Source organism: Thrips palmi, unplaced genomic scaffold (assembly GCF_012932325.1).
Source record: "Thrips palmi isolate BJ-2018 unplaced genomic scaffold, TpBJ-2018v1 HiC_scaffold_5, whole genome shotgun sequence".
Classification (NCBI taxonomy): domain Eukaryota; kingdom Metazoa; phylum Arthropoda; class Insecta; order Thysanoptera; family Thripidae; genus Thrips; species Thrips palmi.
In genome coordinates, this window is record NW_023144632.1 from 5,750,579 (window position 1) to 5,816,200 (window position 65,622).

At 53.5% G+C, this 65,622-nt stretch overlaps 8 protein-coding genes across 14 annotated transcripts; 5 read left to right on the forward strand and 3 right to left on the reverse strand.

The window, feature by feature from the left end:
- The first annotated feature begins 3,685 nt into the window (after positions 1–3,685).
- LOC117650798 lies at positions 3,686–8,484 on the forward strand. Its single transcript, XM_034394400.1, has 6 exons — positions 3,686–3,744; positions 6,120–6,314; positions 6,714–6,920; positions 6,993–7,135; positions 7,214–7,368; positions 8,307–8,484. Exons 1-6 carry the CDS (start codon positions 3,714–3,716, stop codon positions 8,482–8,484), a joined length of 909 nt encoding a protein of 302 aa, XP_034250291.1. The 5' UTR covers positions 3,686–3,713.
- An 82-nt stretch (positions 8,485–8,566) lies between these two features.
- On the reverse strand, positions 8,567–32,006 carry LOC117650510 (vascular endothelial growth factor receptor 1). 6 transcript variants are annotated; one of them, XM_034393991.1, is made up of 29 exons: positions 31,667–32,006; positions 19,395–19,531; positions 18,711–18,897; positions 18,496–18,626; positions 17,847–18,000; positions 16,466–16,614; positions 16,195–16,378; positions 15,972–16,101; positions 15,713–15,897; positions 15,451–15,620; positions 15,205–15,352; positions 14,981–15,124; positions 14,751–14,906; positions 14,540–14,670; positions 14,291–14,450; positions 14,094–14,200; positions 13,861–14,011; positions 13,563–13,787; positions 13,308–13,470; positions 12,877–13,040; positions 12,628–12,791; positions 12,406–12,528; positions 12,190–12,319; positions 12,030–12,111; positions 11,835–11,940; positions 11,481–11,754; positions 11,176–11,395; positions 10,797–10,854; positions 9,503–9,636 (listed from the first exon to the last, which is right to left on the reverse strand). In XM_034393991.1, the coding sequence occupies exons 1-28, from the start codon at positions 31,746–31,748 to the stop codon at positions 10,797–10,799; spliced, it is 4,215 nt and encodes a 1,404-aa protein (XP_034249882.1). In that variant the 5' UTR covers positions 31,749–32,006; the 3' UTR covers positions 9,503–9,636. The 6 variants fall into 6 exon arrangements, with proteins under 6 accessions (XP_034249881.1, XP_034249878.1, XP_034249879.1 ...); XM_034393990.1 differs by lacking the exon at positions 10,797–10,854 and having other exon boundaries at positions 8,567–9,636; positions 12,877–13,007; XM_034393987.1 differs by lacking the exon at positions 10,797–10,854 and having other exon boundaries at positions 8,567–9,636.
- A 2,256-nt stretch (positions 32,007–34,262) lies between these two features.
- LOC117650550 lies at positions 34,263–35,456 on the forward strand. Its single transcript, XM_034394058.1, has 4 exons — positions 34,263–34,363; positions 34,688–34,846; positions 34,933–35,082; positions 35,167–35,456. The coding sequence occupies exons 1-4, from the start codon at positions 34,265–34,267 to the stop codon at positions 35,311–35,313; spliced, it is 555 nt and encodes a 184-aa protein (XP_034249949.1). The 5' UTR covers positions 34,263–34,264; the 3' UTR covers positions 35,314–35,456.
- Positions 35,457–36,186: 730 nt separating this feature from the next.
- On the forward strand, positions 36,187–39,745 carry LOC117650379 (nascent polypeptide-associated complex subunit alpha, muscle-specific form-like). Its single transcript, XM_034393762.1, has 4 exons — positions 36,187–36,322; positions 36,521–38,539; positions 38,658–38,813; positions 38,902–39,745. Exons 2-4 carry the CDS (start codon positions 36,575–36,577, stop codon positions 38,986–38,988), a joined length of 2,208 nt encoding a protein of 735 aa, XP_034249653.1. The 5' UTR covers positions 36,187–36,322; positions 36,521–36,574; the 3' UTR covers positions 38,989–39,745.
- Positions 39,746–39,962: 217 nt separating this feature from the next.
- Positions 39,963–41,119, reverse strand: LOC117650383 (vacuolar-sorting protein SNF8). The gene is made up of 2 exons (XM_034393765.1): positions 40,903–41,119; positions 39,963–40,789 (listed from the first exon to the last, which is right to left on the reverse strand). Exon 2 carries the CDS (start codon positions 40,782–40,784, stop codon positions 40,032–40,034), a length of 753 nt encoding a protein of 250 aa, XP_034249656.1. The 5' UTR covers positions 40,785–40,789; positions 40,903–41,119; the 3' UTR covers positions 39,963–40,031.
- Positions 41,110–43,005, forward strand: LOC117650384 (transmembrane emp24 domain-containing protein bai). 2 transcript variants are annotated; one of them, XM_034393766.1, is made up of 6 exons: positions 41,110–41,377; positions 41,464–41,584; positions 41,696–41,766; positions 42,136–42,141; positions 42,549–42,675; positions 42,764–43,005. In XM_034393766.1, the coding sequence occupies exons 1-6, from the start codon at positions 41,195–41,197 to the stop codon at positions 42,883–42,885; spliced, it is 630 nt and encodes a 209-aa protein (XP_034249657.1). In that variant the 5' UTR covers positions 41,110–41,194; the 3' UTR covers positions 42,886–43,005. The 2 variants fall into 2 exon arrangements, with proteins under 2 accessions (XP_034249657.1, XP_034249658.1); XM_034393767.1 differs by lacking the exon at positions 42,136–42,141 and having other exon boundaries at positions 41,111–41,377.
- A 108-nt stretch (positions 43,006–43,113) lies between these two features.
- LOC117650381 (retinol dehydrogenase 12-like) lies at positions 43,114–45,056 on the reverse strand. The gene is made up of 6 exons (XM_034393764.1): positions 44,677–45,056; positions 44,368–44,475; positions 44,120–44,293; positions 43,831–44,041; positions 43,534–43,735; positions 43,114–43,454 (listed from the first exon to the last, which is right to left on the reverse strand). The coding sequence occupies exons 1-6, from the start codon at positions 44,804–44,806 to the stop codon at positions 43,257–43,259; spliced, it is 1,023 nt and encodes a 340-aa protein (XP_034249655.1). The 5' UTR covers positions 44,807–45,056; the 3' UTR covers positions 43,114–43,256.
- A 233-nt stretch (positions 45,057–45,289) lies between these two features.
- On the forward strand, positions 45,290–47,258 carry LOC117650380 (DNA-directed RNA polymerases I and III subunit RPAC1). Its single transcript, XM_034393763.1, has 8 exons — positions 45,290–45,494; positions 45,603–45,671; positions 45,767–45,874; positions 45,967–46,219; positions 46,367–46,549; positions 46,649–46,771; positions 46,844–46,960; positions 47,046–47,258. Exons 1-8 carry the CDS (start codon positions 45,438–45,440, stop codon positions 47,165–47,167), a joined length of 1,032 nt encoding a protein of 343 aa, XP_034249654.1. The 5' UTR covers positions 45,290–45,437; the 3' UTR covers positions 47,168–47,258.
- Positions 47,259–65,622: the final 18,364 nt, after the last annotated feature.

Here is a 65,622-nt window from a genome sequence, read left to right on the forward strand (position 1 = left end):
CTCCCCGCCGCCCCCGCCGCCCCCGTCGCCCCCGCAACCAGCATGGCGGCCCGCCCCGACACGTTCTCACTTATCAAGAGGAAGATGGAGGTCGCCAAGGAGGTTCGACACTTTCAGGGACAGCACTGCCAATGGCAGGCAGCGGCCGGCAGCGGCCGGCCGGCCAGATTTAAGGGTGGCGTCGTCGGTGCAACGCGCCCCCTCGCGCCACGCCGCGCCACGCCACGCCGCGCCACGCCGCGCCTCACCGCCCCACACCGTTCACACTTCGTCCTTATCCCAGCACCCTTCTGACGACAGGGCAAGGCAAATCCTGTCAAAGGAACCAGACAAAACAGGAGAACACCTCCAGGAGAGGCCCTCCAGGATCCACCTTCAGAAGGGGGAAAGAGCAAGATTTTCTTGTCGAATCAGAAGGCTCACGTTCGTCGTCCACTCTCAGTCACACACGCAAAAGCAGAGGATGTCTCGGGATGTCTGGTCAGGTCCTTACCCGTTCGCGGGTCTTAGCCGAGGTCACGGCGATACAGACAGCCGCTCAAGTCTAAGGGCGAACACCGCTGCAGAAGTGCGAATCACTTCAAACTCAACTTTTGACGCGAGGATCGACGCAATTTGCGTACTTGGCCTCGTCTGCCAAAGTCAAGACGATGATAGGGGGCGATGAAATCCAGTCAGCAAGACCAAGTTATATGATGGCCTGGCTTCTGGCGTTCAATAGGAGCCCCGGGATTCGAAACACGCCGTGTATTTCTTGCCTCTGCGCTCCACAACCGGGCCTCCTCCTCCATTTCTCCTTGATTAGGGTGCGGGGGGGGGGGGATGAGGGGGTCAGCCATTGCCCGGCCTCTCGGCGAGAAAAAATATGTGGAACGCTGTCGAACGCTGTTCAGCTCCTTCACACAAAACCCAAGGATGGTAAAATTTCCACAATCGAGGTCGGTATTCGTTTTACCGCCTTTCGAAGAGGCATTCGTTGCCCATTGAAGGCGGTAAATTACCACCTTCCACAGTTTTATCGCCTTGAATGTACCATTTGGAGGGAAATTTAAGGCGGTACAGCGGTGAAAGGTGGTAATTTTACCGCCTTCAATGGGCGGTAATTTTTGTACCACACATGGAAGGCGGTGAAACGAATACCGCCTTCGTAAGACCATTATGTGTACCGCCTTTCGAATTTGGGTGTTGCCGTGTCCGCCGCAGAAGCCGCTGGGCTTCCGGAGGCTGTGCCCGCGGACGCAGTGGCGCAGCGCCATCCGGCAGGTCATCGCCCACCAGTCCTGGCTGTCCGTGCACGAGGACGACGAGGAGGACGGCCTGGCCGGCGGCGTCGTCAACCTGGTGGCCCTGCTCACCAAGCGCAGGAAGCGCGCCGGCGAGCTGTCCATCTGTGTACGGAACCAAGTCTAGTAAAAAAAAAGCACACCGCGCGCGCTGGGTACTTCGGAGAAGAGCTGGACTGGAACGGAAGTTGAGAGATCCAGAAAAACGAAGTATGAGAAATCTATGAGAATGAGCGTTGCCCTTATGCCACTTTCGCAGAGCTTTATTCTCATACTTCGCCGTCTTCTTGATTTCTCAAATACCTTCAGCTCATCTCCAAATAGCACCCTATTCGACGCCGTTTTGGCCCTCTTTTTTGGAAAAGGCTGCCCCTTATCATTATCATACCACTTATGGTGCGCGGGATAAAACTGCTCGTTCAACGAAATTTGTTGAAATTTTGTATTTGCCGTCAATGTAAATGTGTGGGTGAGTACTGATTTATTGGTACGAACTTCAGCTGCGTGGAGCCACCCACAGTGCATTTCTTGGTGGTAGGTTCGTTGAACGAAAACCACCTCCTTGTTGATGGTTGGACCGATCGATACGAGAACGGTATGGTGAAACGAATTCAACAGGCATTTCGCTCCAAACCTCGTCAATCCAACAAACTTCCCTTTGAATCAGAGGGGTTTTGTTCGTCGCGCACAAAGTGGTGCAGTGATAAAAGGGTCCAAGCGCGTCTCTGACGCGACTCAAGGCGTTCAGTTGAGCCTGGCGAGGATGAAGGGTGAGATGAGGGTTTTGGCGCGGTTTGGCGCGGTTTGGCGGTTGCAGGAGAAGGCGTTGCTGCGCCGGCCGCACGACCAGCGCAGCGTGGAGGAGAGGAAGGTGCTGGCCAGCCTGTTCAGCGGCATGCGCTGCTTCCGGAGGTACCCGGAGGTACCCGCCGAGGCCTGGCCGAGGCCCTCCCACAAGTCCAACGTTGTTCGCGTCATGAATTTCGTTGATTGTACTTCCAGCGACAGCCAGACGCCGTTTAACCGGGCGACGGTTCCAATTCCCATCGCATTGGTAGACAATCGAGTAGACAATCCTTCTTAATTTTTCTAGACCAGTGAGCGCTTGTCACCCGTTAGTGGCGCGTTAGTGACGAATGGCGACCCTAGATCACCTCCGCGCCCACGAAGCACCGCATAGGCAAGCCCGCCCGCGCGGCTACATGCGGGTTCCTCACCTCTTCTTTTGACACGGGGATTTTGGTACACCTGGTATACCTGGAAAGGAAGATAAGCAGGTTTTCTCCGAATGGGGAGGCCTCGGCCCTCGAGACACGTGCGGATCGTTCTTATTCAGCCCAAAAAAGCCTCAATACTGCCAGAGCCTTTGGAACCCCTCCCAACCTTCAGGCCGTTTCAATGGGCGCTTTGCTTCCACAAATCCGGAGACCCTGCGTCGCGCTGAGGCACACTGCGTAGTTGCGAATGCCGACAATCCCAACCCACGGCCCCTGGCGGCTCCAGGCTCGCCTGCCCATTTGCGCCTGCCCACTCAGATCCCTGCGGACACGCCCGGAGTAACGCCGCGGGAATACTCCGGGCTGAGGGGTCGCTTCAGGGGCGGGGTATCGCCTCGGGTTGGGATCAGGGGAGGGAGGGTGGGTTACTCCCTGGGTTGCTCCCCTGGAAGGAGCACAAGACTACCACTCATTTGACGTACGAGGTACAATTGACCGCTTCACTGTTCGTGGGTAGATATGACAATGAGTGAAAGTTGGCCGCGGATGACCGGAGGATCAATTTTCCTTGAGAGTTTCAAAAGTCTTGTTTCAGACAGACCCCGGACGGCAACTCTCATTGTTAATCGCACTCCGTTGTTCGCGTTCCCTCCCTCGCTGCTTCAGATTAAGCTATGAGCGTTCGGGCAGTATGGTGCCGCAAGGGTGGTTATGTGGGCGCATGACTCGTGTATTTCCAACCCCGGTCGAACTGTGACTGCAGTGCGTATTTGGGATTGGTTTTGTGACTGTTTCAGTCCATGATAGTTAGCGCAGCCGCTCTTATCTACTCCGCCGCCCCCGTCACTGTCACCCAGTGGGCGGTGGACGACGGCCCCGTGACCCGCCCCGCGCGCCGAGGGCTCCGGAACACGACTGACTCGCAATGTCCTTTGGCGTTGGCGGCTGCCAAACTTTGGTTGCATGCTCGGCTCGGCAGCACGTGCGCCGCATGATGGCGGGCTTCGTGTCCTTCGAGTGCTACGGCAAGGACCGCACCATCACGCGCGTGGGCCACAAGACGCAGGGCATGTACTTCGTGCTGAGCGGCTCGCTGGAGGAGTGGCGCGAGGTGCCGGACCCGCTGGCGGCGACCAGGCCCGGCACCGTGCTGCAGCTACACGCCACGCTGGGGCCGGGCGACGCGCTGGGCGAGGTGTCCCTGCTGCACGACATGGACCGCCTCTCCACCACCGTCACCACCTGTGAGTCTGTCCGTCGGTCCGTCGGTCCGTCGGTCCGTCCCGAAGGGGGCGCAGAAGGAAGCGGCGCGGCTAAACGGATTTGCGGATTCGCGGCGCGGAAAGTGGTCGCCGCGGAAATAGCTCGGACAGCTACACGCGTCACGCTGTCAGCCGCGCACGCCGCCCGCTAGACTGATGCCGTCGGTGTATCTCACTCGCGCCGGCACGGAGCGCCCCACGAGTGCGAGAGAGATACCCCCCACTGGGCATGAGTCTACGGGCACGCGACACCGGTTTGCAGTTAGCCGGGCGGGGTGGGCGGTGGGCGGGGCGTCCCGGTGGAGGCTGGGGGCTGCGGGGGCCACGGCCACGCACCCTCGAGGCGCTAGCGTCGCGCTGGCGCCCAAGGCCGCCCGCTACGCCCGCTACGCCCGCTACGTGTGACGCCGTGACGCGCTGACGCTGCTTTACGCGAGGCCAACTCGGTGACGGCCGGCCCGGTCCACTGCACGTGTAAATAGCGAACGGCACCCGTAGCGAGCAGCAAGCCGCGCAAGCAGCGAGCGGCGACACCTGCCGGGCTGCCCCCCCCCCCCTCCCCCCTTCCCGCCGTGTCGGTCCAAAGCCAAAGCGGGGCCCCGGCTGCCAGAGAGCTGCAGCTGTGATGTACGCCACGCGGCAGGCGGCACGCCTTGCGGCACGCGGCCCAGGCCCAGGGGGTGGGGGTGGCCGCGCGGTGACTCGGGGATGAGTGGTGTTGGCGGCGCCAGAGCCATCCGGAAACCAACTCGAGCAAAGTCTCGCGCGGGATCGATTCCCGGCGACAGGATTCGATCGTAAGTCGAGTCTCGAACTATGGGAGACTGCTGACTCCTCGTCCGTTATGAAAATTTCCGATGATGACCTAAAATCAAAAAGACTGCCTTGGGAGAAAAGTGACTTGGCAAGGTCCAGCGGTACTCGGAGGGCTCGCTTGGGGGCGGGAAGGCTTCCCGAATCTGCCTGTGGCAAGGCCTGTGGTGTCGTGGCGTCCGAGGGGGCCACCACCGAGGGGGAAATCACTCGCGTAATAGTCGGGTCACCGATTCCTAGTATTACGCGTAATAGTAATAGCGTAATAGCCAAATTTCTTAAAATTTCCACTATTTAGGGTCCGATTTTAGCCTAAATCTGGATATTTTTGAGCGTAATAAGCCTTCTGTAATAGCGTAATAGAACGTAATAGGGAGTAGTCGGGTCACAGTTTTTAAGAGTGATTTCCCCCTCGGCCACCACCCCCGTAATCCTGTGTACAAATTGGCTGGTAATCTCTGGTAATCCATGGCGTAATCACGTAATCCTTGACGAAATTCTGTCATTTTTCAACGTTTTTAGTCATTTTTCAACGTTTCTGAGCTATTTTTCAACGTTTTCGATCCAATTTTCGAAAATTTCACGCGTAATCCCTAGTAAATATCCCGTAATCCCGTAATCTTGTGTACGCCTGAAATGAGAGTGGTGGCCCCCTCGGTGGCGTCGCTCTGGACGTCTCGCTGTTCGTTCCGTGCTGGCGCTGTCGCCGGCAGGCAGGGCTGCGACGGCTGCGACTCGAGTCCCGTGGCATCCGGCCTGCCCGGCCCGCCCAGTAGACTGATTCCGAGTGGGAGGTCTCTCTCTCTCTCTCTCTCTCTCTCTCTCTCTCTATCTCTCTATCTCTCTCTCTCTCTCTCTCGCTCATGGGGCGCTCCGTACCGGTACGAGAGAGAGACCGCCGGAATCAGTCTACAGCGCGCCCAGCCCGTCCTGCCCCCGAGCGTGTCGCGTCGCCCGCAGCCCCCGCCCCCCGCCCACGCCGCCCCCGCGCCGGCTCTGCTTCCTTTCCGGCTTAGCTCCCCCCGGGGGGCCTGGGCGCTTCAGTCAGTCGTGGCCGCGCCGCTCCGGAGTGGCGCCTCGGAGGGACAACAGAGTGCGCAGCAGCCCACGGCCGGCCGGCCGGCAGACAAGGCACAGCTGTGAAGGCACGGCATGGCGGGGGTGGTGGGGGGGCTGGCCACCGCGGCGGCCAAGATGCCCGGCCGGTGGGGCAACGGTGAGTTCCAACAACGCGAGGAAATCTCCCAATCTGGAAGCGGACTCTCGCTTATGCATTCGAGATTCGAGTTTGGTTTCAAATTCACGCTGACTTTCTTATTGGTGTAGATTTTCTTGATTTCAAAAAAAAAAAAAAAAAAAAAAAAAAAAAAGACCGGAGAGAGAGAGAGAGAGTGGTGTCCCGTTCGAAATGAAAACTGGATGCTGCACTAGAAGCGGGTTCTATGCTGCAGCCCGCTTCAGCCGCACAACAAGGCATCTTTTCCGTCCCGTAAAATTTTGTGATTTTGCACTGATGGCCGAACGCACGATGGCCTGTGTCGCAGCCGTGGTGGAGGTGCTGCTGCTGCAGAAGCGCGACTTCGACAACGTCCTCAAGGCCTCCATCATGAAGACCTGGGAGGAGATGCGCGAGGCCATGGCGTCCTTCCCCTACTTCGAGCACTGGGGCGAGGTGGCCATGCGGGAGACGTGCATCATGGCCAAGATACTCCACTTCAAGAAGGACGAGACCATTCTCGGTGAATGTCCGGATGCCCTGCGGCCTAGCCGGCCTTGCCCGCGGCCCTGCTCGGCTCAACGATTTCGAACATCGCTGTCGTCACTCTGTCTCTCTCGCACTCGAGGTTCTTTCCCTTGAGAGGCAGAGTCAGTCTGTAGACACCCAGTGCATGTAGGCCACCCGCGAGGCCAACACACCACGGGGCGGCAGGCGGCAGGTCACGGACGCCTTAGCGCGCCTTAGCAGGGCAAGATGCCGTCCCGCGGACACGGGTGCGCGGCGGGCCTGCCCACCCGGCCTCCGTCAGGGGCCATGGCGCCTGGAGGGCAGGCAGGCCCGCCACGCAGCCGTGTCGGCGGAACGGCATCCTGGACTGCTAAGGCGTCCGGAGAACGTGACGGCGGGTGTCTGTCTACAGGAGACGGCCACGGGCACCCGAACATGGCGTACTTCCTGATGAAGGGCCGGGCCACGCTGATCCAGCACATGGTGCTGGTGCCCAAGGTGTCCAGCGCGGGGCTGGTGCGGTACACGTGCGTGCCGACCGGCGCCGCCACACCGCCGGGCGCCCAGACGCACTTCATGCAGGTGGCCATCCTCAGCAAGGGCGAGTGCTTCGGCGTGGGTGCGTGCAGTGCGTGGGATGGGGTAACTGCAGTCACGTGACGGTGTGAGGTGACGGGGTCCCGCTTGGCAGGTGAGGACATGGCGGACCGGCGCGTGGTGGCCAACGGGCCCGTGTCCGTGCTGCTGGTGCCCCGGTACGTGCTGCTGCAGCGCGGCCACGGCAACCTCTGGGCGCGCATCCGCCGCTTCCTCAACTCGCGTTACCCTACCCAGGTGAGCGTCCTCGTGCAGTGCAGGGCTCCTTCCGACTGGCGCGGATGCCTGCAACAGTCCCGTCTTGGTGTGCCGCAGGAGGCGCTGCTGCAGCAGTTCCTCAACGGGCGAGACTGGGCGCGGTACCGGCGCGAGCTGGTGCTGCACCTGCTGCAGGCCCGGCCCGCCGTCGCCGACACCACCGTCCACGACGTGCCGCTGTCCACGCGCAGGCAGTTCATCCCGTCCGAAAAGTGAGTCGAGTCCCCGCGGTCCCGCTCCGCCGCTCTCTCTTCATCCGGGACGGCACGACGGGACGCCCCACGAGTGCGAGAGAGCGGGCCCGGCGAGACAGCGAGACCTTGCCCCTGCGTCCCATTTATGGGGCATGCAGTGTGAAAGAACAAGCGCTTTACTGGCTGCTCACACGGCACGGCGCGGCACGGCGCGACACGGCGCCAGCGGGTTCAAACAATCGATTACACAGGCGGCAGCACGCTAGGAATCCATCTAGAGTGACACGTAGCACGTAGGGGCGCAGGGTGCCGGCCTGGCGGCCTGGTGGCGGCCAGCCCTGGATGTGGGGCAGCGCAGGCGGGCCACGCCACGGCCACGCCATACATCCTCGCGCGCCCCCGCAGCCCCCGCCTCCCGGACCCCCGACTTCTCTACCCGCCGGCTTATTTTCGGGTTACACGAACGGCGGGCGTCCTGCATCGCTTCGCCGCGAGTAACTTTTCCCCCAATCGGTTTTCACTGCCTTTAAAGCGCGGCCCCGGAGCGGAAGACAGGCACGGCCGCCCCCCGCCCGCCCGCCCCGCCCCGCTCCCGGCTGCACCGCGGTCCTCAAAATAAAGTCCTGGCCGCCCTTCAACTCTGCGGCCCAGCCCGGCCCGGCCCGGCCCCATGCGGCCCTGCCCCGCTGCCCTTCAACTTGGCAGACTCGGCGCCCCCCCCCCCCCCCCCGCACCGCGCCCGCGCCGCGACGAGGCCGACAAGGGCTTAACGAGCAATCACGTTGATGAGCGAAGGGTTCAGGAACCCGGACCTGTCAGCGCACATAACGAAGCCGGAAAAAGGGAGGGGGGAAGCTAAACGGAGAGCCAAGCGCCCGAGCGTTCGAATCCGAGCACAACTTTTTTGACGTCGAGATGGTACGGCTGCGCTGCCTCGCGCTGTTCGTTGTTTCCAGGCACACCTGCTACGAGCTGGGCCGCCTGGAGGACCCGCGGGCGTGGCGCTGGCGTGCGGCCAAGAGGGAGCGCGCGGCCCTGGAGCAGCGCGTGCAGGCCACCAAGAGGGAGCACCGCGCCGAGCTCGCCTTCCAGGAGGAGCAGCGCAGCCGGCAGAGGGGCGTCAAGTTCGCCTGAAACGCCCAAAGTGGAGGCGGGGGAAATATGTATCCAGTCTTTGTATTAACCACTTGAACGGATTCATTGGCACAGACGAAACTTATGGAAAATTTCATGTAATATGCAAATTTACAAATAATAACAGTCAGAAATGGATTCTCAAAACAACGAATAGATGACCCATTTCTTGCTAGGGTACAGTATTAACACTTATTTTTCTATTTTCAAGTCATCACATTTACAGCTTATTTACAGCTTGTTTACAGGTAAAAATTCTACACTACAATTATTTTTAGTTTGTACAATAAAAGGTACAATGGACAGCTCTATCTAAAGAACACCCAAGAATGCGCTCATACAACTGCAAATGACCAGTATTGATCCTTGGTTGAACCTCAATACAAAACAAAAACTGATATCTTTCAATAACGTGAATGACAAAATCTGTGCAAGATACATTATTTCTAAGCATTCAAACAGTCTTGAAAAAATAATTACATGATAGCACATGACTGTCAAATTTATTGTTACAGTATAATACAAAACGTTAATACTAAAGAACTAAAATTGAAATAAAGTAATAAAATCCTATTTATCACAGAACTTATGTCCAGGCGACTGGACATCTTTTTCTCAAGTGGTCACAACACTCAAGACCAACAAGAAATGTAAGTGGATGATTCACTCACTCACAAGTAATACATTAATGTTTTCTCTTAGGATACTTCCTAATTTTAAAAGAGCATAGATATACAGCATTTATGCCACTAGAAAGGGTCCAAGGAAGGGTCAACGTGACCTCATTACAACTTTCTATCACATCAAAATTTGCCTTATCTTTTTGAATCATTATGATGCAAAGTGATATTGTGTTCTACTAGAATGGTTTAGTTGACATAGGGAGGGTCATTGAAGTCAGTTTCGCTAAGAGCCAGGGGAGCTCGTTGTTGAGGAATATTAACATAGTTGGGAGGAAGCTGTCTCTCTTGGACAGGTGCCCTTCTTCCAAAGGTACTGAACGTAGGAGGAGACATGTTAGATATTGGTTCTGGTGGTTTTAAGTTCCGTTGCTTGTAGTTCACATAATTGTCCAAGTCAGGTGCAAAACTGTAGCTCGGATTTGAGAAACTTGGCACTTTGCCCTGGTTAGTAGATTTTTGTGGTGAGCTCCTGAAATAATAACAAAACCAGTAAGCATGTTACTTATGTTACAGATATTTGTTAGTACGTGTTGCAACCTCAACAGCTTCCATGCTGATAGCTTGATGAGTCTAGACTAAATGAGATAATCCCAAATAATTAATGCTGAATAAGGTAACATGAAGAAGAAACCATAAATTGAGTTGTTAGTCCATGCATCTAAAAGAGTTTTGAAATTTAGGGACGCAGACCAGGGACTTGAGATCAACTATAGAAACAAAATCAAACCAGTTCATAGACAACACATAAATATAAAAGGAAATTCATTATTGAAAAAAAATACTGAGAGCGATACCAACCCTACACAAGGAAAAGGCAACAAAGAGGACAGGACGTTTACAAAGGCCGCCACACAGTAGGTATTTCAATTACAGTCACATGAAAAACAATAACCACACAAGAGAACCTCAGTGAACCTAGGAAAGTGAAGACTGAAGATATCGTTTTGAGAATTATTGAGGAATAATCTGGCTTCCTCATAAGGCAAAAAGGTCAACTCATGCTAAAAATGCATCGGTAAATTTTTTAATGATGTGTTAAGGGTATTTACTGCGTGAAGTTAGACATCCCAGACCTGAAATATTATTTCATAGCTCAGAAGAAATAATTATTAATTATTTCTGTCTGTTTATTATAACTAACAAATGCCAACTGAGGGCAGATACATAGGTCACTCCCAACTCTGAAACCACTACTAATACGATTAAAAACAACAACAAAACAATACACATACCAGGGATAAACACATGCAAGAGACAAAACAAAATCATCCAGCACCAATACCCCCAGACTACAACAGTGAAGAGTCATGCAGCTTGCAGAGGCTAAAAAATCCACCCCTAGAAACTTTTTTAGATGAATGACATCTACTTTAAAAATGCAGCGAACTATTCTACCACCCTCAGCAAGGAAAGAGCCAAAGCTTTAAACAGATTGCATTCTCAAAGAAAATAGCACTACAACCTTTCCGTCAGTCCCAAATTTCACTCCAGTACTGCTTTCTGTAGTGTTAAAATTTTCAGAAGAACCTCGTACTTTGGAAGAACCTTGCACTGACAGTGACCCAAAATAGACCCTCACGAGGGAAAAAAATGCAAATGGCAGGCAAAGGAATGTGAGGGGAGCATTACCTAATTAAAGGAAAAGGATATGTCGTCGATGGGACTGCTGAACCGCGCACTCGGCGGCCTGAACAGAAACATATCACAAAGCAAATGCTGTAAGTCTTGCTCTAAAAAGAAACTGATATGAAACAGAAACTGCTAAAATTCTGATCAAGAAAGCTATTCAATAATCTATGATTCAATAATTCTTGTTGAAAAAAACAATATCATGCATGTTTCCATGCCCCACAACCTGAAGAAGAAAGCTCAGCAAATAGTCAGAAGCAGTGCATTTATTTTTGACTTTCACTTTTCAGCTTTAAACAAGAAAGGAGGGTACAATATAATGAATTGAGTTTGTTTGCAAGTTAAAACAATCAGCTACAGAGAAACTTAAGATTTATACCTGCTGTCCACATTTGGCATGACCGGCCGGCTGCTTGGAACAGCTGTGTACTGGCTTGAGGCGTCATCAGACTCGTGTCCACTAGTAGACTCTGATTTCCTGCTCCTGTTGCTTCCACTCAACATAGGTCTCAGCTCAACATCATCATTTACTTCTGTGTCGCGTAACCTTCTGCCTTGTGGGGGGGTTTGGAATTTGAAAACATTTCCCCCATTGCTCCCTGTGAAGAGCACAACTTGGATTTAGATTTTAAAAGGCTCTGATTTTAAAATATGCAGTCAACAAATATCATTGATATACTGTACCTGGCCTAGTTGGGCTAAAAATAGTATCAAGTTCTGTGGAAAAGGGGCTTGTCATATTTAAATAAGCCCCTGGTAAGCTATGGTCTGCAACCACAGTAGGAGCTCCCCTTGGAATATTTTGGTATCGCTGTGGCTCGTCATCTTCCACAGGTAACGGTGACATAACATTTGTGTACGTTGGGGAGCTGAACATCCCCAAGTAGTCATTGTGACCAGACTCATTTAACCAGCGGTGGTTCATTTGTACATACGGCTCATTCAAATCAACATAATGCTGTTAACAGTATACAGAGATGTGTTAAATTATTAGGAAAACTTTTTTAAAAATGGCAATATTTTTATTTAGCTACTTACCTTACGAACACCATCTTCCAACATAGAACCTAATGTATCAACTAGCTCTGTAAAAGATGGACGCAGCACTGGCCTTGCTTGCCAACAATCCATCATCACAGCATATCTAAACAAAAACAAAAGAATGAAGATTGTACTTGACTTTTGGAAAATAGTACTATTTTTCTGAAAAAGTCTGAAGTCCAAAGAACTCACATATCATCTGTAGCATAGGGGGGTTTTTCCATTCGATATCCTTCCTCTAATTTCTTGTACATGTGTTCATCCGCTGGCATACCTAAACAAAACCAAAAAGAATTAGAGCATTTTAAAATTATATCAGTCCCTTTTTTTAGGGGGTAACAAAGATCCCCACCTGTGTAAGGTGTTTTTGCTAGTGAAAAGAATTCCCACAAGACAATTCCAAATGACCAGACATCAGATTGAGTTGAAAATGTGCGGTCTCTTATTGATTCTATTGCCATCCACTTAATCGGCAATGGACCCTACAAGAAATACACATAATAATATTCAGAAAGACAGTTCAGAAACAAAAAACAAAGAATTTGTTACAAAGTTAGCACTTTCTTACATTCTCTTTCTTCAAGTAGTTCTCATCTTTGTAAACACTTTTAGCTAAACCAAAATCACAAATTTTAATTATGTTGTTGTCTGCAAGTAAAATATTTCTTGCAGCTAAGTCAAGATGAAGAATCTGCATGAAAAAAAAAAATTGAAAAATTGCAAAGGTAGAGGTAAAGAAATAAAATAAAATTATAGTCTCAGACATTAATTACATGATCTTTATCTTTACCTTTCGACTGTTTAAGTATTCCATTCCTCGAGCCACCTGGAAAGCGTAGCACAGAAGATCTCTAGTTGTAATAGGACTGACTATTCCTTTATAGTCCCCTTTGTAATTTGATCTCCAGTCTGGTTGTTGAGTAGAATTGTTAGTCATTAAAAATCCCTCTTCTCCTAAGCAAAAAAATTAAATCATTGAAGTAGCGGAACATGGATCAATGCCAAAAGTAATGAACAATGAATTGCATGTGTGACGCACCTGTCGGTGTCATACACACAAAGGTAGCTTCTGTAGCACCAGTTACAAAATTTTCAGATGAATCAGTCTGACTGCGATAATCAGCTCTTGAGTCTGTAGGTCGCTCGCCTTTGAATGAGTCAGAATGACCGCTGTTGGAGAAGGAAAGGGCTGCATAATTTAACCTGTTGGTAGTAGTGTTAGTTGGGATTAATATAAAGATGAAATGAGGTGTTAGAAACCACAACCACAATAGTCAAAAATACACATGCAATCACAAAAGTGTAAACCACCACCAGAAAGTTTCAAGGTTTGTAATGAGCGATGTAGAAATAAATGTAGGCTGCATACATGCATATGAAGGAAATAGGCCGGTAGTAAATTGTAATTACAGTATGAAGATGTGAAGGTAATTGAATGTAGGTTGTTAAAGTAGGTTATAGAAAACACACCTGTTTCGTCCATTTGGAATATTCGCAGAAGCTTCAGGAACTCTAGTTGGGTCTATCAAACCCGTAGTAGGATCAATTTGATCAATGAAATGGTTACGATGTTTCATTAAGTAGTTGTGTAGATTACCATACCTACAGTATTCTACAATTACTAATAACTCCACTGAAAGGAAAAGAAACAATAGATAGGTTTCATAGCAAACAGTAAAATTGAATCAATATTTGATATTAGAAGAGACCAGTAAAAATACATACTTTTATTCAACCCTTTGGTACATGCTCCTAACAAGTTCACAACATTTAAATGTTTTCCAAGGTGAACCATTATTTTGAGCTCTGAAGCAAGAGCTTTTATTATGTTACTATCAGCTGACCTCTTTACCATTTTGACAGCTACGGGAGTGACAGCTTCATTCTCAATAATACCATATGCATCTGCCTTCACTACGATACCAAAAGCACCAGATCCAAGGGTTTTGCCTGAAGATAAAGAACATAAACATAATAAATGTGCATAAGAGGAAACTATTTCCCCAGTCTTTGCATGACATACCTAGTTTTAACTTGTCTCGAGGAAATTCATATTTGCGATCATAGGGAAGAAGCTCTGCCTGGTCTTCTACACCTATATCCATATTGAGATTTTCAATGGCACCTTCTTCAAAGTGCATAAGTCCAGCACTTGTAAGTCGCTGACGAAGTTTCTATTCAAAGTGAAAAGCAAAACAAAATCAATGACATTAGTTGAGTTTTTAGAAGTTTTGCTCAAAATAGTCTCATAACTACCTGTTCTCGACGAACGCGAACACACAGGTATATGATGACAGCAAGCAAGAGCAAAGCTAAAATTAATAGACCCACAACTAGGCCCACATTCACTCCTTTTCTTTTGTCTGAAAATTAATTGAAATATTAAATAAATGGTGCGGCAATGCAGAATATTCACAAGGGAAATTATGAAGAGTAAGAAAACTAATACTTACCTAACAGACTTAAGGTGATAGATCGATGGACAGTTCCTCCTCTGTTAGTGGCCTCGCAAGTATACCTTCCATCATCTTCAAGAGTCAAATACTTAAAGTCTAACTTTCTCCCATCATCCAATATTTCCAGGTTGGTCTTCAGCTTTACAGGTGTTTTTCCCTAAAAATATTTACATAAGAATAAATTAATACTATGGTAAATATTTAGTAAATTTTATAAAAGTACAGTATAAAGTAATTTTTAAGTACCTTGAACCACTTGATTTGAGGTTTTGGCATTCCACTGGCAAAGCAGTATAGTGTGAAGCTCTGTCCTTCAGCAAGTTCTTTTACATTCCCCATTAAATTTGTTTTGTTTCCAAAAACTGGTACTTTCACATCTATTAATGGAAATAAAAATTTAACAAAAGAAGATAGCTTTAACTTTCTTTCCTGTTCACAGAATTCGAAATAAATTTACCTGTCACATTAAGAGAGATTTGGTGTTCACTGGGAAGTCCACTGCCTACATGTAGAGCCACACAGGAATAAATTCCTTCATTTGTGTTAGTAACATTTTTTACTGTCAAAGTACTACGGTGAGAAAACACCGTGCTCTTTGTAGAAATGTGGAAATCTGAAAATAAATTATTAGAACCCGGATGAAACAAACATACCCAAAGAGGAATATAGGACAGTAAGGAAACTCACCACGGTCCTCGCCGATTGTGAGACCATCAAACTTCCAAACAATGTCCCTGGTATAATGATAAGGTGATACGCTGCAATTAAACTCCACTTTCTCCCCTTCCACTGTTAAATTTGGGCCTTCAAGATGGAAGCCATGCGGAACATCTATAATACCAAGAGAAGGCAATTCATGTATAAGAGGTAGCTCTATGTAACAGGCCGAACATCACATGATTATATCTCACCTGTGACATAAAAGTTCTTTTCTTCTTTGACACATTCCCCAGCAGAGCTGCAAGCTTTGCTTTGAATGACACCAGACTGCACAGCAATCATTGTTAATTTTGAGCGCAACTGTACTTTACCAAAGGCTTCTTCAGAGAAATTATCTACCTGCAAATGAAGAATGATCCAGATCTTTATATGGTAAGCCATTTTCCAAACCAATTTCCCAACTTGTGGCTATCTCGTGCCAAAACTTAAAAACTTACATCCAACTCATCACTGTCACGAACTTCACAATCTTCCAGGGGTTGGAAAGTGCATGGTCTAAAAGCCCATTGAATAATGGGCAGAGGATTTCCCAGCACTGTACAAGTTATTTTAGCCTCGGTGTTGACCATATAAAATGGTTCAATTGAAACATTCAGATAAGGACCACCTAAAAAGTCAGAAAAGAATTATCAAGTGGTGCGTTGAAAGAAAACTTCGCACCAAGGCAAGATGGGTTTCAAGATGAAGGAAAGAACTAACCCAAGACATTCAAAAAGAGTTCTATAGTTTTTCTAGTGCCCTGGTTTACAGCATTTAACTTGTACACCCCGGTATCCTGAATACTTGGTTTCTTTACTACTAATCGAGTGGTGGATGAATCACGGTAAACTTCAAATTTGCCATATGATGACGATGATGTTATTTCTTTGTCTTCAGGGTCATACCTAAAAATTTGAAAGATACAAAATCAGAATAACTGAAATGAATTGGTAGGATTGTGAAGAGGGATAAGACTCACCATTCTAGTTGTGGCTCTGGGTGAGCTGAGTGATACACAACCCATTGCACAGATGCATCACTCCCTGCATTGGCAGTGATATTAGTTTTGTCACCCTGAACAGTTAGGTTGATGTATGAAGATCCTTGTTCTAAAACAAAAGGGAGCAACACGTTAGATTTGATTCCATATCTTACCAGGAGAAGTTATAGTTTAAGTTCAACATTTTGTAAAAACTTCTTACCCAAGACAGGAATGTATCTCTTTTCGACTTTTTGGTTGTTTGCATTGTCTTTTACAGTGCAGCTGTAAAAGCCTTCATCACTTTTCTTCACCTGCTTGATCTCTACAGTGCGTACTGCTAATGATTGTTCCCCATTTAATGGCTCTTTCACCTCCCTTAATTTTCCAACAACAATACGGCCAGACTGAAACACAATCCATTTATTTTTACCATCGCAGTTTGCCTTAATAATTTATTCTTGTAAGACAGAAAATATTTTTTTAATCCTTACGTCTTTTCCTGATTGGTCAGGGACAGCCCATTCTAATGCCATTGAGATTCCATTCTCATACGGAACAGAACAATTCAACACCAAAGAAGTCCCAATGATAGCATGGTTTGGCGCATGGATTGATGGAGTAGCAACATCGTCAGACACAGCTGTCAAATTCAAAAGTTTTGAACAATATGTTAAAAAATGTTCCTTTGAAGTAGCCACAGTGCGATGTAAACAGGTAAAGGCGATCAAATGCAAAATGAAAGACAACTTTAGAAAGAAAAAAGGGAGATGAAAGGAAAATTATATCTTAGCAAGCCATTAAAAACCCACAACTCAGTGGAATTTTTATTAACTGGAAGAGTTAAGCAGAAGACTGAATGATTTACAACATACAAAAATGATCTGAAATGATAAATTAAGGAAGATGAATTAGCCATTGCAAATGCATGCTTTGAAGCAACAAACCACCACCTTACACATTTCCACAAAATAATCTGAGACTTGAGGGTTGATCTGTTTTCCACTACTCCTAGAAAAAAATTTACGCAGCCAACGAAACTCCCAAAAGCCTTATATGACACAGGACCACAGTAATTAATAAGCGGCATTAAAGAAAGAGAAACAATAACTGCATGTAGCAGTATAATTGTGGCTAAGATGTATGATTCTTCTTCAACAATTTACAGATGAGAGAAGAGGTAGGTTGCTAATCTTACTTACTAGGAATGTGGACTTCGAAACTACTAGTGGAGGTATGAGAGCCGCTTTGTGCAGTGCATGTCACCTCCCCGGAGTCGATCACATGAGGCTTCAGATAAGTAAAACCAATCTTGGGATCAAAGCTTACTTCATTGTTTGCTCCCACCACAATCTGAAAAGAATCAACCAAACCATTTTCAATGGCCCCAAATATTGAAACCATTTTCAGTTGCCACACATACACTTAAAACTCTAATCCAAACATAATATACATGTATATATATTTATATTTTCAGACATCTCGTGTAAATGGCAGTGCTTAAATTTCATTGTAAAAATAATTTAAAAGTGTCCATAAAATATTCCACAATATGTGCAGGATGGTGGTTCATCCCAATCTCATACCAAGACGGATAAAAACCATTGTGAAAAATAGAAGCAAGAAATGAATGCTTAGTGGAAGGAAAACAAGTTGATCACAGAAAAGAAAGCAGGATCAAAAGCTCTGTTATGATCAATGCAAAAGGGTAGCTGGTAACACAGATTTATATATTTTTAGGAAAGGGAGAGGGAAGGGGAAGAACTGCAGAAAGTTAACAATTTATCACTCAACATGCAAAAAAGCGCACAACATGTAGCCAATCTACAAACCACAGCGAGGGACTGGAACATGGAAAATAACATGACTACGTACACATCACATGAACGTAGACATTGGAGAGGGAACTTTCCGACGAACAGGTGTACAGACCAGCGTGAGCTGCTTTACAGTTCTGTATTACAAAGCCTTCATGGGGATCGAAGAACACCAAAGAACCATCATAAAGCATCTCATTGTTGTAAGGGATCTGCAATTTTATTATTATTTTAGAAAGCCGTGAGTATGAAAGCACAGCCACCCCCATTCAAGATGAACTACACCTATTGACACAACAAACTTAACCAATGTTTAACATTTTGAAAAGAAGGTTTCCTTAGACAGCAGAGATGTTAGAAAGGCGAATTTGTTGACAGTAAGTGAGTTACATGAAGAAAAAAGAAGCCGACAGAAAGCAAACAAAACAATTGTTTGGCACAATTATTTACACTGAGCCCAAAGCCAAGAATGCTTTTTTTCCCTCCCCTTTTTAAGTATGGCAAACCTCTTCCTGGATAAATATTTAATATGTTACCATAAGTTAAGAATAATCTCCTTTAACCCAGTGTAACAAGTGAACGAATATTTTTATGTACAGGGCCATTTCCATAGCAAAAATGTACATGTATTAATTACCCCGGTGAATCATGCGTACCTCCAAAGAATACCAAGGGAAGTTATGCATAATTAATTAAGGAGTTCTTACCTCTTGAGCATCTTTAGTCAAAGTGACAGATACATTTGGAGCTGTAGGGCGACATGGGATGACTAGTTTGCCACCAGAGTTGACCGTCAGAGGTGGCGGATTTGGATCAAGGGCAAGAAGTTCTGTTTCATCTAAAACCAAAGGAAATTTTATTTGGATTAAGTAGTGGGTTAAACTTGAAGATAACACACAATCACAAAAGTTTGGCACATTACCTCTCACATATACGTAAATAGAAGTTACTCTCTGACCATCCTCCAAGTCCAAGGTTTGATTATCTACGCATCTGTAGTACCCAGTTTGCATGTAATTTGTGTTTGCAAGTTCTAAGTGAATGATATAAGGCTGCACATCTTCCATTGGTTCAAATAGAACTTTCTTGACGACATCATTCTCAGCTTCCTACAAACAGAAAAGCCAAAAGTCTCACTTGAACAGGTTAAGACCTTTATGACATTCCAGAAAAGGCTGTGTGAAAATATTTTTTCTGGAGGTAACTTGCTTTCTAAGCTGGAACTTGGGACAAAGAAAGTGATGCCAAGTTTCCAGACGCTATTTTGATGGAGTTTTCACAGAGTCAGCAGCATTATGATGGCAAAGACCAGAGTCAGCCGCTTGACTGGACTGAGTCGTCCACCCGATCTGCCTCCAACCCGCTCCAACCCCATGCAAGCTCTAGCTAAGCTCTCGGGTTGGCGGGGGCGGGGGGCGGGGGGCGGGGCGACGACCTTGGCGACGACCTGTTGCTTCGCCGTGCCTGATGGGCTGCCTACCCGCCAGGCGCTCCAGTCTACCTGGCATTGATTGCCTGTTGGTTGCCATGCTCGCATTGCAAGCGTGGACAGGTCGTCCGCTCAAGTGACGAAAAACAAGTTCGGTGCTTCGGTCTTTGTCCTTACCGCAGGTATCTCCCACCGCACCGGGAAGGCGCTCTGGCAGCGCAGCTTGAGGTTGTCGCCGCTGTCCAGGACGTACTCATCCAGCTCGGGGTCGATGCGAGGGCGCGGCACCGCGCGGCGCCGCCTGTCGTCCCGCCCTGGAAACGGAGGAAAAGCATTAGCGGGGTGGCGGCGGCCATGTAGGACTGGAGGACTCAGGCCATGCCCCTGTTGTCTCAAGACGCGTAAGCCTGAGGGTCCGAGGCAGCCCGAGGTGCTAAGACGGCACGGCGTTGCTGGGCAACGCAGACCCCTGTGGCCGCCTGTGGCGCACACTCACTTGGACCAGCGCCGTCAGGACTTGATAGCGCCGAAGCGAGACAGATGAGGCAGCTGGCCGTCGCAAAGAAACAGCGTCTGTGTTCCATCAGCAGTTTCACCCCTAACCCTCTCCTCCCCTCCGACGTCCTTCATTCCACCCCCGGCCCCCCGGACAATGAAGGGCACATGAGCCGAGCGAGCACTGGGTGACCTTGTAAGGCGACGCGGCTGGGTCAAACCGTCAAACGCACCCCGACGGCGTCCGCAGTTTCCTCGTAGGTCCATGGGGACTTGGTGCACATTAATTATCTCACCCCCACCCCCAGTCAGCCTTAAGGGGGCACACCAGTGAAAATCGACAAATTTTTGCCTTCTCTTTTATTTTATCTTATTTTTCTGCTATTCATCCCGAGTCGAAGGCCGCAAACCCCACCCCGAAATTCCGATTACTTTGGCTTGTGCACATTTTTGAAGTTGCTAAAAAGGTAATTATTTTTGCATATTTTTGACCAATTGTTAACGTTCAGGGTTTTCACTTGAACTTCAATTACAAAACCCTTGAACCACCCAAACGCAGTTGAAAAGAGGGACATTTTGGCGCAAACTGAACTAAAATACGTCAAAAGACGCATTTATAATCCGAAAAAAAACGTCAAATCTATGTTTCCACTTAAAGGGCTTTTTCTCTAAACACCTTTTTTTTTACCTTTGTGCCACTCTCACGGGCGCAAATATTAAGATAATTTAATGCGGTTTGCGGCAAAATGTTCGTTACACTTGCCTCTATGGTCTGAACCTCGGAAATGGCCATCTCACAAAAAGGACGTGAGCTGCAGCCATGAAAGTGCGAAAAAATTGGTTAAAAAATTTGTTTCTCATTTTGCCCTCTGAAAAAAAAATTTGGGGGGGGATGTAGGACTGGAGGACTCAGGCCATGCCCTGTTGTCTCAAGACGCGTAAGCCGAGGTCCAGGCGGCCCGAGGTGCTAAGACGGCACGGCGTTGCTGGGCAACGCAGACCCCTGTGGCCGCCTGTGGCGCACACTCACTTGGACCAGCGCCGTCAGGACTTGATAGCGCCGAAGCGAGACAGATGAGGCAGCTGGCCGTCCCAAAGAAACGGGGTCTGTGTTCCATCAGCAGTTTCACCCCTAACCCTCTCCTCCCCTCCGACGTCCTTCATTCCACCCTGGCCCCGACAATGAAGGGCACATGAGCCGAGCGAGCACTGGGTGACTTGTAAGGCGACGCCGGTTCAAACCGTCAAACGCACCCCGACGGCGTCCGCAGTTTCCTCGTAGGTCCATGGGGACTTGGTGCACATTAATTATCTCACCCCCACCCCCAGTCAGCCTTAAATTAGCCTTCAATTTGTATGCTTGAGAGGGCCGGCCAGGGCCTTGTTTGGGCACAAAAGGGCCGTCTGGTCACCGTACTCTGGTCATGCGGCCGGCTGGCCGACTCGCAGGATGTTGCCGCTTGTTGCCGACGCCAGAGAATAGCAGCGCCGAGAGCGGCGCAAGCAGCGCAAGCAGAGGCAGCCGCGACGGATAAACACAGTCACACAGGCACTTGTGCCCCGTTGTGTGGTGCCGGCCGCGCCGCGCCAGCAGTGCTTCGCAGTGCTTCGTCGCTCTGTCTCGCTCGCACCCATACGGAACGGCCCGTGAGTGCGAGAGAGAAGGACAACGTCGAGAGCACTGTTCGGGGTCAGCCTGCCGGCCGCGGCGAACGGCGAGCCTCAGGGGCCGGTGCGGTCACTTCGTCACTACTAGGTCGGCCGTGGAAACACAAGCCCGGCGGAGGAGGCCGAGGAGGCCGTCAAGTTGAAGCCCTGCAACAGCACGGCGAGCGCACCGCAGCAATGCCGCAGCGGGTGGTGCGGGTTGCCGGCAGCAGACCGAAGCTGAAGCGACAAAGCCACCGCAGTGACCGCAGGGCGCAGGGCGCGGGGCGCAGGGCGCAGGGAGGCGCGGGGCGGGGCAGGGCGCGCGGCGGCGCGGGCGCGGGCGCAGGCGCAGGGGCGGCGGGGCGGGCGCAGGGCGGGGGCAGGGCGCGGGCGCGCGCGGGCGCGGGCCAGGGCGGGGGCAGGGCGCAGGGCGCAGGGCGCAGGGCGCAGGGCGCAGGGCGCAGGGGCTGCGCTTGTTGCTCGGCGTACTGCTCGTTGACCTGGGAACGGGCCGGGTGTCGGGAACGCGGTTTGTTCGCAACATGGGGTTACGACCCGTTCGAACAGGTAAGCAATTTGCGAATCGTTCCGCCAGTGCCAGTAAGTCGGCAAAGGGGCAACACTACACTCCCTTCGGGATCCCAAGTCACCACTGGTTTACGAGTGTAGTGCCGCTGCACAGCACGCCGTCCCGCTTGGGAACGCTGCCCTGGATCCGCGCTTGGCGGCTTGGCCTGTGGTGGGCGTGCCTCAAGATAAGGGCACATGAGGACGTGCGCCCGGCAGGCCAAAGGCAGGCCCAAGGCAGGCCCAGCCCAGCCGCCTCCTCGGCTTTCGGCGGCCCGGCCCCTGATAGCACGACATGCCCGCCACTGTAGCCGAACACTTTTTCTGTGCAAGCGGGTCTGGCCGGCTGGGAGGGCTGGAAAGGGGAAGGGAAGGGGGTCGCCACTGATTATAATGGAGTTGTTATCCACGTGCGGGTGGTTCCTGCACGAAGACCGCGACGACCGCCCCCAGGCCGACAGAGAGTGACAGACACGCCAGACACGCCCCACGCCAAACAAGAAGCGGCGAAGCGCGTGCCTCAGTGACTCATCATGCGGCTCGACACGGCACGGCGGGGCACGGCACGGCACGGCAACCTGTTGGGCGCGTCGCGTCCGCGACTCCACCCGCGACCAGGCACTAAGAGACCGAGCGCGGCGCCTCGACCTGTGGACAGAGTCGCAAGTCGGTCGTCTCTCTCCCACTCACGGCGCGTCCCGGCAGGCCGGCAGGCTGTCAAGTGCGAGAGAGACAGAGCGACGAAACGACTTGTGGAATCGGTGTGCTGGCCGCCGTCCCGCCCGCCGGTCCCCGCGGTCGGCGAAACTAAAATGGCGGGGAAGTCCAGTGCAGTCCGAGCCGCGACGGCACGGGAATCGCGGAGGGACCGGGAAAGCTTGTGGCGCTGAGGTCCTCGAGGACTCGACGAGGAGACGAGCCGAGCTGTCCTTGACGTCCTTGACGCCGCCACGGCCACTCCCACGGTGCTCTTCCTGCCCCCCCCCTCCCCCGCCCACCAACACACACTCTCTTTCCGGATTTCGGGTGTGCCCGCCCAATGGAACGGCAGTGCCTGGAGAGCACAGTGTGTCCGAGGCAAGGCAATGAGACCAATACCTGACATCATTTAGTGGTCAAAACATTGATCCAGGTACACCGTGCTTCCAGGTGTACAGAATTCCTTGGTGGGCGTTGGTGGGCGCCCCTTCCACGAACTGCAGGCCCCCTCCAGGGTCTCCAGGGCAGCCCCGCTGCCCCGCGGCCGTCAGCCTGTTGGACCGAAACAGCACCATGGTAGAGTACGTACTCCACGGCTGCACGTCGCGCCGTGAGTCCGGCGCGGTAGGCGCGGTGGCGCGCTGAGCGGCCTTCACCCACTTTCCAGGTTACAACAACCTTCCATCGCCGGGCGGCGCGGCGCGGCGCGGCGACGCGCTCGCCTTCTGAGCGCACCCGAATGGAATATATTCGATACACGAAACCGGTCCGCGTTGCAGAGCGCCGCAAAGCGCTGCAAAGCACGAAAACCGCGAGCGCGAAGAAACGTCAGCGACGGCGTATCGCGTATCGGTACCGAGGCAGGCGCGTTGCACGCGCGTTCAAGTGCATTCATGCTTCCACTTCCGTCCTGCAGGCGGCGCGGCACGCCGGCAGGCGGAAGGCCGGCCAGCCAGCCAGCCAGCCAGCCGCCGCACTGCTCGCCATGCTGAGCTGTGTCAGCTTGTGCCAGCCGGGGACCTCACGGCCCGCCGGCCTGCGGGCCCGCGACGCCAAGGGACGCCGCGGCCCGGCCGCGCGCGTGGGTTCAATTCCTTCGCGCGTCCCTGTTTATTTCTGTCTTTTCGGCGCAGAGGAGAGATAGAGAGAGATAGAGAGAGAGAGTCAAGTGCAGTGACGCGGCTCGTTCTCCCCGGACGCGGCACAAGGCAGAGGTACCCTGGCAAAAAGAGACATCAAGCACGTCTCAGACCAGTGTACTGTACCTCTGCACGCACTCCGCGAGTGCGGCCGGTGTGGCCGGCCCCGCCAAGCCGACGGGGACGGAGAGGGTCTCTCTGAGGGCGACTCGCAGTCCCTGGCCCCGCTGGCCCCCGCGGACCCCGTGGGCCTTTGGCCGCCTTTGGCGTGTCCAGATTGATCAATCTACGCGGAGGACGTGCTGCGGGGCGTGCTGCGGGCCACACGGCACGGGGCCGTCAAGGGGCTCTCGAAATAAAGACTGCGGAGGGGAGGCCGGGACCGCCGGGACCGCCGGGACCGCCGGGACCGCCCACCGGAAGTCGCTGTTGCATGGGCTGATTCGATCGGTGTGAGGTGTCCATCTTCATGCCGTCCACGGCGAGGCCCTGCCCTGGGTGAGGCCCTTCGGGCTTCGTCACGTACTACTTGGGCCTCCCGGGCGGGTGCGAGAGAGACAGAGCGACGAGACATTGATTCTTCGGGCGTCCTCCGCGCCTCCTCGTCGCACTGCATGCGATTGGCATGCAGCGCATCCTGCAGCGTCGGCCGGCGCTCGGCGCTAGGGCGCTACCTACTCGTCCGTGACTCAGCGCTCACTCACCTAATCGGCCGCCACCGCGACGCCACCGCGACGCCACCGCGACGCGCGAAGCCGCTGACTCTCGCCTCACCGCCTTCCAAATAACGAGACGAAATCTTCGCTTCGTTTCGTCCATTTCATTCAATCAGGGCTTGATTGAATTCATGCCGGCGAAAAGAGAACGAGTCGGCGCTGGGACGGAATTCATTTTAGTATTTGGTGGTTGCGGGTGGGGGACACAGAAAAACAAAGATCCCCGGATTTTTCGGAAATGTTTTGAAGATTGCGGCAAAGCAAGTGTTGGAAGCGGCAGCGGCTGCATATCGCCATCTACTACAGTATCGCCAAGCCGCAGTCGCCCGGCTGGCTGACTTATCGCGCAGGCACGCGGGCCACGACGCAGGGCTAGCCCTGCTTGCCCTGCTTGCCCTGCTCGGAGGGCTCGGGTGTGGCCCCGCGACGCCCCGCGGGGACTTTCACGGACCGCAGTCCTTCGCAAAGGGCCCCAATCTCCCTTTCCAAGCGCTGTGCGGTAGTTAGTCACGCCACAGTTAGGGCAGTGCGCACATGTAATGTCAAAGTGGGCCTTGCAGCTGAGAAAACTGGACAGATTCCCCACAACAGTAGACTGATTCCGAGAGTCGTTTTCGTCGCTCTGTCTGTCTAGCACACACGGTGAGAGCGAGAGAGACAGAGCGACGAAACCGACTCCCGGACGCGAGGCCGCCAGTTTTTCCAGTTGAGGCCTCTGCGCTGGCGCCGCTGGCCCTCAACGCCCTCCACGAAGGCGCGACAGGTGGGCGTGCCGCTCGGCGTGCCGCGTGCCCGTGTCCCGAGCGCCCCGAACGCGTGTTCGGCACGGGAGGTAGACTGGCGTGGCACGCCGCGTGCTGCGTGCGGCGAAAGGGCGAAAGCGAAAGGTGCACCACAAAACGGCGTGGCGCCGCACTACGCGCACTGCGCACGGCGGAGCGGATCAGAGCGCCTGCACTGCAGCACACGCCTCGCCTCGCCGCCCGCACACGGCGCACACGGCGCACGCCCCAGTGCAGAAACGCATCGCGCAATTTTTGTAATTTCTCCGCGACTGCACTCTCTCGCCCTCGTTGTTGGACTCCAGGAGCGCATAGAACCCAGCGCAGAATGCTTCCGAAGAGTCGTGTCTTCGCTCTGTTTCTGTCGCAGACGAGGACGTCCCTTGAGGGATGCGAGAGAGACAGAGCGGCAAAACGATTTTTCGGCATCGTTTGGTAGCCAAACGGCGGTCCGGTCCCGGGCCGGGACAGCGCGACGCAGACGGCACAACAAACGAAACGGACTCTATTCTCCTCAATGAAGATGGGCGTCGCGGTGGCCGCCCGGCCAGGACCGGCAAGGCCCGGCCCGCCGAGAGTTAGCCGCTGCGCCTCAGCTCAACGCGGCCCAACCGGCCCAACGCCTTCGCGACTCGAGCGCTACGCTGCGCTACGCCACCTACACCGCCAGAAAGAGGAGAGGGGAGGGCGTTGAATTAGCAGCGTGCCGCCAAAACAGGCCGTTTCATTCCTGCCCAATGTTTTCCTCGGAATCCGAGTGTCACGTTGGGCGTTTTCGCACCCCGCGGCGGACACGGCAGGGCAGGGCAGGGCAGGGCAGGGCAGGGCAGGGCAGGGCAGGGCAGGGCAGGGCAGGGCAGGGCAGGGCAGGGCAGGGCAGGGCAGGGCAGGGCAGGGCAGGGCAGGGCAGGGCAGGGCGCGGCACGGCACGGCACGGCGCGGCGCGGCCGACCAGCGTGAATCAAGCCGTTTCCGACGAAGGCTTGGCGGGCGCGAAGCAGATAACCGGGGCGGACGGCGGACGTCATGCCCTTCCGGAACCACGGCGAGTAACGGTGCACTACACACAAGCGCGTTGCGTTCGTCGTCGTGGGTTTGGCGCGGTTTGGCGGCCGAGGGAGACGCGCGCGACGTGCCCGGCCCGAACCAGGCCGCCAAGTGCGCGACTTTGGTGCGGTGTGGTGGCGGCATTCCCCGGGCAGCACACCCTCGTCACTTCCCAGGCAAGCACAGCCTATCAGTGATACGCTTCGGCAGAAAAAAGCAGCTCTTTGGTGAGAGTTCTTTCCAGTGTCCACGCGACACTTCCGGCGCGTCTTGCGGTTCGCGGTCGCTGCGACCCGCGCTGCGGCCAGTGCGACGTCATGTGCCGCGTTCACGGTGTACACGGCGTAAACGGTGTAGGTACACCGAGGTACACCGTGGTCGCGTTGCCCTCTGTGCTGCCGTGGTGCGTGCAGTGCTTTTGGCACGCGGGATGCGGCGCACCCGCGGCCCGCGCCCCAGGACCTCGATTCGGCGGCCTACGGCGGCCGGGCCCTATCTAGTCGAGATAGCGTATCGGAAGCGCGGCAAAGGGCACTGCAGGGCACGCCAGGGCCTCTCGTCTCGTCACACAACAGCACCGCCCAGGTACACCCGGGCTGCGAGGCCCGCTGGGCTTCAAAGCACCCCATAAGCAAGCCGAGCGAGGCGAGGCGGTACCGGTACGCAGTACCTCAGAGGAATGTGGGGAGCCTAGCGTAGCCGAAGCGTAGCGCAGGCCTCGGCAGGCCTGATGCACCGTGACCTTGACACTACCCGACAGGTGCCTCCCGCCCGCCTCCCGCCCGCCCGCTTACGCTACGCCGCCGCTACGCCCGCCCATCCCACCAGCACGACAGAACCAGACAGAACACGCAGCGGCCACGCCAGTCAACTCAGCAAAGACACCCACCAGGCCTGGTCTGGTTCCGTGGGGCGCTTCCGTCATTCCCCTCTACGAATACGCACAAAACTCAAAACTCAAGCGTCCGAACACAAAGCACACGCCATAAAGTGCACCGGTAGGCATGGCCCTGGCAGTGAAAAATGAAAGGGTGGAACGACATGTGCGTGCAACGCAAAAAAGGGCGTAAAATAGGAAGAACAGAAAGCAAAGGCGCGGCTGGTACGCAAGTGACGGTTCGCAGTGTATGTTATGTGTAAGTACACTTTGGAGCAGGAACACTCGCTGAGTCCGAATCCGAGCCGTGAGGGCGAAGGTGCGGCTTCTTCCAGGAACAGGCACTCCTTTGCCTCGCCAGCCGCGACAGGAAAGTACTTATCGGCGCCAAGGAGTCGCCAAGGGATCGCCAAGCCTTGCCCCCAAAGTTGAAAAGGCTTTCCTACCCGGGGCATTCATTGCTGGTGCGCGGAGAGGGTGGAGAGGGGGCGGGGAGGCTTCGAGGCCCTCGGCGACGCGGCCCGCGACCCGCCCGCCGTCTCTGACGGGCACCTTCGCCGGAACGGACCACCTCGCGGCCACCTTGGCCACCTTGGGCCGAGGGGGTAACCACTCGCGTAATACCCTGTACACAAAAACCGTGTATTACGCGTAATACACGTGGTCGTAATACCATTTCTGGGTCAAATGTGCCAAATTTTGGCATTTTAAGGCCGTAATACACGTGTAATACCCCCGTAATACAGCGTAATACCGAGTACACTGAGGGAAATGTTTTGGGGCCACACCTAAACTTACAGCTGTGACAACCAATCTGTTTGGTCGCTGGGGGTTCAATTAAACGTTCGATGGCCACATTTAAATCGTTTAGTCGCACTACTTTAGTTGTGAGATGTACTCTTTTTCTAACATGTCGTCTGTCTATTTTAGCCACTGCCACTAAATCAAATCTTGTTACAGTGACTGAATGCGATAAGGTCTGACGATTGACTGTTTAGTCCTGACACATAAACGTAAACCGATGAAAAAACGACTCCAAAACGAGTGCTCGAACCACGGACCTACGTGTTATGAGTCCGTCGCTCTACCAACTCGCCCACCTGGCTAACTGAGAGAGGCCGGCATTGATGGGCCTCTTGGACTGACGAATGTGTGCGGACGCACCGAGAAAATGATAGCTCGCTCCCTTTCCTGGGGTCCCAAGTGTCCCACAGTCCATCTCCTGGCAGCACAATAGTATACAAAGATACTATGCCAGGAGAAACTGGTTGCGCTACGGGGAGTTGAACCCCCGAACCCGGCTTCTTATCCAGCCTCCAGGCACGGAGACCACTGAGCTACCGCACTGTTATGAGTGTGGCAGAGCGCTGGGCGATGGCAACGCGACTTCCGTGTTGAGTGTCGCATCGCCAGTGTTTCGGTGCCACACCTAAACGCTTTAGTCGCGACTACTGACCATCGATCAAGCCTATGACTAAAGCCAGTTTAATCGAGTCCTTTCATGCTGACTATTATTGGCGGTTCAGTCACTCTCACTATTTAGCAGTCTTATTGTGATCATCGGCTGAACAGTTGCAAGGATTGAACTCGTGTAACTGTCGCCATTGGGGGGTTCAACAAATCACAGTTTTATCGTGAGGCACCGACCCCTTCTCTCAGTGTAGTCTGTACACGATTTCTTGAAGTGTTTACCCCCTCGCCTTGGGCACCTTGGGCACCTTCCGCACGCCACGCCCAGCTGGCTCAGCGGGCTGACTCTGCCCCTCTCGCACCCCTGCGTTACCCCCGTTACCCTCCGGGACGCCCTGTGCGCGAGAGAGACAGCGGCAGCCCGGAATGAGCGTGCAGGCCGTGCAGCGACTGCGCGGGATTCCCGGCAGAGCATGCAACACGCAGCGGCAAGCGGCGAGGCCCAGGCGAGGCCGACAGGCGGGGAAACCTGGAATGGACCAGGACGCTGCGCCCTGCCTGGGCCGGCTGGGCCTATCGGCCTCACCCGCACCGGGCACCGGCACCGCGCCCAGCCGGCCGGCGTGCCGCATACGGCACAGCGCGGCACAGAGAGGCGCACGCATTCCGTTCGCTCGTGACCCCACCACGCCGCCACGCCCGCAGTCACGCGGTCACGCCCGCAACGGTTCCACCGCGCCCGCGCCGCGGCCCTCGCCGCCGTGCCCTGCAGTCAGCAGTGCCCTTCAACCTTCCGCTGGCACGCGGTGCCGCCACACTGTGCCGTCCGCGCCCACCAAACCTCAAGACCAAAACAAGCCCGAGTGCGACACCAACAACTCAAACGGCAGCCTTGCTCGAGCCGTGCGGCAGCACGCTCGCGCTACACTGTAGCCGAAAAGGGTTGCTCTGAGCTTTGGAACGGTGCTGTCTCGTCGCTCAGTCTCCCTCGCCCTCGCACTCGTCCAGTGTAGGCGCGGAAGAGGCAGAAGTCTGCCTAGCAGGACCCCCCACGCCCCCTGCGGGCAAGCCTGGCCGACGTCAATGGGATCTCGGGTTATCTTGCATCGAAGGGGCCCCTGCAGTCCGCTGCCGTGTTCGCTTGCAGGCCAGCCAGGCCAGCCAAGCAGAACGCGAGACCGCCGTTTCTGTGTTTGTTCTTCGTGCCCTCAAAGAAATTTGCAGCGAGCTGCCTGAACACTCACAAGAGTGACTGGCTCAGCAAGCAGTGCCTAATGAATGGAGAACAAGGCCAGTCTCGGACTGGCCAGGGCAGACAGGCAGAAAAATCTGCCGGGGGCTTCGGATTTGTGACCAGTAACGTCACAAAGTTGGTCAAAATGTGATTGAATCTCGGAAATTTGCTGATTTTGCTGACTTTGGGCGGCCACTGTGTCCAATCTAGTTGCCGTAAAAGGCCTCCCTCGACGTCCTAGTATTCTTAAGACCCTACTCTTTCATGCCCTGAATCGGAAAGACGTTGACCACAACGATTTTGCCTTTGACCGCAACGATTTTGGGACCAAAGTTGGTCAAAAAGTGGTCGAATCTCGGAAATTTGCTGATTTTGCTGACTTTGGGCGGCCACTGTGTCCAATCTAGTTGCCGTAAAAGGCCTCCCTCGACGTCCTAGTATTCTCAAGACCCTACTCTTTCATGCCCTGTATCGGGAAGACGTTGACCACAACCATTTTGCCTTTGACCGCAACGATTTTGGGACCAAAGTTGGTCAAAAAGTGGTTGAATCTCGGAAATTTGCTGATTTTGCTGACTTTGGGCGGCCACTGTGTCCAATCTAGTTGCCGTAAAAGGCCTCCCTCGACGTCCTAGTATTCTGAAGACCCTACTCTTTCATGCCCTGTATAGGGAAGACGTTGACCACAACCATTTTGCCTTTGACCGCAATGATTTTCCGACCAAGTTGGTCAAAAAGTAGTCGAATATCGGAAATTTGCTGATTTTGCTGACTTTGGGTGGCCACTGTGTCCAATCTAGTTGCCGTAAAAGGCCTCCCTTGACGCCCTAGAATTCTTAAGACCCTACTCTTTCATGTCCTGTACGGGAAGGCTATTGACCGCAACTAGTTTGGGAGCGGTAATAAAGGGTAAAAACAATGATGATCGGGGGCCTTTTGCGGTCTTATCTGCCGGGGCCTTTTGGGGGCCAATCCGAGCCTGAACAAGGCTCACACATGGCTCACACATACTTCTTCCTCAGCAGCAGAAAGCCAGAGTGGGACGTAGGTTTCTCGCGGGTGCCGCCTACACCCTGAACCCTTCCCAGTTGTTGGTCCAAGTCTACTCGACGTTATCCAACATGCGGATGAACTTGAGCCGAGAATGCACCGGGGCCGCTGAGCCGCTGCCGCCGAGCTGCATGCCAATGAGGTGTGGTGTGCGCCAGGGAGCGCGTGCACGGTCGTTGACACCTCGGTGCAGTATGCCGTATCTGCGGCTCTGCGGCCCAGCCACATACTCATTGGCTTTCGCCTTCTCGTACTAGTGCCACCGGGTCTCCTCGTCCAGCCGCCGAGATTTGGTGCACATTTTGAAAAGCGCCACAATCTGCGGTTGCTCGAAGGCTTTCGGAGCCGCGAACTTCCAACAGCCAGAGCATGTTTTATATGTCATGGCAGTTCGTTATGCCCGCGTGCAGTCCACTGTATGCGTCGTATTCCCCCGCAGGGGTATTCCCGCTATGTATCCGCGGGGCCGCGGGGCTGGCAGCACCTCTTGCTCGCGCAGACCCCGCCGGCCTGTACGGCGCCGCCGCGCGTTGCCGGCGCCTCGGCTTGTCAGCTTGTCAGCCCAACCCATGGCCCCACCTGGCCGGCCCCGCCACGTCACTGCCATGACGTCACCGCCGGCGTCTCCATGGTGGAAGAGTTCTGATGGTGACATTCGGCCGAGGCCCACCACCCCACTGCATGTCCGTCCTCGATGGGCACGCTCCAGGCGACCAAGGGCGCGAGGCTGCTCGAGGCCCACCACGCCCCTCAGGCCATTCATCCGCCTTCCCGCGGCCTTACCGTGTCTCGCCGACGCCGAGGCCAGCAGCGCCGACACCGCCAGGAGCACCAGCACTCTGGACGGCATCCATGTCGCCGCCATCCTGGGCCTACGGAGGGCCAGCGACGTCACGTCACTGCTCGAGTGTCATATGCACGAAACACTCTTTCTCACTGGCTCACACACACACACGCGCACACACTGGGAGTCACATGCCGGCCGCGGCTGCGCACAGCACTGCAGCTGATATCGCGCGGCGCCAACAATTGCAGAACCTCCTCTCTTTCTCTCTATCTCTCTCGCACTGGCAGGACCGACAGAGGCACAGACCGACCGGCGCGGGGCCACCTTCGACGACCAACGCGGGGAGACTGGAGACTGGCGCTGGCGGCGAGGCGGGCGAGCCGCGGCCGCGAGCGCGGCGGGCGGGGCGGGGCGGGCGGGGCGGGGCGGGGCGGGGCGGGGCGGGCGCGTCGTGGCGGTGGTGGCGGCGACTGGTGGCCGTGGACGCCAAGACGCGCTCCACACACAGCCGCCCCCACCACTCCGCGCCACTGTCACGGCGCTCACGGCCCGGCCGTGGACTTGCGCCCCGAGACTCTCCAGCTAGACCCAGGCGTCACTGCGTCTGCATTTGCACGAGCGGCAAGCGACAGACGGGCAGGCGTCACCGACAGACAGGTGTAAAAGTGGAATAGAGTTCCAGGCGAGCTCTGCTTGTGCCGGACCCGCAGAGTCAAAAGGCCCCCGTCCCCCCTGCCCCTTTTCCTGTTTACGCCGCTGGATTGTGTGAAATGTTATCAACACTCGTGAAGTCGGAAAGCGCAAGCCATGCGGTGCCCCCCCCCCCCCACACACATACACACGATTCCCCGGCTCCATGCTCGCAACGAGTGTGGGTGTATGGTTCCGCGTCCGCACAGACGGCCACAGCCGCGGGCCATGAAAAAGAAATTTAACGTCGCAATTATGTCGCAATGTCGTCGCACTTCATTCCGCGGTCGTTCGGACGGCCGTGTGCCCCTGACGGCCCTGACACGCCCCGACAACCATCGACACGACCCGTCGGAACGCCACTGCAGGGGAAAGCAAGGGTTGTTGGATGGGGGACGGGAGTGAAATTCCAAGAAATTTGTAGAAAATGAAGGAAATTATGATGCAATCTTGCTGCACCCTACTTGTATGACTATGGCTAAGCCCCAGCTAGCTTGGCTTTTTCGTGGGAAGATGAGCTCGGTTTCCCGGAAAATGTACCCCATCATCACTGCTAGGCCACTGCAGACCCCTCGCAACGGAAAAAATAACTTTGCGTGTTTTTGAAAGAGGTTTGTAAGAACTTAGCAGCTGGAGATCAGCGATCAACGAAAGACGCCTCGGAGAGTCGTTGGGGACTTGGGCATGGAGGCATGGGGGCTTGGGGGCTCGGGGGGCTTGGGGGCATGGCATGAGGGGCCCTGGGGGCGCACTGCGCCCGCTGCGCAGGGTGGCAGTGTGGCGGCCACCAGCGGCCACGCCCTTGTCGCACACTTGGAGCACCGTTAGGGCCGGTAGGGCCGTAAGGGCACCGCGGTGACGCACTTGGTGGCCTCAAGTTTGACGAGGTGGGCGCAGGTCGCGCACGTGACGTCACAATCTCCGATGAAAATACGAAAGTGTGGCAAAGAATTGGCGTTGAACCGCGGACCTGCCGAGTGGGGACTGCAACTCCGCGCGCGCTCTCGGCTCGGCTCTGCCCGAGATCATTTCGTCCCGATTTCTTCTTCTCGAGAGCATTTCTTTCTGTTGCAGGAAAGCTAATGGTAAAAAATAATTTTTAACGCGAAAACGCCTGAACCAGCCGCGGAGCTCAGTGCGCCAGCATATGAATTTTTTATCGGTACCAACAACGACTGCGCGGCTGTGCAGGTAGTTTATGTCCAAAGCCCTCTGAACGCGGGTTCATGCCTATCAAGCACCGCGTCTAGTCCGAAATTGGGCAGCGGCCATGGAATGGAGTGCCCCCGCGGTCGAGGACACCGCTGTTGCAAATAGGTCTCTATTGCAAACGAGCTGGGACCACCGGCCGAAAAGTGACTGCGGGCAGCCCGCAGGTTCAGTTTTAACTCATGCATTCAATAGGAAACGCATTCTACGACACTGGTGGGTACGCGCAGAAAACGCCCATTTTGTAACGAAGTTTCAACGCGGGTCAGGCTGGACGGATAAACAGCCGCCACCACCATGCCTCTGAAAGTAAGCAGATAACCGATATTGCCTCTTTATTCAATGACCCAACAAAACCACCCCTACCCCCACCCACACCTCCTCCCGCCATCCATGACGAAAGAGTTGAAGTTAATAAGGGACCCGTTCATTGCAACAGAGCCTTTGGCGGACATGCTGCGTGACTTTGTCACGAGGGGATCGTGTTTTTTGGGTGGCGGAAATGAGGCGTAGGCTAATACCTGCCGACCTGTCCCGCGTGGGCGTCGTTGGCGTCGTTGGCGTCGCTGACACTGACACACTGGCCGCGCGGTAATGTGTCCCGCGCTCCGCCATGCTCCGCGAGCCTTGCCGCCCTAAGCTATAAAGCGCAGAGGCAGCGGCCGCGGCTTCATTTCACAATTTGCAGCAGCGCCATGGCGACCACGGTGACCACGTCCTCGGCGCCCCTCGCCCTGCTGGCGGTCGTCGCGGCCGTCGTGGCCCTGGCCGTCGTCCCCGCGGCGGACGCGTGCGTGAGTCTTTGCGGCGACACCCCGCGGTCCCCCATTCCGAACAGCATGCTTCATCGCTCTGTCCCTCTCGCCCCATGAGTGCGAGACTGAGCGACGAAAGCGCCGTAGAATCCGCCCGTCGAACTCCGCTGCCCGCTCGTCCTGCAGGGCCTGCTCTGTCTCTCTCGCATTCGCAGACTGCGCCGCGGAGGTGCGAGAGCGACGGGGCAAGGAGTGCGCAAGGGAGTGAGGGCATCATCTCTCGGCTGCTGGGGGCGCTCCTCGATTGACGACGGCCTTGTTGATGTCGCTGACGGGCCCCCTGGCGCCCTCCCCCTGTTGCAGAACGGGTTCCGCCTCGTGGTGAAGAAGGCCGAGACCAAGTGCGCCGACGGCACCGCCAGCCTCCTCACCATGAGGGACTTCGGCGTCACCCTGACCCCCGACTGCAAGTTCATCCCCCGTGGCTGCGTCAAGGCCAACAAGGGCTTCGGCAAGGCGCAGGTCCGCTCGCGCACTCACTCGTGCACTCCATCGTGCTTGCGGACTACGCCACTGCAGTCTCACGCCACTCGCCTCCACTGTTCCAGGTCAAGTACGTGATCAAGACCTCGATGGGCATGCCGCTGGCGGAGGGCGAGAAGAACGCGTGCGAGGCCATGGCCGAGGCCGCCAAGAACCCCGACGCCACCACGATGATGGACTTGTTCCAGCTGCCCAAAAGCTGCCCCGTCGAAGCTGTGAGTGCCTTCGCCCCCCTTTACTACTTCCTTTCAAAATTGGACGCGCCGTCCGCGTCTTCTAATGGGAGTTTCATTCTACAGGGCGAGCGTTGCGCGGACGGCAAGGTGGTGGACGTCGCACCCTGGAAGGACAAGCTGGTGCCCGGCTCCATCAAGGCCGAGGTCACTGTCACGCACGAGGACGGCATGAAGTCCTGCATCGGGTTCGAGGGGGCGCTCAAGAAATGAGGCATTGCTGCGGCACACACTGTAGCGAGGATTGCAGCTTCTGCCAATGATGGTCAGGCAAAGGCCAAGCTTCGGACAAACCTTCTCCAATACTACTATGCAATCATACTGTACTCGGGAGAAATATACTTTATATTTTGGCATGCGCGATTCAATATGAGCTGAGAAAATTAGAGCGGTAACCCTCCACTCAAAAACACGACGCCTGCAGTTCCGAAGTTGGGCATACGCCCATGTGGTAGGCAACCCATCGCACACTGCCAAGATGATCCGGACGAGAAACAGGCGATCGGAAAACACGAGTTGGAAGTCTCTGTCCCTGTCACTCCCTTTCGGCCGCGGTTCTTGGGAGCAGGGGCGGGAGCAGGGAGTCACGGCGGTAACGGCCAGGGCAGGCACGGCCGAAGGCATTTCTAGATCTCCTGCCTTCGGATAGACGACTTGAGCTAGGCGAAAGAAGAGGAAGAAAATACCTTCCCGAACATGGCGGCCGGCCCCTCATTGGTCCTAGCAGCCGACGGCGGCCGTCCGCCATGTTCGGGAAGGTATTTTCTTCCTCTTCTTTTGCCTAGCTCAAGTCGTCTATTCGGACCGCAGCATTCCCGTCCCGTCCCACGATTCCCGCCGTAAACCGCCGGGTGCGCTGACTGCTCACATTCTCATGAATCTCGCTTCTTTTGTTTGCGTCAACTGTCTTGTACGTAGCCAACATTGCAGTTACAACTTGACCCTTATGTTGTTATTTTGAAGTAAAAAAAACCTCACAATCATATAAATTTAAAATTTAAACATCGTTTTACGCTATTAAATTTAGTTTTATGAAATATGTCGACGGTGGGGAACAACTTTTGTTCATTCTGAAACGTTTGATTGTTGGCTGACCCGTCAGTTCCACGAACCGTCAGAGACCGAATTCGAAAACGACAACAAAGAGCGTTAGAATCTGTTTGAGAACTGGTTAGAAAATCATTTGCAGTTGTGGAAAAGTGTATTAGAATACTTTTAGCAGGTGGGTGTGCTTCTGTTGACACTGCGGCGCCAATGTCACAATATTTGCGAAGACTTCCACTGTTTTCGGCATCTTTCCTCTTCTTGTTGATGGCTTTCTTCGCACACATTAATGAGACGCTTTGTGTATGGGGTTTGTGTAAAACAATGTGCTCACGATGGAAACATAACGGTGTTCTTTCTTCGATTTATTTCGCAGCTGCTTCACCAATGACCGTTTTGCTGAGGACGCAGCTTGAATGCATCTTTGACTATGGATCCCTCTTTGTTTTTTGGGCGGACGAGGGCGACGAGGCAGACACTGAAGTCGAAGCAGGAAACCACAATCAAGGAAAGTGAGAACTGTGAGGTTAACGAAGATGTTCCAAAAGAAATTAATAAACTTCCAGCGAAAGGCCGGAAAGCGAAACTGGTTACTGGTGGCAAAGAAAACGATGCTGTCAAGGAGGCTACTACTAAACGCGCTTCAAAGAGAACTCAACAATCTGTGAATGAAAACAAGGAGAAAGATGAGCTGAATGCAGTGAAAGTCAAACGTAAACCTGCTAGCAAATCTCTGAAAGTGCACTTTGACGGAGACTCTCAAGAAAGTCCTTCTAGTGGAGAAAAAAGACCGGATGCTGCTCCCTCAGGGCCTGTCTATCAGAATGTTCGCAGGTCTGATGTGATTGGTGACCCTTATAATGAATACGATTTTCCTCTTGGTTCAGACTCATCTCCTGAGAAAACAAAAAAGAAGAAAAAGAAGACTATTACTAGTAGAACAAAGCCTGTGAAAAAAGCTGGTGGTGTTGTTAAGTGGGATCCCTCTAAACGACCAATTGTTGTGAAACCAAAACCTGCCAAGAAATTGGCTGTGCAGGCTGAAGATCTTACTGTCACTAACACAACTAAAACTGCTAAAACTAAATTAAATAGTATTGAGAATCCTGTGAAAGCAGCTCCTCTTTCAAAAGCAATTCCTCCTGTGAAAGTGACTCACCCTGTGGAAGCAAATTCTCAAGTGAAAGCAACCCCTGTGGAAGCAAATTCTGTGAAAACAATTCCTTCTGTGAGAGCAAATCCTCCGCTGCACAGTGCCGTGACACCTGAACTGAACAAGGCAAGGCATTTTACCTCTACTCCAGTATTAAGACACCCTTCATCAAAGAACGTACCCAATACTGCAGCACCTTCCAGTACTGGCAAGTCACTCACACAGTCCTTGCCAGCTATACCCAGTGCAAAGGGACAAGCACTTTCTGTCCCATCATGTAGCTTGTCCTCCACCCATAATGAAAGTTTTGAGCCTTCATCTCCATCAATAATGGCTGACATACCATGTGCATCAACCCCAACTAATGATGCTCTAAATCAGATCTCTTTGAATGCTCAATCCAGCTCAAAATCCCAATCGGCTAGATTGGCTTCCAGATCTAGTTATCTTCTGCAGTTGCCCGTTCGAGAGAGCCCATCATTCGGGGAAGTGCTCAATTCTCCTCGAATGCCTTCTCCTGGCTTAATAGAAACTGAATGTGCAAGGAATTTGGATGCTGTTACCTCCACCCCGGTGACTCGTTCTAGGAGAACCAATGGAGAAGCTGGAAGTCTTGATAAACCATCAGTGTCAAAAAGCAAAAGAACGTGCCCTGCAGTTACAATTTCGGATCGCTCAGAGAAACTTCTATCGCCTAGAGTAAATGATTCAGATGGAAATTTGTCTGGAATTTTTGATGACATACCACGCACTTCTGTTTTACCTACCCGAATGTTCTCCACCCACCGTGGTACTATTTACATTCCTGAAGGCCAGAATGTACCCAAGAGAAATATTCCTGAGTTATCACCTAGCAAGGAGCAAACTAGTTCAAGAGCTACTGTTGTGAAGTTTTCGGATCCTACATCATCTGGTTTGGAACAGTGTTTTGGTTTTGACAATGAGGATGTCACATTTGTACCTCAACCTACTAATATTGTCAAAAAACCAACCATTAAGAAGCCAAACATTTCTATCCCAGATGCTTTGGCTATCTTAAGAGGGCAATGTAAACTTGCATCGCCAGCTAATAATACTCCTAGGTCAATTCAAACCAAATTGACCGACTTTGTTTGCTCAACACCCACATCTTCAACTGCAAGAGTTGTTGCAGTATCTAATCAACCTGTGCTCACTCCAACACCTGTACCCCTGTTTGATGAGGATCAAATTGATGCTGATCTACGTTCCCCCTTTTCACAAGTAAGAACAGTTTCTCTTTTATTATTATTTCTCTCTTTATTATCTGTCTTTATCTCTTTATTACTTTCTATTAAATAAGGTGTGTGCAGTATATCTCATGCTCTGAACTTGTTAACAGCCATCAAGGAGATCATATGACAGATTTCGACCAGTGAAGAGAATAGCATGTGGTGATGAAGTCCACTCTGGTGATGAGGAGGAACAAATTGATGAGTCGGCTGAGCCTACTATTCCAGTGAAGAAAAAGAGCAAATCCTACAAGCGAACCAAAAAGGTAAAAAGAGATGGAAAAATTCATTTCTACTTAGATAAGTAGTCTGCTCTATTAGTACTCTTCACATTATTCTTTTTTTCTGTTATAGCCTAAAGAAACTCAACTGGATGCCTGGGCTAATCAACTTGCATCACACTTTGATGAAGTTGAGCAAGTAGAACTTCAGTTGGAGTAGGAGGCGCGCAGGATTTTTTCTTCTCAAATAAATTTAAAAAGAAACGAAAGAATGTGTCTGTGTTGTTACAACTTAAAATATGTTTGTTTACTACTGCAAATGTAGTACAACTGTTTGTGTGTTAATGTTTGGTGTATGTATATAATGTCTGGCCAACAGTTGCATCTTCAGCAGTTTATTAACCTTTTTTTAAAACAGAAACCATAATTGTTTATGTTTTAGTTCAAATGTTTATTATAAATGTCTATAATTTAAATTTAAAAAAAATAAATATATGTTTTTAGTTTAAAAAGTCTGTATCCAGGAAAATTGACATAATGTTTGGACATTGTCAGTTTGTGATTGCGAACTTTTTACCTTCTTAAAGTCACTGCATGCATATTTATTTGTTTTTGTCTAAAGGATTTGCTCATGTTTGTGAAGGCTGATCTGTGATCTTATCCAGACAGGTGCAATGATTGCTGAGCATTTTATTTTTGTATTGATGGTTTTTGTTTGTGTTCTTAACCAGCCAGAAGCAAATAACTTCCAGTTGTGGTCCAAGTTTGGTATGCACTTGCTACAGGACACTATTCTACTACTAATTTCAAGGATTATTAATTATGTTAGTCAATTTAATAATTTGAAAATTAGTTTTACCAGACTTTGTGAAACATTTTCTTAATTGCTATTATGTGTTCTTGCATAGCTACCTGAAAGAAGGGCCTTTCTCTCATAATAACTTTCATTAAAAAGATTGTACCACTTGTTTTTGTAACTACCCATTTTCTCATTCCTTACCCTTCTTATTATTATTAATGATGAAGACAGTGATAAAAAACTAGCATGAGTCCTTAATTTTTTAAAAATAATACTATCTTTTTGAGTTGCTCCAGCTCATGCTGTTTAATTAAGTACGAGAAGAACGTGTCTTCTTCAAGCCTGATTTTCAGATTGGACAGTGGACTTTTAGGGATACATAAAAGTAGAATAGCTCACAACAAAAATCGTTTTTATTTTTACAGAAGATGAGAGTTGCAAGATGTGTTGAAATATCACAGAGTTCAGTTCTGAGCGTTAGCACATGCAGAAAACAAGCTGGGGAACCAATATGTCTGCTCTTTCGGGTTCTGATTGTCAATCCAAGCCAGCCCTTCACGCAGCATGTAATTCAAACCTCTCTGTGCTCTGTCGGCCTCCCACTGTAGATTGGATTGAATATCCAAACAACTGATATGCCCATCATTGTCGGAAGCAGCTTGAAGGATGGCTGTGTGATCCATGTTGAGTTCTCCAGGAACAGATTGCACCAAGAACTGACCTTTCCCCATTGGCAGCACAGTAAATCCATTGCCAAAAATTCTCAATTTCTTAGCAGCACACAGCAAATCATCAACAGATATCTCCTGATGCTGCTTACTCCGACCACGAGCCTGAATTAATCTCTTCCGCAACTCGTCCATTGTTATGAGACCACCATTCTTGTAACTTGTAGCTATACAGACTTCAACAATTTGAACACTCAGCTCGTAATAGAAGTCGCCAATGCCTAGGACGGACCAAAAACCTTTGCCTGACGCAAGAGGGTCCACACCAATGGATGCACACATTTCCTGAAATTGTCTCCGAAACTGTACATTCTTCCGTATTTCATTTTTGTGCTTAGCAGCAAATTCTTCTAAATTAGATCTAAACACATCGAGCTGTTTGGACATTTGTTCAAGAGCATTTTCTTGAATCTCTGTTCCTTTATCGCGATACTTTTCTTGTTCCAACTTTTGCTTGTGAATAGCACCAACCCCAGCTCTTCGTCGCATGTTCGCTAAAAAAAGTTAAAAGTATGGATTATTTAGACTGTCATTCATATCATTCATGAGCAACCACACAAAACTTCTGCTAAGAACTGTCAAACTAGTTCGGTTTCGGTTTGGTTACCTCAGCTGTATACGGTACGGCTGTCAGAATCCGTAGCGTGAAGGTCAATCAATACTTAGAAAAGAAAAACAATAAATCCAATAGGAAAATAGAGTAGAATATTATTATTTCAAAAATAAAAGCTCTCTAGAGCGCCATTAAATTAGAGTACTAAAAAATAAATTTGTCAATAAAGGTAAAATTTCTCATACTGACACGCAACATTTTCAAGCAGACAGTAGACAAACGATAGTATGGCTGCCACATTGACAGACAAGCATTCACTTCAATAAGTTTAGTGTTGCTTCTGAACATGATTAGTTTTCACTACACATTAGGTTTCTTGTTAATTTGTGTGCCATGGCACGCAAACGGAGTTATGTGGTACCTTGAGCCGAATACACAGAAGTGTTTAAAAGAGGAATTGCAGCAAAATGATCTAGTTACCGGGGAGTATGAAGTGTCCCAGGCCCCCGGTCAAAAAGTGCATTATATAGTAAGTTCCACAGTTTTGCATCATTCTTATTGTTCATGTCCATATTCATTTGTTTATCTGTACCCGATCATATTGCTTTTTATCAGGTACGTGACTCGCAAGGACACATTTTATCTCAGAAGGAAGATATTTCAAAGGGAAAATTCTCATTTGTCACAGAAACATATGATACTTATGAAGTATGTTTTGCGTCCTTCGTTCCTCCTCGTAAGTTTCTACCAATTCCCTTCTATGTGTAGTATGTACTGCCTACCCAGATTTGCCCGATTTCTCTGAGCTAAATTCAAAATTTATAGAATTGTCTTGTACAATTTGCAGATCAACGAGGCGTTCGACAAGAAGTATCTCTTGTGACGAAACGAGGAATTGAAGCAAAGAGCTATGAAGCTGTAAGTATTATGGAATCTTCTATCCATCTCATAGATATATGTCTCAAAGATATTTATGAAATGATTTTGTAAAGAATCTCGTTGGTGCCAATTTGCCAAAGAACATCTATACTTTATGTGTTATCCAATTTTTTTAGTAAGAGAGTTTTGCCACATTTCTTTTGTGTATCTCTTGAATTTAATGCAGTTGTGGTGGAGTTGGGGCACCCTTCTAGAAAGTGCCCAGACTGTGATCTGCAAGAATTTGAGAAATTCCTTGTTCATAGATTATAATTTTAAAATGATCATCTATTTTATTAAGTTATTGGTCTCTAATATATCGTCTTCTCTTTTCAATGCTCTGGGACTAACTGACTGGTGTTCGTGAAGTCTGTGGTAAAGTTTTTGAGGTGTTTAAATGTGTGTCGGTTTCTACTAGTTGTGGACTGCTACTTGCACAGCTTCATTGAACTCCCTTTCTTTCCTTATTTCTTCCCTCTCCATAGATGACACTAATATGTTTGTGTTTGTCAATATATAATGACTAATGTTTGTTGTGTTCTTTGGTTTTGCACTGTTGCCCAATAAGAATTAGATTATTTGGGGAGTTCAAACCTAGCTGCTGTCTGCCATTGTACAAGATACAGAATTTTTCAACCTGCCTGTTTCTTGCTTGTTTAATTAATGTCAGTTTGTAATCCACCATAACATGTGAATGTGGCACTGTGCTAGATCTTAATAATCATTTATCTTCTGTTCATTATTTTTCTGTCTCTCAAAATTTTGTGTGGCTTTGTTTTCAGATTGGAGAAGCTGCTAAATTGAAACCAATGGAAGTGGAGCTGAAGCGTTTGGAAGATCTCTCTGATGCTATAGTTCAGGACTTTTCTATGATGAGGAAGCGAGAAGAGGAAATGAGAGATACTAATGGTAACTACTGTTTTGCCATTTCCTATGTAGATTGTTCTGGCCTTTTTACCAACTATGGCATTATGATGACATATTTTTACATTTACAGAATCGACCAACAGCCGTGTGTTGTACTTCAGCGTGTTCAGCATGTGCTGTTTATTGGGTCTGGCAACATGGCAAGTTCTGTACCTTAGGCGCTTTTTCAAGGCTAAGAAGCTCATAGAATAACTTCTTTTCAATTTCATTTTCATTTTTCTTGTGAATGACTGAGCTCATTAATAATAGTTATTTGGTGTGTGTTTGTGCAGTTTCAGAATTGTCTGTTTTAAAATTATATCTGTTTGTATACTGTGTTGTAATTTATTCTCATCCGAATATTTGTGCATGTAACACTTATCAAAATTCATCAATACGCACATAGAAGGGCATTAATTTCTCTATCAAATGTTGGCAAACTATAAAAATAATAACTGTATTTGATTCAGTGCTCAATTAATACAAATAAAATACAAAATTTAAAAGGTGCTATGATCAACTTCAGTCTCAATACATAGGAATGGAATAAGAATAAAAGAGATAAAAAACAAACAGGCAATATTTTAACTTGAAACTGTCTTTGGAGCTTTGATCTTAATAAGATCAAATGTAAACTTATGCAACTTGTAGCCTTCTGAAGGATTCAAAATATGTTTCTTCACTGGAGTTTCTCTGCAGTTGCTGATATAAATTCCTGATCGATTTTCTATCAATGGTGAAATGGCTGCATGCACAATTGGCATTGCTCCTTTTTCAGGGGACTGAAAAACAACATCATTAAGATTAGTTGATATTCTTGGGTATTAATTGTGCTATCAGTACTGAAAGCTCAAAGCATACCTTGAAAAGCAATTTTGGGACCCAGGGAAAGATTTTCTTAAATGCAGTTCCATCGAAAAGCTCTGTGTTGACAATACCAGGATGGACAGCATAAACATTAACAGGGATATTATTTTCAGTGAAGAGGCGTGACATATGGACTGTGGAGACCAGCTGTGCCAACTTGGACTGAGCATAAGCAGCACTTGCGATGTAACCTTCACTGCAAATTTGAGTCAAGCAAACATAAATTTAGTGACAAAATTTCACTTTTTTTTTTCAACCAGATTTATAACAGCCATGTCTTGTTGGACTTACGTATTGTTAAAATCAGAATAGTTAATTGTTCCAGCAGCATAAGCACATGATGTTACATTGACAATGCGTGACTTATTAGGGCTTTGGTGCCCAGCCTTTTCCAAGGAGGGCAACAGCTCTTGAGTCAAAACAAAGTGGCCAATATAGTTGACAGCTTGATGCGACTCTATGCCATCTTCCGTTAAAGAGTATGGGACAAACATAATGCCAGCTGAAAATAAAAAATGAGTTTTATCTTCAAATGGATCAACAGCAAGTGAAAGACATCCTGACCCAGATAAGACATTACCATTGTTAACAAGGACATGAATGATGGGATGAGCAGATACTACTTTCTTCGCAAATGAACGGACTGAGGCCAATGATGCTGTATCAAGTTTGAAGCATTCGATAGTTCCTTGGGTAACACCTGAAGCTCGCAAGGCTGCAATTGCACTTTCTCCTGCCACAGTATTGCGGCATCCTGGAACACCATACTTTCTATTGACTACCCAACATACATCAGTCACAGGAAAATTTGCAGTGCAATATACATACCAATAATAACATGCATGTTGCATTGCAGCAGCATACGAACAACATGCAGGCCTATACCTCTGGACCCTCCAGTCACAACAGCTATTTCACCACTCTTGTCAATTAAATCTGAAAAATGAATAAAAACAAAACACAGTCAAATATAGGATTACAACTCCTTAAGATTGAGAAAGAGGGGAATAAAAGGTTTAATCTACTTTGAACATGGAAAGATATCATGTTTTGAAGTCATTCAAAATAAGATTAAAGTGAAGGCTTGATAGTGGACCTGATATCAAGCAACATAGAAGATGATGCAACTGTACTCACCAGTTCTGTTGCATTTGGCATGAATGAAATCCTCAAGCTGGGCTGCTCCCCCGAGTGTGTAGTACACAAGCTGGTATTTAATCTCTGCCACAATTCTTTTGACGAACTCCACAAGGAAACGGAGTACCATGGTCGAGCAGCTTTGGACACAACACCGACTCGATCCCTTTCAAGACGTGAATTTTAAATGGGAACAATCACAGGCCTCCCTCACAGTAATGCTGCTCTTGACTTTCTCAATGAGGATGAAGGGGTGCACGTGAGGTGAGATGGGCAGTGGCGAGAGAGCGAGAGCCGCGAGCTGTGGCGGGCAAGCAAGAACTTTCACTTCTCTCCTGTCCTGTCGCTTTGGCCGCTGTCTGTCTGTCGTCTGTTGTTTGTTTACCATGTTTCCCTCCTCCCCTCCTCCTCCCCCCTTTCCCCTTTCTCTATGCCTTCCCCCACTCTCGGAACGAGAACGAGTAAGATATCAGCGGATGGGCGGTATGATTGCATACGGCTAAACCACCATCAATCCTGGCTCAATGGTGGTAAATACAAAGGTCGAAATTTTGGAGCTTTTCTGTAATACATGTCTGCTGAAGATATTTCAAATTTTCGTGCGAGGTTGCTTGCTATGAAAAACTTGTGCAGACATTCATTCCTATGAGAAATTTGTGTCTATGAGAATTTTACTGTGCGCAATTGAATAAGTCAAAACACACGTGTGTGAGGACCTAACCTGGATAATTACTCTTAAATATTAAAATATTTTATTTAAGATGAATTTAGAAGAGTCTAAGTCGAGAATCATTTTAAACGAATACGTTGTTGCTAATGTAAGACTTCAGTGATGAGTGGTTTTTTAGTTTCATTGCTCAAGATAGTTGTCTTTCTAACTTCACCCACCAGATTAATATTATCGTTATTTCTAAATTCTTTTCCAGACAAATGCTACTGACTACCCTGGAGGTTTCAGCTGTGAAGAGCCATGGAGCCACAAGAAGTTTCAAAAGGTTTGTGTTTTCATTGAAACAATGTGACATTCGTAAGTTTGAAAGAAATCATTAAGATGCAAAAAAATTACCATAACTATCTGTGATGCTTACAGAACTTCCGCATTGAAATTGTTCGGTATAATAAAACGGAGATGGAATTCGACTTAATTGGTGTACATGCAGCAATTGCCAATGCATTCAGGCGGGTGATTCTCTCTGAGGTATGGGTTCAACACACTTTTTCTCATTCCTTAATTCTGTTATGCTTGAAATTCTTGTTTTATTCTTATTTTCTTACTTGAAACATATCCAGGTTCCAAGCATGGCCATCGAAAAAGTAAAGATCTTCAATAACACAACTTTACTTCAAGATGAAGTATTAGCTCACAGATTAGGATTAATTCCATTGAAGGCAGACCCCAGACTCTTTGAATATAAGGCTGAGGCGGATGCTGAACCAACAGAGCAAGATACTCTTGAATTTGAGCTGAAGATTAAGTGCACGTGGAATGGCAATGCTCCCAAAGACGCCACTCATCCAGACGATTTGTACAGAAATCATAATGGTGAGTTGTTTTTACCAACTTATTTAGTGTTTCCTTTTTTTCCCATTCTCCACTGTTTACTAGTTTTCATTGCACCTTTTTCCCTCTTGTTTATTTTTTTCTCCTTTCTTCCAAGTACTGTTAAAATTTGCTCATTTTATATTGCAGTATATACCAAACATTTGAAATGGATTCCAATTGGTGGTCAAGCTGACATTTACAATGCTGAACAAGTTGGTCCAGTTTTTGAAGATATTTTGCTGAACAAACTCAGGCCTGGCCATGAGCTTGATTTGCGATTACTAGCTGTTAAAGGAATTGGCAAGGATCATGCAAAATTTTCTCCAGTTGGTACTGTGTTTTGTTTTTTTATCTTTTAGTTTAGTGACATTCATTAAAACTCACGATCTGGTTTTGTTATTTTTTTAATACGTGTGTATCTGTTCACAGCCACTGCATCATATCGTTTGTTACCAGAGATTACATTAACCAAGGATGTAGAGGGTGAATTGGCAGAGCGATTGCAGTCATGCTTTTCCCCAGGAGTTATAGGTTTAGAAGACAATGGACATGGTTGGTATATTTCAGAGCAAGTTAAACTGTTCTTTTGGAAAGCATTGTGTGTCATTCTCATACTTTTTACAGGGAAGAAAAGGGCGAAGGTAAAGGATGCTCGCTATGATTCTTGCAGCCGAAATGTCTTCCGATATGAAGACTTGAAAGACTCTGTGAAAATGGCCCGTGTAAAAGACCACTACATATGTGAGTACCTGTTCTCAAAGCACCTGATACAAAGGAAGGTCAAAACATCTCTCTTATATGTTCACTAATTTACTTTTAATTTCAGTTTCAGTTGAGTCTGTCGGCGCCCTTCCACCTGATGTTCTATTTGTTGAAGCAATTAAAGTGTTAAAGAAGAAATGCATGACTTTCCTGGAAGAGCTGAATGAGGCTGCTGCTGAGAAATGATGTGAGTCCGTATAGAGCAGCCTTTTGTGTGTATGTGTTGGATAAAGGTGATAATAATAAAACTATAAAGAAAGACTAGGATCAAAAGATATTTTCAAAAACATTTATTTGATTCACACCAAAAGGGTACCCACTCCCGACTGAACGGTTATAGAAACCTCGGCACTCTGGGACGTTGTGAAAATAAACAGCGGGGCGTGGCAGGGAAGTCCCTTTCAGCACCTTGGCGACGGCGTGTTTTGACGCCAAGGCGTTTACCGACCAGAAAAACAGAAATGCCGTGACCCTCCCTCGGAGCACTCCGCACTGCCGCACTGCCTCGGCCGGGCCTCGGCGCCACGCCGCACCCCCACTTCCGGCTCGCGGCAGGTAGCGGCAGCAGCGGCAGCAGCGGCAGCAGCGGCAGGCGGGCGGCCAGACCTGACGGAACCGGACGCCGTGCGGTTATTGAGTTTGAGGCTATGGCGGCACTTCACCAAACACACCGCGCCGAGCCACCTGCACCACTTTCCGAGCTCGCAGACGTCCGAAATTCGGGGAACCTTGATGATTCCAGCGGCAGGGGAGGGGAGGGCAAGAGGTCTTTTGGCCCCTGGCAAAAAAAAGGAGAAAGAAACGCCTGAAAGGTAGGCAAAAAGTGCTCCCCCTCCCCCCTTCCCCCCTTGCCTCTGAAAGGCCCGCTCTGGCTGGATCCACCGCCGAGCGGCACGAAACAGAATACGGGAGTATTCGGATTGGCCAAATTGCACTCGCCACATTGTGATGTGACGTCATGCACATTGATTTTATTTGGCGGGGAACCGCATCTGGGGAAAGAGCATGGCCTGTGTTGGTTCGGGAATTCAACTCACTTCAAACAGAATTAAAGCCGAAGCGAAATAGAGAGAGAAAGAGACGGGCTGGTGTACACTGTGGTAGGAACTACGTACACACTAAATCTTTATGCACTTTCTTTTCGTAAGTTTGGTAAGCTTTGCACATTCGTATTTACGCTTCCGCATTATATGATGCATAACAATGTAAAATTTATGCGTTGTCATGAACAATATTATGCAGAAGCTTCCATGTGCATAGTAGTGCGGAACAAAAAGTGCTTAAGAATTCAGAGAGTGACTGGAGGATACCCCTTGCAAAATGCTGGACCAGAGGCCTTTTGTAGCCAGTGTTGCCGGCAGAAGAGTTGAGCCGTCGCTTCTTGTAGGAGGCACGAGGCACTCTGTGGCAAGGCCTGCGGCCCTCTGGGACCTTCAGCCTTTCAGCCCCGCTTTCAGCCACGCCACCTAGAAACCTTCCTGCCGTGCCGTGCCGCCGTGCCGTGCCCCTGCCCCTTGTCCGCACGGATCGCTCTGAAACCGCCACGGCCCGTCGCGGATCAAGACTCAATCGCCCAGAATAGAAACGACCACAAAGAGCAAATCCAAAGCCGCCACTCAGTGGTGCGCCACAGAGTGGCGCAGGCACGTAAGTCCAAGGTCGCACAGTGGGCCAGAAGACCGGTGGAGGCGGCCAAAACTCTAGACGCTTTTAGAATCCAGAGATACGACCTAAAAGCAGGACCAGAAGCCGAACCAGTGTGCCCACCAAGAGTTGGCCGTCGTTCGGAGAGCAAGTGCATCTGTGGCAGGCACGGGTGCTGCGGCCCTCTGAGACCTAGCTTTCAGCCGACTCAGACACGCCCAAAACCTCTGCCGTCCGTCCGAGTTTTGGCCGCCCCTGTCCGACCGGTCTTCTGGCCCACTGTGGGTCGCCTCACCGCCAAGGTCGTCTCCCGCCCTAGGTTGACTCACGGTCAAGGTCGTCTCACGCCCAAGATCGTCTCACGTCCAAGGTCGTCTCACACCCAAGATCGTCTCACGTCCAAGGTCGTCTCACACCCAGGGTCGTCTCACGTCCAATGTCCGTCTCACGCCCTAGGTCGTCTCACAGTCAAGGTCGTCTCACGCCCAGGGTCGTCTCACGCCCTATGTCGCCTCACGTTCAAGGTCATCTCACGCTCAAGGTCATCTCACGCCCAAGGTCGTCGCCCGCCCACCACCCTGTGCCGTCTGCTGCGCACTGCTGCGTGTGTGGGGTGTGTGGGCATTGTAGCTGCTTACTGCGTATCAGAAGAGGGGTGCGTTGGGCGCCCCACTGCCAAGGGGCAACCAGTTGAGAAAACCCAAGAAATTCTGTGTCCGCTTGAGCATCTAGAATACCTTGAAATCCAAAATCATTTCCCAGAAAAGGCAAAAAAGAAAAAAAAATCGGGCCTTAAACTTGTTTTTTACGAAACCTGAAATCTTGTGTGCCCAAACATCGAATTCGTTTGCTCCCTCGGCCACTGCTGTCTGGGTACCTTAGTCCCTCCCTGGACCGTCCGGCGTCCGGGTGCGGCCGGGTCAGTCAGGCAGACAGTTGACGGTGTATCTCGGCCTTTCCCTCGCTACGGCGTCATTTCTCAGCAGACACTGCGGTGTCGACTACTACCCCCCCTCCCTTCCTTATGAATCTTTTGACAGTCGGCTACTGGTGCTCGTGCGGACTGCCGTCTGGAGCGGCCATGCGCTCGCGTGCAGTGTCACGTTGGGCAGCACAGAGCTCCATGTGGCTCGGCTCCGGTGCAGGCCTGTTGCACGTGTCCCATCTCACGGTCAGTGTTGGCTTGCGGCTGGTGCCGGGGGCCCTCGGCCCTGGCCCGGTGCGTGGGCTGGGGCGGTGGCCCTCTGCGGCGTGTGCGGCCCTGGTGGGCCCTGGTGGGCCCTGGTGGGCCCTGGTGGGCCCTGGTGGGCCCTGCTGCGGCCCCGCTTCGGCCCTTCGGCGTTTGGCGGTACGGCCGGCCACGGCACTTCGGCACCGCGCCGGGCCATCGGGCCATCCCCTGCCGGCCGTTATTTTCGTTCCTTTGGCCCACCAGAATAGGCGACGCGGCTCGGCGGCCTTCCCGGACCTCTGGGGACGTCGGGACGTCGCGGACCAGGGCGGCGCGCGGAGCTCATCGCGGAGCTCGCGGCGCACGCGGAACAGGTGCTGGCTGACCGCCTCCAGCTAGCTCCGCTCTCCGCACACCGCATGGGGCGTCGGTTGTCAGTGGGTCCGACGTCACCTCCACCCTGCAGGCGCGGATGCAGCACGCCGCGGGCTAGGCTAGGCAGGCCCAGCCCCCTGCCAGGGCCCCAGGCCCCGGCCGCCGCGCCAAGCCCGCGCCAGGCAGGGTGGAGGGCGCGGGGCCCGCGGCGCAGCTCGGCGAATGCTGTGACGGACAGGCGGCAGGCGGCGCCCCCGCTGTAAAATATGGCACCAGCAGTAAGCGGAAACTTGCGGTGTGCTGCAGGAATTACCCCGTCCGTCATGGAGAGGCTTGTGGTTCGAAGCCTCCGGCGCGGCCGTGGGCGCGGCGGGGAATGGAGACCCATGGCTGTGCGGCGGCCCGGCACGCGGCCCGGTACGCCCGGTACCGGGTGTGCACTCCCGCCGCTCCACTGCGGTGCATCAGAATGTGTTCCAGGATGGCGCCCAATGGAGTACGCGCCCACCCACTTCATGAGACGCAATTTGGAGACTGTGACGGAGTCCTCGGTAAGTTCAGGGTCCCTACCCTACAAGCGCGCGCGTGGAGAGAAGGGAGCTAGAGAGTCTGGCGCGGGGAAGCGACGCGTTAATCCGCTTTGCGACGATAGCGCTACGTGCCGTTGCCGTGGCGTTGCCGTGGCGTTGCCGTGGCGTTGCCGTGCCGTATGGCCGACGGCGGAGGGGTGCCTACTTACAAGGAGGGACGCCGGGCGGGTTGTTATCCCGACAAAGAAGGGAGACGAGAGGAGGAAGGGGGGCGAGGAAGCTTCACTGGTGTGCTGTGCCCACGGAAAACCCTTTCGGATCCACAAATAGTTTTCCTAGAAAATGCTCTGGATTAATTTTTGCTACTTTTTCATCGGCTTTTTCTTCTAAAAACATGGAGGGCTCAGGCGTGCACGGTAAAAACGGAACCTGGTTTTCCCAGGATGCCTATGGTAGAGACATAGGCGATTTCCAGGGAGTTCCTGGGAAAACCAGGTTCCGTTTTTACCGTGTGGATCCGGAGGAGGGGGGGGCTCCTATGGCACCTAGATACCGCCTGAAATGAAGGCAAAAAGCCATACTTTTCCCGCCTTCGCCTCTGTATGTAAGCAGAAAAAAAAACATAATTCACCCTCGTGAGAAGGCAAAAAGTGCTACTTTGCCTCCCCAACGGCCGCCTCTGGATCCGCCACTGGGAGGGCTCGCTCAGCTCTTCGACCGCCACATTTGTCCCCGCCATATGACGTGGTGTAATCGATGTAGCGTCGTGACTTACTCAACAAATCCATGTGTAATTTAACACTATAGATGGACTGGTCGGACACAGGGTCAAATTGCGGCATGACAAAATGTCGCGCCATTAATCGACCTGGCATGAAAGGCGCGCCGAAAAACGGCACGACGTGTGAGTCGCAGCGTATCCTGGCGAGAATTCGCCCGTGGGTTGGTGCTAACCCAGGGGGTCAAACGTCTTTAACCTTTACGAAAGTATTACACCTACACCATCGCACTGAAAAAAAAAATTAGTTAGGTCAGCCAGAATTATAGTGCTATTTACGAAAATGTTTTGTTAGATGGGAACCAACAGAAATACCGAATCCCGATGCCAAATCCCGATGGCCCCGATGGTTTTGAGACGTAATAGAGCGTAATTAGGCGTAAGTCACACGTTTTGATAGTGCTTCGCTTCAAATTGGCGTCAATTCTGCGTAACGACTTTTTGTATGACTTTTCTGTCAGGCCGTTTTGTTTTTGGCTGGACATGTCGTTTATGCCCCTAAAAAGCACGGAGTCACGCCGAAATTTTTAGTGTTAAGAGTATTTTCTGGCTTATTTACCTGCAGAGTGATTCACAATTCGCCCTTGATGGGGCCTCACCCACGAGAGAAGGGCCGTTCCAGTCTCGCATGCCCAGACTGGATTCCGATGCTGCGGACCGATTCCGCATACCGCCGCCGTCGCTCGCTCTCTCTCGCACTCGGGAAGTGCCCACAGCGTCCAGCAGGTGCGAGAGAGACAGAGCGCGCAGTTCATTATCGAAGAACGCGGACAGCAGCATTGACACTCAGACGCTTGTTTGCCCAACCAAATTACCGGGGCTGCCCGTTGAAATCTGTTTTCAATTATTTCTTCCCTCCGTCGCGCGACGCCCAGAAGGCCGGAGGGCGGGCCTGGCCAGCGCAGTGCACGAGTACCACCTCGCCTTTCCACCCCGACTCGCCGACATGACCGACACGCGCGTGGTCATTGCCTGTCGGCCGATTGCCGATCCCTAATCGCGGTCGCTGACGTCGCCTTGAGCTTCGGCAAGGCTTCGGCTGGCCGGCCGCGGCGCCGCATCTGTGGCGTTCATTGGGTGACGTGTGGTCGGGTGACGTCGCCACGCTGCGCCACGCAGCCTACGTCAAGAGGCGAATCAGCCAGCGAAAAACGAGGGGGGGGGGGAAGGGTGGCGCGGCGTTTGGCCCTTCGCGTGCCGCGGCCGAGGGGTGAGGTGCGGGGGGTGTCTATTTATTCTGTCACGCAGCGGGCGGGCCGAGGCGGTCCGGGTCCCGGACAAAACTCGCCGGAATTGAAACGGTGTCGATAATACGGCGCCAAGTCTCAAGCCGGAGCCGGACTTAGGGCGGAGCGAAATAAGCCGAGCAGAAGCAAGCGGCACGCTGAGCGGCTCTCAAGGGCTCTGTAGGGTTCTGCAGAGCTCTGCAGTGCTCTGCAGGCTGATCTCTCTCTCTCTCTCTCTCTCTCTCTCTCTCTCTCTCTCTCTCTCTCTCTCTCTCTCTCTCTCTCTCTCTCTCTCTCTCTCTCTCTCTCTCTCTCTCGCGCGCGCGCGCGCGCGCGCACTCATGGGGCGTCCCGTATAGGTGCGAGAGAGACAGGCCGACGGGACCATCCCCTCAGAATCCGCCGGCTGCAGGGCTCCGCAGTGGCCGTGATCCAGCTCGACGCGGCTCGACGTCGCTGCAACACTGCAACGCGGCAGCGTCGTGGGAAAAGACGGGGCCCACTCCAGCCGGGCGGCCAGCGACGGCGGAGGGAGCTGGACGGGGCCTGGACGGAGCGCCTGTGGTGCGGAGGGTAGGCCGTGCCGCAAGCCACGGCTGCGTCGCGGTTGCCTAGGGTGGACTCGCCAGGCGCCCTGTGCGTTCACATCGCCATCATCGTCGTCTCGGCCGAGTCTTTGGCGCGCCTTCGTCGCCTTCGCCGCCTTCGCCTCCTTTACCGCGTTTTGCTCAGGCGCTGCTGTAGTGACAGCGTAGTACTCACGGAGCGCGGGAAGGGGGGGGGAGGGGGTACAGCGGGGCTGCGGCGCAGCGGTAGGGGTGTGGTGGGGCGCGGGCCGCGCGTCACGGGGAGGGGGGCGCCGCGGCGTGGGGCCCGTGGGGCGTACAGCCCGCCAAGCAGAGGCGAAGCTCGAGGCGCACGCGCGCAACAGTAGCAGCATGGTCGTGGAGGAAGGCGTTGGACCCGCCCATCCTGGTCGCGCCCGTGCCGCCACGCTGCGCCTCGGAGGGCCTCTCCACGCCGCGCTGCCCGCGCTGCCCGCGCACCGCTAGACAGGCAGGGCCGACAGGGCCTGGTGCGGGGCTGAGCTAGCCCCGGACGACACTGCCGTGGGACCGGGCCCTTGGCCAGGGCTTGGCCTCGCACGTACAGCCTAGCGGTGGCGTCGGGCCCGGTGCTGCAAAAGCCGGTCGCGGACGCGCCGACCGGCGCGTCTGCCGCGTCCCCCGTGTGTACCTCCGCGAAGCCCGCAGCCGGCATCACCAGGAAACCCACGGCGCCGGGACTCAAACGACCGGCCCCCGCCGTACCCACCGCCCGGGCACCGGCACAGGTGAGCTTCGAGTTTGCTGTCTGTCTGGGCTGTCTGGCGAGCCGCTGTCCGAGCGGCGCTGTCGCCGCCGGCGTCGCTGCGTCGCTGCCAGAGTCCGAGGCGCGTCTGGGTTTGTTTACCGGGCGAGCCAATAAGCGCAGCAAGCGCAGCAACAACCAGCACGGCGCACTACCTGGAGCGGCTCCGGGAACACGAGCCCCGTTTGATGTCGAGCCTCTCAAAGCTTATAGAGCCTCTCGGATCTCGAATGGAATCGCCTCCTTTGCCACGCCTCCCCAGCGCGCCGCGGCGCGAGCGCGGACAACGGAGAGAGGCGCGCAGGGAATCCCCAGTGCGCTTTGAGCTTCGAGCGCTTGACGCGCTGCAGGCGTTGCACCGTCTCAGTCACGCCTTCAAGGCCACCTCGCAGTGCGTGACGCCGTGCCGTGCCGTGCCAGGCCGCGCCTTGCCAGGCCGTGCCGTGCCGTGCCAGGCCGTGCCGTGCAGGGCCTGTTGGCGCCTGTCGTATCCAGGCCAGCCCACCCAGGTTCCACGCGCAGTGGCACTGCTCGCCCGCAGTAGTGCACCAGAAACGAACAAACCACATTAGAGAACCGATTTTTCTAGGATTTCTTTTCCGATTGATTCTGGCCAATCTCCCCGGGAAATGGATTTTCCAGCTTCACCTCCGCAGGCGAGCGTCCGGCCGGTCTTCCCTGGCGCCGCGAGGCGCAGTGGCGGGGCGGGGCGGGCGGGGCGGGGCGGGGCGGGGCGGGGCGGGGCGGGGCGCGGCAGAGCGGCTGCTGCGCAGACGGCCGTCGTGTTCCAGACAGTCTGATTATTTTTCGTGAGAGGAGGGGGGGGGGCGTGCGTGGCGCTTGCTTGCAAGCGTCGCACACGCCCCGTTACCGACCGGCACGGGACCGGCACGGGACCCAGGGGCATAGCCGAGCCCCCACACGCCTCTTATGCGCCTCTTCCCAGTTCCCCCCGCCGATGCCACACGCAGTCGAAACAAACTCAACTGTAGGCTCATCACTTTCCTAGGCCGTAATTTGATTGTCTTCGCTCCGACTTGGCGCCCAGGTGTCCTCCTCCTCCTCCCTACGCTTCGATCAGTAACTTTGCGTAACGTGGCGTACTAAAGGCACTATTGCCCTCGCTTTGGCCCTCGCAGTTGACCTCGCCGTTCCCCCATTTCTTGTCGTCGTTCAAAAGAGGAAAAGAGAGCGGTATTCAGAACCCGTTTTGCGTTGCGCTGCGCGTAGTTCAGGCTTCGGACAAAACCCTGTTCCTGTCCAGGACCTTGAGGAACGAAAGACGCGGTCAACTATGGAATTGGCTGGACGCGTGGCTGGACGCTTGGCTGCCCAAGGAACCAAAGATGTTCTCGAAAGCGCTGCGACTGGAAGACGGTGGCAGGGGAAAAGAAAGGAGGAAGGGGGGGGGGCTTGTTATTTCCGGGGTATAGATGGCCAAACAGCGAGGATGGGGTCTAGGAGCGTAGCATGCAGACCACAGCCTCGCTCCGGGGTGTCCCATCCCCGGCGGACGAAAGGAAGGCTGGCTGCCTGGCTGGCTGCCTGGCTGGCTGCCTTGCTGCCTTTCTGCCTGGCTGGCTGGCTGCCTGTCTGCCTGGCTGCCTTGCTGCCTGTCTGCCTGTCTGCCTGTCTGCCTTGCTGCCTGGCTGCCTGGCTGCCTTGCTGCCTGGCTGCCTGGCCAGCGCAGAGTTGGATCTGCTCGTTACGCGACGCAAGGCGCAACATGTGCTCGCCGCACTGCCGCACCGCTGCCCTCCGGAGCACGTCGCAGCTCAAACTCGCATGAGACCTCATCACGAATCTACTTCGGAGGCGACGACAATTTTATGCCCACTGCGCCGTGCAAGCGATTCCGTAATCCTTGAGCCGGAGCCGCGCAGCCGCGCCCGGATGGAAATTAATGAGTTTCTGCCGCGTTTCTCCTGACAGCGGGTAACTTGCTCTCGACACTTTATTTTCTTCGTCAAGAAGACTTTCCTGCTGCAATAGTATTTTTTCGTGGGGACGTCGAATCCAAGGTCGGCGGTCGTCCAGGGATCTTTTGCGACCCCGAGAAGCCAAAATGAGGGGGCCCCGTGCGGCCGCGCGTGGAGTTCGTGGTGGAGGAAGTGGTGAGGGAAGTGGGGAGGACGTGGTGGAGGACGTGGTGGAGGGCGTCGTGGAGGGCGTCGTGGAGGACGTGGTGGAGGGCGTCGTGGAGGACGTGGTGGAGGGCGTGGTGGAGGACATGGTGGAGGACGTGGTGGCGGTGGCAGACGTGGTGGCAGACGTGGCGGAGGAGGTGGTGGAGGGCGTGGCGGCGGGGGACGTGGTGGAGGACGTGGGTGGTGAAGGAAGTGCAGCCCGCTGGTAATTAATTGAGTTGAGAGGGCCGAGACCGAGAGGCCGCCGCTCCTCCGCGGCCGACGGGCCGACGGGCCGTCCTCAGGGCAGGGCCAGCCAGGACCGCAGCGCGGCCTTAGGGTGGGCCGCACTGTTGCGTCATCTTTGGCCCTCCCCGTCCCCTCTCTTCCCCCTGACCACCCCAGGCGAACCGCTTAGCAAATCGATAAGTTTTGAATGGCCGGGCCGCGCCGGCCCCGAGACCAACACGCGCCAGCACGCCGCCAAGTTTGCGCGCAGACGACTCACGCACGACGGGGTGCTCAGCCGAGCGAGAGCCGAGCGAGAGCCGAGCGAGAGCCGAGCGAAGAGCCGAGCGGCGCTCGTTAACGCACTGGTGGAGTCGCTTCGCAGCGCGCACCTCTCGTCCTCGCAGTCCTCGCAGCCCTCGCAGCCCTCGCAGCCCCGCACCGCTTACGGTGGATGCACCGGACGCCATAGCACTCGTCTGGCCGCCAGCCCTGCCTGCCGGCCCTTGACTTTACGGAGAGCACCCCCGGGCCGCGCCACGCGACGCCACGCCACGCGACGCCGGGAAGCGAGGGGGCCACCACTCTCATTTCAGGCGTACCTACACAAGATTACGGGATTACGGGAAATTCATTACGGATTACGCGTGAAGTTTTGGAAAATTGGATCAAAAACGTTTAAAAATGGCTCAGAAAAGGTTGAAAAATGGCAGAGTTTTGTCAAGGATTACGTGACTACCGCATGGATTACCGGAGATTACCAGCCAATTTGTACACAGGATCACGGGGGTGTATGGCCCCCTCGCCTGGAAGGCTGGAAGGCTGGTAGGTTGGAAGGCTGGAAGGTTGGAAGGTTGGAAGGCTGAAAGGTTGGAAGGCTGGAAGGCTGGAGGGTTGGAAGGTTGGATGGTTGGAAGGTTGGAAGGCTGGAAGGTTGGAAGGCTGAAAGGTTGGAAGGTTGGAAGGCTGGAGGGTTGGAAGGCTGCAAAGCTGAAGGGCTGGGAGAGCGTTGCGCAAGCCGAGTCGTGGCCCCTGGCTGCCCCTGCCCGTAGCTTTGCCGCCCTCCAGGGACGTGGACACGGGGCGCGCGGCGCGCTGAGGACGTAGTAGTAGACGGGCCGGCCGGGGAGCGGAAAGGGGGGGGGGGGGAGGGGGGGAAGACCCCCTACACAAGTATGCAAATGTTGTGCTGATAAAGCTCGAGCGGCCCAGACCGTGTCACTGCTGCGCAGGACAGGGCAGGGCGAGGGGGAGAACCGGTGCATTTGTATTCTGGTCGAACGTAAATGGGATTCGCTTGCGTCTCAGGTGCAGTGTGACTGGCTTACCCATTAGCCCGTCTCGCGTGCATCGCATCGCGGGCAGACATGGGGGCAAGGCCTTTGGGCAAGGCCTTGGCCTTGGCACGATCTGAAGCTTTGCGACGAGCCTCTTATTGAATGACACTATTGAGACATCTGAGATTTCACTTAGAACACGTACTCTTCCTTTGCTAATTATGTCGGGCCTTCAGAAACGTGAATGTTTTCACAGAGTTTTTTAAGCATACATGTGCGTACAAAAATAATTCGTCATTAACGAACTAAGTCGCATTAAAACGAGCATTAAAACGAAGTGAAAAGTTTCTACGCTCTAATGCTCGAAACGACTTGGCAAGGTTTTGACCGCGTGGTAACGCTGGCCGGGACCAGCGCACCCAATTTGGCGGACTAGCCCGCCCGGGGATTCATCCGACCATCATCGGTCCGATTGTCCCGCAGCGCGCGGCCGTGGCGTGGCGTGGCCGTGGCCGTGGCGTGGCCGTGGCGTGGCCGTGGCGCAGCAGCCCCGCACGGAATTGGCTTCCTTTCCGGGAAAGAGACGAAAAGCGCGTTGGATTACTCCAAGACCGGGGATGATTCTCTTCGTCCAGCACAACAGCGTCACAGCGCGCGCTGTTTTCATGGCAGTAGTCGCGTTACCCCGTTATTCGTCGGTTACTCGGCTGTCGGATTAGGATTGCGCACATCTTTTTAACGCAGCCCGGTTCACCGTTGGCTCGCTGTTGGATTGCGTCTGGCTCGCCTGGCTGGAACGCAACGCGTGCTGCCGCGTCAAAAGGATGGACGCCTGGCGAGGCCCGTTTCTGTTATTGCTTTTCGCGGAACGACCACGCTCACTCATCTCGCGTGTTTTTTTTTATGTATTTTTGTTTTATTGCGTCGGATTTGTTTTTTTGTTTGTTTGTATTCCGTTCTGTCAGTAGCCTTGCCCGGCCGCCACTCACTGCGCCATGCGCCACAGAGTTGACTTTGTCGGTGCGATGCGCGATGCGCCAGGCCGTGGCCAGGCCTTGCGGATCGGACTGTTCTGCAATGCCGTTTGTAGTTGTGCGGTGCTGTGCGATCCGGCGGTCGCTTTGGTCGCAGGCCAGCGCGGCAAGGCAGGGCAGGGCACGGCAGGGCACGGCAGGGCATGACAGGGCACAACAGGGCACGGCAGGGCACGCACGGCCCGCGCGAACCGAACCACAGCAGTCACGGAACGGAGTCTCTCTCTGCTTCGGAAACCGAAACCACTACAGTACACATGGTTGTCATTGCCAGAGGCCTCGCCCGTGTTCACTGATTAATTACCGTGCCCAGCGGCTCGATGCGGCGGTGTCTTCTTCGCTCCGTCTCTGTCGCGCTCGTGGGGCGTCCCGGAAGGGAGCGAGAGAGACGGAACGGTGTTTGGAATCAATCTACGGACAGACTGTTGTTGGTGCTGCGCACTGCGCGCACTGCGTGCCATGCCGTACGCGCGGTCGGTGGTCCATGCGGTTCGCGCCCGCAGTGCCGAAGCTTGCTCAGCGCGGCAAGCGCGCCCAGCCGTGCATTCAAGGCAAACGCAATGCTTCCCAAACAGGACTCCGCCGCTCGTTTGTCGCCCTGTGCCTGCGGGGCGCTGCGGGGCGCTGCGGGGCCCCCCTCCGTGATGGGTGGCCGCGAAGCCCGTCATTCCCGCCAGGAAGGCGGCAAGCCAATATCCTCCGAGACAATACGAAAACGTGGCCGTGTTTTCTTTGCGCGGGAGTTGCCGCGCCGTTCACGTCATGCCCTCGCTCGCGTAACGCGCGGCAAACGCCCGGCACTCGAAAGTGGCGGCAGTGGTTGCCGTCACGGTACACTGTACCACGTGGAGACGCACGCCGCGGCACGCCGCCTCTAGGGCACGCCGCCGCACGCCCCACCGCCATCGAGGCGCCGGCGGCGGCCGTGTTGACACAATTGTCACCTGGCTGGTGGGAGGGCTGCCAGCCGGCGGGGCGGGGCGGGGCGGGCCGGGCCGGGCGAGGCAGCATTGTACTATGGCTCACCACGGTGGGGGGCCCGGGGCCCGGCGGCATGCTGTCCGAGCCGCCGCCTCGCCCCGCCTCGGATGTGTTTGTTTGGGTGCGCTGTGGGAGCACGCGGCCGCACTCGGGTCAAAGCGCGCGCTAGACTGCGCTAGACTGCGCTAGACTACAGTGCCGTGTCGCTATCGCCGCACTAGCACTTCCGCAGTCGGCTCGTCTCCGACTCGTCTCCCTCGCGCTGACGTCTAGGGCCTGCGCCAGGTGGGTCGGCCGCGGGGTGGAGGGCTCGGTGGAGGGCGAGGGCAGCCATTGATAAGGTCAGCACACTGGGAACGCAGAAATAAGCCGCAAAGGTTGGGCGGACACGCCGGAAACGCGTGCAAGCCGCCCTGGCTTCCCCGTCGTCTTCCGTCACCGCACCGCTTTGTTCGACTGCCGTCGCTCTGTCTCTCTCGCACTCATGGGCCATCCCCCGCAGGTGCGAGAGAGACAGAGCGACGAAAAGGACGAATCACTAGTCTGCTGGCTGAGTGATTAATTCTCAGTTGGTTAAGCGGGCTGGGGAGCACCCCTCGACCCCAACCCTTCCCCTGACCGGTCGGCCGGGCCGCGGCGCTACGAGGGTTTAAATGAGCCGACACTAATCAGGGCGTTGGTGGCCCCCCTCCAAAAGCACGCCCCTCACGTGGGGGGGGGGGGCATGTTATTGGTCCAGCACGGGGAGACTCAGCGGCGGCGGGACTGGCGGGGCTGGCGGTCAACCCCTGCGGGGCCCGTCGTCCCGGTGCCGGTCTGTCGCCCCTCGCGCCACGCCGACCGCCACCCCGACACCGCCACGCCGACCGCCACCCCGACACCGCCACCCGACCGCCACCCGACACCGCCACCCCGACACCGCCACCCCGACACCGCCACCCCGACACCGCCACCCCGACACCGCCACCCCGACACCGCCACCCCGACACCGCCACCCTGGCCCGCACCCCGGCCCGCACCCCGCTTAGCCACACATTCTCTAAATAAAGACCGCAATCAATAATACCCCCGCGACCCACCGGGCGTCCCTTGACCCCCGCGGGGGCCCCATCAGCCCCACCACACCCTAAAAGCCGTTTCTTGGACCAAGAACATTGACTTGCCATTGTTTCAAGAAACGGCTTTTGACTGCACTAAGCCTCACCAGCCCCACGAGCCCCTGCCACGTCAATTGGTCCGAATCTGGTTGGCACCTGTCGGCCGGGCGGGCCGCTTTGTTTATCCGCTGTACACGTGGTAGGGCTTCACCGGGCTTGGCCGGGCTTGGCTTTGCCGCCGGGGCGGAGGGTGGAGGGGTTTCGGGGAATTGAGGGTTCGCTCAAAGTGCATAAAAGGGTCGAAAGAGCTTGCAGGCGCAGCAGCCCAGCTTTGGCGCACTTTTCCCTCAACGCTTCACGCTTCGTGGAAGTGGAGTGCTCAAAGCCATGAATGCGAAATGCGTGCGTCCCGTCCGGGCCTCCGGGCAAGCCTTTGGGCCCCCGGGCGGCCGGCGCTTTTTGCTGTTTGCTTTTTGTTTTGGCGGGGATTAAATCACCTTTCCATCTGCGCGCCGCAGTTGGCCGGCCCCGCCGTGCACGCCGTGCCGCGCTCTAAACACATGGTATCTATCCGATAATGGCCCGCGGGGAAGACAGGGCCGGCGGGGCGGCGGGGTTGGCGGTCCTAGGGTGGCAGGAGGGTGGGGCGGACCCTGGCCCTGGGCCCTGGCCCTGCTCGGGGCCCTGGCCCTGCTCGGGGCCCTGCAGGGTCAAGGCCACGCGACGCCCCCGGCGCCCCACGGCGGGCCGCCCCCACGCCGCCACGCCGCGCGCGTCACGGCGTGCCGGCGTGCGCACTCCGTCGCCACGCGCGCTGCAAACATTTCACTGCGCGGGGCGCGGCGGGGTGCGGCGGGGCGCGGCGGGGCGGCGGTGGATATGACAAGCGTCTCGCCTGACAAGACGGGGTAACGCAGTTCCGAGAGAGGCGAGCGCTGTGCAGCCGATGGCAGCCGATCGGGGATTTATTTTTTCCAGCTGATTGACGGCGGACTCTGGGGCCGACGTGGCCGGCGTGGCCGGCGTGGCCGGCCGGCCCGGCGGGGCCGTTGTTGTTTTGACTCAAACGAGCTGACGGGTGCCTGCCTTGTTTGCCTTGCTCCTTTTGCTCGTTTCGCTCGCTCCGCTCGCTCCGTTCACTTTGCTGGCAGCCGGCCGTGTTGTAGCACGTGTTGCTGCGTATCTCGATGGTTCAAGGTCGGGGCGAGGCCGCTTGATAGTCCCTCGGTATCTGTCCGTATCACATTATCAGACCGATCTCTCGATGGCCCTCGTCGTGCCCGATGCGGCGCGCGACGCGCCTGGAGCAAGTCCAAATCACCTTCCCCCCCGATCGGGCTTCGCCTCTTCGCTCTCTAGTCGTTATTCCAACTTCCAGCCGTCCAGCACTGATGGGGCCGAGCGGCCGTGAGCGCAGCGGAGCAGACAACAGCGACCGTCGCCCGTGCAACGGAATAATGATCCGCGTTGGAACCGGAAAAAGAGGGAAAAGTGTGAGCCGTGCCGACGTGCCGAATGCTAAAGCGTCGTCCCCATGCCTCTGTCTCTCATCCACTCGCTGGGAGAATAAGATTAAGCGCGAACCGTTTTTTTTGCCGTCCCAGAACACATCGGGTGCTGCAGCAAGGGTGAGAAAAAAAGTAAAAAAGAAAAAAATACAAAAAGGAACGGGAAAATGGCGACAAAAGAGAGAGAAAAAGACTCCGGCGAGTGTGTCGAACCAATGGAGCGGCCCCTTATCGTTCCTCGCAGAGCAGCAGGCTGGCGCACAAAAACTATTGCATGCAGCCCCCATCATCAGGGATATAACTTTTTTTTGCAAAAGTTGTGCTCGCCGTTTTTTGCATGAGCGCGTACTTTTAAGCTCCATCAATGTGCAGCACGCATCGTCGCCGCAAACACTCTGCAGAGTGGAGGCAGATATTTTTTTCAACTTGTTCGAAAACTTTGCCCTCTAAAATCCCCGAACCAAGCCCCGAACAACCCCGCAAAACAACTCACAGCCAACAGGCCTGCATCACTCAGGCCTGCACAGTGCTGCAAACTGGGGCGACCTCGGCATCCCGGGCTGATTTCGACGCGTTTCGACGGCCAACGCAACTTTTTACCTACATAATGATCATTTTCACCTGTATTACAAGCACCTCGATCACCATGAATGTTCCGCCGGAAGCAATTCAAACGAAGAGATGAACTAGATTGTTGCTCAATGCGGTGCTCTTACTCTTAAGACAGTGTCGAAGACGCGAATGCCGAAGTCGCCCAACGGTAAATTGAAATGAAGTGCGCAGTGCTGTGAGTGGAAAACCAGAGATTTCAACGAGGAGAACGGGTCCGCGTGTTCGCATCGAAATCGTTCCCACGGCCATCCCGCATGTGGCGCTGTGCCGAGGCGATGCCAAGTCTCATTGTTTTTTCCGACTGGAAGCAGGAAATTGGATTAGCCCCCGTCCATTCTGTCGCGGTGCGACACGAAGCAAAGTTTGCTCGGGAGGACCCGAGATTCGGACGAGGAAAAAGACCCGCGTGTTTGCACCGAAATCGCTCGCCCGGCGATGTGATGCCTGCTGTGCCGAGGCGGCCGCGGCGGCCGGGGCCACGTCGGATTATTTTCCCGACTGTGCTGGAGGCAGGATGATTGGATTAGCCCCCGTCCATCCCATTCCGCGATGCGACGCATGGAGCAAAGTTTGCTCGGGAGGATTCAGTCGTGAGATCGTCCAGTTGTGGTCAGCCCGCGAGGCGGGGGGTGGCCGCTGCCGGCTGCGCGTGGCGCGTGGCAAAGAGGCGCGAGGCGAGAGGCGCCGGGGGAGGCTGCGAAGCCGAGGCTGGAGCACCGCCGCCTCGCCGCGGCCGGTCCGGGCGAGGGGCACCGAGGGGCGCGGAGGGCGCCAACGCGCCCAAATTCCTCCGCTCGCGACACTGAGCCGCTCTCATAACCATCCCGGCGAGACGCGTCTCGCGTGCCATTTCCGACGGGCATTCCGAAAAGGGAAAGGCGACCCGCGGCCTCTGCAGCCACGTTTATGAGCCTGTCCACCCCTGTCCGCCCCCTGTCCAGTTTGCCGCGCCCTGCAGGCCCTGCAGGCCCGACGCGTCCACCACGTAATACCGTCCGTTTCTGTCATAATTAGTCGTTGACGGCAAGGACCGGCAACACCTGGGTTATGGAACAGCCTACGTGATGTGTGGAGGACGACCCCCTACAGTGCCCCAGGCGGGCTGCACGCGTGGCCCGTGGGCCGTCGGGGCCGTCGGGGCCGTCAGGGCATTGGGCGGCGTTGGTCAGTAATAATTGTCTGGCGCAGCTGAACACGGCCCCACCCACCCCATCTGAGTACAGCTCGATCTACACCCTCCCCCCGCCTCCTCAGGTCCAGGGCGGGGAGCGGGGACGCAGGGGGAGCAGGGGGAGGGGGCAAGTTCTAGCTGGATTTGGTGGAAGGGAAACGAGGAACGAGGGTAGGGAGTGCGGGGCGGCGGGGCCGCGGTGGGGCCCCGGGCACGCCCATGGCAACGCCAGCCTGCGTAGCCCTCGGCACCTCGGCACCCTCCCACTCCCCCCAGGCCTGCACCCCTGCGCCCCTCAGCCCCCCCCCCCTCCGCCCCCGGGCCCGCTGCCTTACAGGGGCGTAGCTTGGGGAGGGCGCGCGGCGAGAGGGGGGGGGGCAGCCTGGAGGCAGGCGGGGGAGAGAAATACTCAACAGCCCGGCGGCACACAATTCGTTCTTCCTTTTCGTGTACGGAGCGCAGCGGCGCGCGGCGGCCCGTGCCCCACGGTGCCCCCGCCCCCTTATTCCATCCCGTCAGTCAGCCCTGCACCCGGCCCTGCCCCCGGCCCCCGTCCTGGCGAAAAAAATATCATTCAACGAACGTAAATGAAAGCAGATGATACTCGTTTGGTTTTCTTATACGGGGTAATATGCGGGCTCATTCTAAAGATAGTGTTTAAAATTGTGTATGAAAAACTGAGTCCTTTGCGCTGTGGCCTGCACCGCCGCGCCGTGCCCGTTGGATTGCGAGCGCCTGGTGCCTCTGCGCTGTAGGCGGGGAGGAATTGTCAATGTTGCGCGCAGGCCGCCGCGCGCGAGCAGGGGGTGCCATTGTTGACGCCTCGCCCGGGGAGGGATTGTTGAATTCCGCGCAGGCTGCGCCGCAGACAGCCACAGACGCGCCATCCCGCCCCGGCAGCCAGCCCCTATTATATTGTTAGGATACGCACTTCTTGGTTTCTGGACTCTCGAGTAAAAGCTAGCTGACACCTTTGTGTGTCTTGTAGTTTTAGGTATGTTTTTAAGTAAAGGTATCATCTGCTAAAAACCGCCGCCAACGAGGAAAACCGGCCGGTGCTTTAAACGAGGGCTTTAATCGTGTATAGAGTACTCGGTATTACGCTGTATTACGGCATTAAAATGACAAAATTTGGCACAATTGCCCCAAAAGTGGTACAACAATTACGTGTATAACGCGTAATACACGGTTTTTGTGCACAGGGTATTGCACGAGTGTTTACCTCCTCGGCATTGAAGAAAGCGCACGTCGACCCCTCGTGGGCAAGCTGAACTTTCCTAGATCCTATTTCAATAGGTCGCCCTCTGAGAACTGGAGCACTCGTGCCCGAACTCAAGTGGAGGCGAGATCTGCGAGTGCCGCGCAAACTTGACTGGGACGGTGCCCTGCTTCGGGAGGCCGCGTCGCGGGCCGCGTGCTGCAGTCGCTCTGCAATGCTCCTCCACGTGCCCAGCAGACTGATTCCGAGGGTCTCTTTCTTCGCCTTGTCTCTCTCGCATCTCGCGTCGTCCAGGTGGCGGAAAGACGGAGCGA

Excerpts from the sequence above, each read along its gene's own strand:
- LOC117650550 (XM_034394058.1), top strand. The coding sequence starts at position 34,265 with ATGGCGACCACGGTGACCACGTCCTCGGCGCCCCTCGCCCTGCTGGCG. Across the intron at positions 34,847-34,932 it reads AGGGCTTCGGCAAGGCGCAG|GTCAAGTACGTGATCAAGAC; the intron begins GTCCGCTCGCGC and ends CCACTGTTCCAG. Across the intron at positions 35,083-35,166 it reads AAAGCTGCCCCGTCGAAGCT|GGCGAGCGTTGCGCGGACGG; the intron begins GTGAGTGCCTTC and ends TTCATTCTACAG.
- LOC117650380 (XM_034393763.1), top strand. The coding sequence starts at position 45,438 with ATGAATTTAGAAGAGTCTAAGTCGAGAATCATTTTAAACGAATACGTT. Across the intron at positions 45,875-45,966 it reads GGCGGGTGATTCTCTCTGAG|GTTCCAAGCATGGCCATCGA; the intron begins GTATGGGTTCAA and ends AAACATATCCAG. Across the intron at positions 46,772-46,843 it reads TTTAGAAGACAATGGACATG|GGAAGAAAAGGGCGAAGGTA; the intron begins GTTGGTATATTT and ends TACTTTTTACAG.
- LOC117650379 (XM_034393762.1), top strand. The coding sequence starts at position 36,575 with ATGGATCCCTCTTTGTTTTTTGGGCGGACGAGGGCGACGAGGCAGACA. Across the intron at positions 38,540-38,657 it reads TACGTTCCCCCTTTTCACAA|CCATCAAGGAGATCATATGA; the intron begins GTAAGAACAGTT and ends ACTTGTTAACAG. Across the intron at positions 38,814-38,901 it reads CCTACAAGCGAACCAAAAAG|CCTAAAGAAACTCAACTGGA; the intron begins GTAAAAAGAGAT and ends TTTCTGTTATAG.
- LOC117650384 (XM_034393766.1), top strand. The coding sequence starts at position 41,195 with ATGATTAGTTTTCACTACACATTAGGTTTCTTGTTAATTTGTGTGCCA. Across the intron at positions 41,585-41,695 it reads TGCGTCCTTCGTTCCTCCTC|ATCAACGAGGCGTTCGACAA; the intron begins GTAAGTTTCTAC and ends TACAATTTGCAG. Across the intron at positions 42,676-42,763 it reads GGAAATGAGAGATACTAATG|AATCGACCAACAGCCGTGTG; the intron begins GTAACTACTGTT and ends TTACATTTACAG.
- LOC117650383 (XM_034393765.1), bottom strand. The coding sequence starts at position 40,784 with ATGCGACGAAGAGCTGGGGTTGGTGCTATTCACAAGCAAAAGTTGGAA.
- LOC117650381 (XM_034393764.1), bottom strand. The coding sequence starts at position 44,806 with ATGGTACTCCGTTTCCTTGTGGAGTTCGTCAAAAGAATTGTGGCAGAG. Across the intron at positions 44,476-44,676 it reads TGCCAAATGCAACAGAACTG|ATTTAATTGACAAGAGTGGT; the intron begins GTGAGTACAGTT and ends TTCATTTTTCAG. Across the intron at positions 44,042-44,119 it reads TCATGTCCTTGTTAACAATG|CTGGCATTATGTTTGTCCCA; the intron begins GTAATGTCTTAT and ends TTTTATTTTCAG.
- LOC117650798 (XM_034394400.1), top strand. The coding sequence starts at position 3,714 with ATGGACCGCCTCTCCACCACCGTCACCACCT. Across the intron at positions 3,745-6,119 it reads CTCCACCACCGTCACCACCT|CCGTGGTGGAGGTGCTGCTG; the intron begins GTGAGTCTGTCC and ends CCTGTGTCGCAG. Across the intron at positions 6,921-6,992 it reads GGGCGAGTGCTTCGGCGTGG|GTGAGGACATGGCGGACCGG; the intron begins GTGCGTGCAGTG and ends CCCGCTTGGCAG.
- LOC117650510 (XM_034393987.1), bottom strand. The coding sequence starts at position 31,748 with ATGGCGGCGACATGGATGCCGTCCAGAGTGCTGGTGCTCCTGGCGGTG. Across the intron at positions 12,792-12,876 it reads TGTGTGTATGACACCGACAG|GAGAAGAGGGATTTTTAATG; the intron begins GTGCGTCACACA and ends TTTTTTGCTTAG. Across the intron at positions 11,755-11,834 it reads TGGAAGATGGTGTTCGTAAG|CATTATGTTGATTTGAATGA; the intron begins GTAAGTAGCTAA and ends TACTGTTAACAG.